Below are 72089 nucleotides of genomic sequence, written 5' to 3' on the forward strand. Positions count from 1 at the left end.
AAAAAAAATAAGAAAAATAAAATATTCGGATTGAATGGGTCGTGTTCGGGACAACCCGTGAATATTAGGGTCGTATTCAGGTTCATATGTATGACACGATTTTCGTGTTCGGGTTGGGTTCGGATTCGGGCCGGGTTAAACCCACTAACATGCGAACACGACCCGTTCAACACTCCTACCTCTCTATGCTCATCCTATGCCCCTTTAGATTCCGGGCAACAGAATTTGTCATTGCCTAGAAAATGGGCGAACCCAACATTGAAAAAGAAAGGGTTAGAAAACATCGATAAGGAACACAATGTTTATAAAAAATGGAATCACAAGTCAAATAAATTCAACAACGTGATATCAAGAAATGCTTGTAAACACAACTACGCAAAAATATTACACAAACCTACATTAGGGTGAAGGGTTAGGGCCGGCTCAAGCCCAAGTCAAATGAGGCTTGGGCCTTGGGCCACCAAAACTATAGGGCTTCAACGATTTGATGAAACCACAGTCCATTTATAGGTTATCAATAGAATTGATGGTTGGTAGTGTAGTGGTTTTGTGTATGTATGGATGTTGGTGAGAACCGGGTTCGAATCCCTGGGTGGCAGCTAGACGATCAGAGGAAGAATTTAGATCAAGACCAATGCTAAAGATTAGTTATGAGATTCAAAAACATAACGCATGTAATATGTTACGATTAAACAAAGAGTTGAAGTAAAGACGTAATTTTTACAAAAGTATGAATTAAAAATGCAATCGAATTTACCATGTAATAATGTTTCATTAACTTGTTTACCTTTTGGATTATAGCAAAGTGGTAATTTCTATAAGTTTTCAGAGATAGGGAGATGAGTTAAATCGGGTTCAATTTTTAAATGAGAAGTTGAAGGTAAAAAATATATTTAAAATAACTATATGATTTTGTAGTGACATATTTATAGAATCATAATTTTAATTTAAGTAATATTTTTTCTAAAAAAAAAAAGAAAAGCAGAGAGACTTTTTTCAACTTAACATGACATGCATAATCACCATTTGTGGTCTAGTGATATCATGTTTGGATTTTTTTGATGGAGATCCAAGTTCAATTTTTTACTTTTGTCATTTTTGGTGGAGTAAGGCAAAGAATGATTTGAGCTAAGCCTTGTGTGAGGTTGTCAGTTCGTATCCCGAGTCCACCTAGGTTTTCGTCCCACTGTGTGTTAGGCTATGAGGTGTGGATGGAGCCCCATGGGGCTTTATGAAGTCCACCTAGGATCCACCTCACCTATGGAGTCCCCCTTTAATTTACATGGTGTTGATGGAGCCCCTATTAAACAAAATTTAAAAAAAAAACATTTGATTGGTTCATATGTCCAAGCCATGGCGTTACCACTAGTTACCATGATGGAGCCCCATCAATGGCGCCCCCCTCTTCACTTGGAGGGTGTGGTGATGGAGCCCCTATGGGAGCTATACATGGTGACATGGCGGGGATGGAGCCCCCACACCCTCCAGCCTTACGCTAGGGAGTTTTGTTCTTGTGGTGGCACAATGACTGTCAAGTGGGAGCCGACGGTATGGTTTCCCGAGGAAACACACAAACCAAACTCTGAAGTCAGCATGAACCCGGTTAAGAAAACATAGTCTGACCAGACTGGGAGAACGGAACTCTCCAATTTAAAGAGTACAGTGACCTAACACAAAAAAATTATCGTTCCAAAAAAACTAGTAAGGCTTCTTTTAATACTAGAGGGGACACTGCCACTGGTATTTGAAAATCAATAGTTTAAAACAAAATATGTAAAACCTTTTGAAATTATTTTTGCAAAATACTATTACCATGATGATATTATATTAATATCGTATTTAGGGCATAAACATTGCTAATAATTATACAAAAAAAAAAAAAAAGTATGCATGAATCATACTAACACATCAAGTTCACTGAAAATATAGTCACTTAGTTTACAAGAGAATTTTCAAATCATTTAACCATCGACAGTACTGCCAAAGTGCCAATATAAGGTTTTAGTCATTGTCTACTACCTTTTGACTTTATTTCCACTTGTCACGTTTCAAGTTTCATATAAAAGTTATTTGTCTGTATACAAATTTAATGAAGTTAACTCTATCAAAATACAACGACTTTTTTAAAAATAATATTTTATGGAACATGATTTTTAACTTATTTTTATTCATTGTGTTAATTAATATTGTCCATATTTTCCATCAAAACATGTTTAGCTGTTTATTTTTCTTTATCCACAATAAAGACGTTTAAAATATGTTGATGATATTTAGGATCATATATTCCTTATTAACTAAACATCTCATTTCAGTTTATATACACTAAGGGGTGTTTGGTATTGCGTTTTAAAAATAGATTATGCGTTTTCAAAATAGATTTTGCATGTTTTGAAAAAACATGTAGGTACATGCTTCTCCAAAACTGCGTTTTGGAGGCAGATAATCACTTTTTCATTCAAACATTTTTTTAGATTATTTATGTTTTACAAACGCAATAATCAAATAATCACTTCAAAACGTAATCCCAAACACCCTCTAAACTTACAATGCGTATTATCATTTGATGTAGCGTGTCAATATATGATTAGTGTTTATTTTTTTAAGTGTATCAGAAAAATATAAAAATTCTTAGTCTAATTCAATGATTAATTAATATTTAATCATATAGTATCAAAGAAAAAGGTTATGCAAGATCCTCAAAAGGTTGTCCTGATAAACAATTTGGATTGATTAAATCATTAATTAAATATCTGTAATAGATACACAATGGTGATCAATAATAAAATAAAGTGTATCAAGTTGATCCAATCAACGATCTACATCACAATTGCAAACTAGTTATAACCACACTGCGTAAGTTTCTGATTCTGTTCCATGATGACTTTGGGATAAAGTTTTGTATACTAAACAAAAATAAGAGATATGATCTACTATAAAGTTTGCTTTAGGTTCTCATAGAGAAAAATAGTTTAATTTATGTACTTTTAAATAAAAAAAAACAGATTATTTATAAATATTTAGTCCTCGTCGTTATTAAAAGATGATCTTGTTATGTTTTGATTATTTGGTAACCTAAAAACCATATAAGCATGTTAAAATACAGAGTTAATCAGTAGTATACAAATAACAGCTTAAAAAAAGAAACATCCATAGCTTTATTAAGAAATATTTATGTTCTTTATGCCATTTGTTGGTCTCTACTAATCTCTAGATATGTTAAGACGGGTCAAGTTATTTTACAAAGACTCCTAATTGTAAGAAGTGTAAGAAAGATTTATAGAATGACAAGGGTCCAATAACCTAAAATTAAACTCACTACATCACCACCCAAAACCTAAACACCCACCCCCACCCCACCACCACCCAAAAACCTAACCCCCCCCCCCCCCAAAAAAAAATTAAAAAAATAAAATAAACATCCACCCCCACCCCACCACCACCCAAAAACCTAAACCCCCACCCCCTCGGCAATTTTTTTTTTTTTTTTTTTGGTGGGTGATGACGGAGGGGGTCGGGGTTAGGTTTTTGGGTGGTGGTGGATGTTTAGTTTTTTTTTTTTTTTGTAGTGGGTTTTTTTAGGAGCCTTTGTTAGGGGTGAGCAGAAAACCAAAATAACCGAACCGTAACTGAAATAACCGAAAAATCCGGACCGAAAAAACTGAACCGAAACAAAAACCGGCAGTTCGGTTTTCGGATTTTTAATAACCGAAAATTTCGGTTCGATTTTCGGATAATCATTTTCAGTAACCGAAAATAACCGAACCGAACCGATAAGTTTTAATTGTATATCAAATCTATATATTTTTATGTTTAAGTTGTTTAAATGTTTACCCATGCTACTAAGAATTATTACTTTTAGAGTTAACTGCCATTTTCGTCCCTGTGGTTTGGTCACTTTAGCCATTTCAGACCATTTTTCAAAAATGCGCCATTTTCGTCCCCCACGTTCTGGAAAGGTGCCATTTCAGTCCAAAAATCATAACCCAGTTAAGTCAGTTGGTAAATAAGGACTGATTGTGTAAATTTGTAACATAAAGGACCATTTAAGTAAATATTAAACACCACCACCACTCCGCTGCCACCACCACCACCGCCGCCACCACCGCCACCACAGCCCTGCCACCACCACCACCACCACCACCGCCACCACAGCCCTGCCACCACCACCACTCCGCTGCCACCACCACCACCGCCACCACAGCCCTGCCACCACCACCACCACCACAGCCCTGCCACCACAGCCCTGCCACCACCACCACAGCCCTGCCACCACAGCCCTCCCACCACCACCACAGCCCTGCCACCACCGCCACCACAGCCCTGCCACCACCACCACTCCGCTGCCACCACCACTCTCACAGATCGTAAACAACTCCCCACGCTTTGTAATTGTTCAATAAGCATGCCCGACACCATGTGAAATCAGAGTTTTTATAAAAAATTCAAAGTGGAATTAATCCACAGAAGTTTGTCGATTAAGTGTCAAATTGTTGTGTTATTTAGAGTCCCTGAACCCACACGAAACTCTCTGTAGGATCGTTTCGCGACCCGAACGAGTCGTTCAGAGGTAATTCTATCAAATACAGGTGCGGAAAACAAGTATTTGACGCAGGAACAGCTTTAATATCACTTTAAACACCTTTTCTATTGATATATAACAGTTTCTGATACAATCTCGATCCGGCAGCACCTCGGTACGAGTTTCGACAAATCGTTACAAATGAACCGCTCATATGGCTATATATAGGCTTTCAGGTCCGCTCCAATGGACAATGTTCGAATGAGCGAACCCACATTGGACGAATAAGCGAACCTATCCTATGACAGATAAGCGAACCTGATACATGTCCTATAAGCGGATCTCCTCCTAAAATCCTATACAATTCCTTGTTTTCTCGTACAATGTGCCCTGATCTAACATTCTAATACTATGACTCGATCTAAGACGAAGTCAACAGATGAAATGCACCAACAGACTCCCCCTCAGATGTTGACGGAGTGCCATCGAACGGAGTGTCATCGAGTCATATCACACTGTCTTCAATCTTCTGTCTTGATCAGCCACTGGGCTTTTCTCTATCTTCGTCTCTTTCTCTTCTATCATCAACAGACTCTTCTTCACAAAACTTTGACAACTTTTGAGTTTGTTCAGACCAACTGGTACTCCCCCTCAAGTATTACATATTCTCCCTCAGATGTTGACTTTCCTGCATAAACTCTACCACACACATAAGATTTATGACAACATTTAAGCATATAAACAAGCACCAACTCAGACTCTCTCATGTGCACCAACATTTAACTCCCTCTCAATTTTCTATCTGTATGATGAACCTCTTGAAATTATGACATTGTTTCTATCAAAACAAACACAGACACCCAAACCAAATGTTCATCATGTTTAGCACTTTAAATTTTGAAAATCAGCTTTTCAACATAAGTTGTCGAAAAAATTTTTGTATTTTCAAAAATTATGCTAAAACACATCAAAAATCTTTTTGGATTTTCTGAGAGAAAATAAAAATGCAGAAATAAACTATTTACAGACAATATTTTTGTGAGCTCGTGCAAGAGGATCATATCAGATTTGAAACATATCACTAACACCGTTAAGCTGTAAACATTCTCAGTTCTAAACAATTTACCTAGATTGTCAGTATGTTTGTCCACTTAAATTTTCACACAGACTTCAATTGATTCGAGATACGATATTAATGTTTTAGAGACTTAAACTTAATTGTGTATCACTCCACTCGAATATACTCCTGTATCCAGATCCCAAATATTCAGTCTTACAGGTGAGTATACCACAGATGATATCTGTAAAGGGGTAGATGCGAAACCGTGAGAGCTCAGGTCAGAACTTCCGTTCAGCAGAGAGATGACGGCTCGACTTTTGGTGGGTCCCTTTTAGAGGATCTTTTTTACAACAGCAATGACTATCAATTTTATTGTTTAATCAGATTGCTGAGGGCGGCGCTTTTTCAAGCTTATGCAGAAAGTATTACCCGGGGACTAGGTCAGTACTTCCATACAGCAGAAGTCCCGGGATAATACCCCAGATATCACTGAGTATAAAGACCTAGTATCTCAGAATACGAGACCTTTCAAACAAGATTTCGGGGGTTACCCATATATTCAAGAATAGTTACCCACGAATCAAGCAAGTTTGATTTAGGTTTATATCTCGTTTCAATTTACTAAATGTGCGAAAATCTACTGACATATCCACAGTAAGATCGTTTATCACATTTTGACTTTCCAATTCTTTAGCGTGTCGTGATAGTCCACCGATGTACTATCATTTCCTCTTTTATGCAACAAAAACTCATTTTTGATTTTATCATGTTTTTGACTTTTTCAAATTTTCTAATGTTTTTGGATTTTCTAAAATTTTCCTACTCCCCCTAAAATGCAAACACATTAACGAAAATATGAAAACAAACTATACAGAAACATGACAACCGATATCAAATCACCTCAAATCGCCATTCACTAGGCATAAACAACCAGAACTCCCCCTATCAACAAACTATTTTCCCATTTAGATTTCAAAACACTTAAGTTTGTTTTAATCAAAATGGTTTTTCCGGAAAATAAGTTTGATTAAACAAATGTTCGGGGATGTGGTTCATCATCTTGTTCTTCAACCAGAAGTAGGAAAATACAAGTACAAATTAATGTCCTTGATTTACCATGTGCAGTTCAGAAACTTCTGTACCAATTGTAAAACATCATCTAACCACGTGTAATTATAATCAACAAACATAAACAAACCTCTTTACCGTTTGTATGATTGACGTTACCGAATAAAATTTTGAGAAAGATGCCGATTCATGCTCCACGCTTACCAACCTGGGAGCTCCGGCAAGTCCTGAGACTTACTGTTCATAATATGTACCATCCCAGTCACAAACCAGGGATGGTTCAACCTTTTCTTTCGTTGTTTTCTTCTCATAAAATTCCTTAACCCCTTTGACTTTTCGATCAATCATCTTGCCAAAGATGTGTTTTACCTTGGGGTTAAAGACCTTCTCAGCATCAAATTCCTGTTCATCATGATAAAATTGGTTAGAAATTTCAACTTTACCAATTTTCTTTTTATAATTCTCAGCCCGAAGTAATGGAAACTCCTCATCATTCACGATCGGAACTGAGTTCTCATTTTTTGAAACAGCTTCACAATTTGAATCAACATGTGGCTCAACTGATTTTATGGAATCAGTTTCATCGCCAGACGATAGCTCCTCTGATTTCGACCTATCAGAATCATCGCTAGAGCTTTCACCAACCTTCTTAACAATCCATTTCTGGTTGTCAAATTTTGCTCTTTTCTTGTAAAACTTGTTAGAACTCTCACCAATTTCAAAAATAGAATCTTTAAACAGTTTTGTTCTATCAAGTGGTGATTCGAATGCAAACACTTTCTCTTTGATTTTACGAAATACTCCCTGTTTTGATTGTATCGCATTCGAACAATCTTTTGCAATGTGTCCAACAGTGTTGCATCGGTAACAGGTTCTTGTATCTCGCTTCTGTTCGTCTTGCTTCTTCGCAAGAAACTCTTTATTTGATTCTCTCCAGAAACTCGTCTTTTCTTCTTCATCACTTGATGTACCTGAAACAAATGACATTTTGGATTTAAAATCACGAACATATTTTTCATTTTTCTGTTTTTCTGTAGGAATAAACCCTAAACCTTTCTTTTTGAAATTACCGTTATGGTTTGATCTCTTTTGGAAATCTGAACCAGAACTGTAACTCTTTTTCTTGTTTAATCTCTGTTGAACTCTTGAGGTGTAATATCTTGGTTTTTCATTAAGACATAAGCCTTTTATTTCAGAAATATTAATTTCTGTGAGTACGAAAACCTTATTTATCAATTCAGTTTTAACACCTCTTATTGGAAATTCTTCATCAGAATATAATTTGTCAGAATCATTCAAAGTGTAAGCAACTTTAAACAATCCATCATCCAAATTAGATTTTGACAACAAAAACTTTCTATCATAAACTAATTTTCCCTGTTTTTCTGTTTGAGTCTGTGTGCATGATCCAGACTTTGACTCTTCAACATCATCACTCTCTAACACATGATCCACGACTTTCTTCATCAATTGAGATTGTTGATCAGTGTCAGATGATGTAAATACAACATCAATATTTTCTGGAAGATTTACTGACGACTCTGACTCCCACTGTAAATTTGTGGCTTTTTTAACTCTTTCATCGTTTGGATATCTAGGCAAATACCCATTTTCCAGCGGGGGTGGACACTTGTTATAACTGACACCTTGCTTCTTACTAGATGGCGTCTTTTCAGTGTCTTTTTTCTTGTCATTCTTCTTCTTGTCAGCATTCTTTTTATCAGCATCTTTTCCAGCTTCTTTCTCTTCAGTTATCTCATCATCTTCCCATACCTTCATACTTTCAACCGTCTAAATAAATCCTGTCAATAACATAGGAAGTACATGAGTAACTTTTTAACAAACGATTAACTCTTTCAGTTTCAATTCTTTGCAGCTCAAGCTTCTGTTCTAAAGCAGCACACTTTTCAAAGTAATTGTTTACAACTTTTTGTTTTGTCATAAACGCTCCCTGAAGTGTCTTCATAGCAACAGCTTGCTCTTCACTAGTTTGATTGTACTGATTCATTGTCTTGTTCAGCACATCATACGACTCCTTCAGACTGTTCAAGTTGTAAATCAAAGTGCTATTCTGCTTCTTCACATCTTCACAATTTTCACACTTTACAGGAACTTCTTTTGCATCAACTTGTTCTTCAACTTTAAACTTAGGCACTTATGTCACCTTTTGCCTTCTCATCACCGGCACCTCTTCATCATCACTACTCACCGGCGTTTTGATCTTCTTTTTCTTCTTCTTGACTTTTTCATCTTCACTATCACTTTCAGCAACCAACTTCATATCTTCTCTATATTTTCTAGCCCAATATTCCGTATCATCATCACTATCATCTACAACCTTTGCCGTAAAAGCAGAGTAAGCTGTAGTTTGATCAGGAATGTAATCATCCTAAGTGAAATTTGCCCAGCTAAAACCCTCTGGTAGCTTTTCATCTTCTTGATCAATCAAACACGCTTTTCCATTATCTGGAATATATTTATCCCAGTTAAACGACTGCTTTCCGTCTTGATTTACCACACATGCTCTCTTTCCTGAATCTTCAATCACATCCCTTCCATGTGCAGTTTGAGCTTAATGTTTTTGTTGTTGAGATGATTGACCAACTTGGTGATAGATGGCTTTTCGATAATAATCATTGTTGTTGTTGAACGGATTTTGAGTTCCACTTGCTTCTCGGTTTGTGCACTCTCTCTTGAAGTGTCCTTTTTCCCTGCACCGAAAACAAATGACTTTAGATTTGTCAAAACCTAAAGTAGAAACATTCGCATCACGAAGATCATCTCTCCCCGTGATTTGTTTGAACTTCTCAGCTCTCCGTAAAACACTAGCCAGACACCACTTTATGTCCATCAGCTCCATTTCTTCAGCATCTATTTGGTCGTAATCTTCTTTGGTTAACATTGGATTCCCGATACGACCTGCAACAAAACAAGTGTAAGATTCCAAAACCATTCCTAATAAAGACATTTGGTTTTTGGCAACTTCCTCAGAATAATCTTGATCATTTTCAAGATTTAATACAATGTTGCACTGTAATTTTCTCCCGCTTTTAGTTGCAGAAATGTTTGGATCATATGATGAAAATGACGTAAAGCTGGTTTTGCTGTTGGACCCCGATGATGGACTTCCAGATGAATTCTTGGCACTATAGGCAGTTTCAACCTTTGGAGATAAATTTGAAGACTTCTTCTCATTCACCCCTGCCTTATAATACAGCCCGATGTCCTGTTCACCATCGAAATCTTTCATTCTGATCACTTTTCTCTGTTCCATTTCTTGAGCCTCTATCTTTTCAATGAATTTACTGAGCGTCAGATTGCTAAAACCTTTCTTGTTTCTAAGCATCATCAAGTATGTGCCCCACGTTTCATATGGCAACGCATCAGCCAGCTTCTCAATCAGCTCATCAGTACTTTTCTCAATACTTAACCTTTTCATATTTGCAAGCAGATTACAATAACGTTCAATAATCTCTCTCGTACTCTCATTCTTTAACCCTCGGAATAAATCGAACTCTTTCTTTAAAAGTGATTTTTTACTCTTGACCATCTCCTCACTTCCTCTAAACTTCGATCGCAACGCTTTCCAAATCGAGTACGAAGTTCCATTATGCTGTAGAAGAACCATGATATCTTCCTTCACTGCATGTTGAAGAAGACTAAGCATCATTTTCTCATCTTTGTACTTCTTCCTAGCATCAGTAGTAAGTTCTTTTATCGGAATGGGTTCTTCGTCATCGTTCAATGGTCGAACATACTTCGTCTCTACGCATTCCCAAGCATCAAGATAATTCGCTTGAACCCAATTCTCAAACCGACCTTCCCAACCCTTATACTCTTCAATATTCATGAGTCTTGGTGGTTTTTGCATCGTGCCCGTTTCGTTCTCGAGCATCGTATTTTGCGCCAAAGTGATTGGGGTAACCGGGGTAGCAAACGCGTTGAAGAATTCCTCGTCCATTTTCGAACTTTTCCGAAAAATTCACTAACAGCCGTAAAAGCGAAACAAGTATTTTAAGCAGTACACAAAAGCGAATCCTTTGCTAGACAGAAAAGCGGACCAGACAAGTTCACTTGAACAGATCTACCAAATGACAAATGAGCGGACCAGATTCAGTCGATAAAAGCGAACCAGACTAACAAATGGTCACAAGAGCGGACCAGCAGAAACTATAAGCGGACCTGGTTGAAACTGTCACTATGAGCGGATCTACCCTGTTTGTTGGAGCGAACCTATGTTTAAAATGTACCCTCGAGCGGACCAAACGTGTAAACTTGGAGCGAATCTATCTGAAAATGTAACTTCGAGCGGACCAGTGATGTTCACAAAAGCGGACCTACGATCTGTTCAGAAAAGCGGACCTACTTCGGACATCATTTTGACCCACTTTTCCTTCGAATTTTGACACCAAACTTTCAAGGGTTTGTCTCTGTGTAGTTGCGCACAATCCCTGAGATTTTGAGCCAATTCTGACCGTTGGAAGTGTCTGAAACAGAAAAAGAAGGTGTAGAAGACAGAAATGTTGAAGAAACTCAGCTATTCTCTGTAGAACTCCTCCTCCTGAAGCTCTGATACCAATTGTAGGATCGTTTCGCTACCCGGACGAGTCGTTCAGAGGTAATTCTATCAAATACAGGTGCGGAAAACAAGTATTTGACGCAGGAACAGCTTTAATATCACTTTAAACACCTTTTCTATTGATATATAACAGATTCTGATACAATCTCGATCCGGCAGCACCTCGGTACGAGTTTCGACAAATCGTTACAAATGAACCGCTCATATGGCTATATATAGGCTTTCAGGTCCGCTCCAATGGACTATGTTCGAATGAGCGAACCCACATTGGACGATTAAGCGAACCTATCCTCTGACAGATAAGCGAACCTGATACATGTCCTATAAGCGGATCTCCTCCTAAAATCCTATACAATTCCCTGTTTTCTCGTACAACGTGCCCTGATCTAACATTCTAATACTATGACTCGATCTAAGACGAAGTCAACAGATGAAATGCACCAACACTTTCACACCCTTCAAAATCCTTTACCCCTTCGAAAATACCCTCTGTTCATCGTCTGCAAGTCTCGCCGGAATACCCGTCGCCGGAGACTGTCGCCACGCCGTTGCACGCGATACCGGATCGGTTTTAATCACCCAATCGGTATGTTTATACTTGTACAATGTTTCTGCAAGTTTAATTTGAATATTATCCGGTATTGATCGAGAATTAGGCCGTTTGACTTCTGTTGACCGTTTTGGGGAAGACGATGAACAGTAGCATGGTCACCACCGCCGCCGCCGGAACCACCACCATCAACGTCATCATTGTCATCATCTGGGGAAGGCAGCCCCACCGTCGCCGGTTCTCTCTCCCGCCTCGTTATCTCTCTCTCTCTCTCTCCGACTTTCTCCCTCTCTCATCTGATATGATGACGAACCGGCTGTGGTGGCGGTGGTGGCAGGGCTGTGGTGGTGGTGGCAGGGCTGTGGTGGCGGTGGTGGTGGTGGTGGTGGTGGCAGCGGAGTGGTGGTGGTGGCAGGGCTGTGGTGGCGGTGGTGGTGGCAGCGGAGTGGTGGTGGTGGCAGGGCTAGTGGTGGTGGTGTTTAATATTTACTTAAATGGTCTTTTATGTTACAAATTTACACAATCAGTCCTTATTTACTAACTGACTTAAGTGGGTTATGATTTTTGGACTGAAATGGCATCTTTCCAGAACGTGGGGGACGAAAATGGCGCATTTTTGAAAAATGGACTGAAATGGCCAAAGTGACCAAACCACAGGGACGAAAATGGCAGTTAACTCTTAATTTTATTCTTGTTTGTTAAATATTTATAATCAGAACGTTACCATGTTTATTTATCATTAAAATTATCCATTGTTTACAAGAACTAACAAAGTTTCATATAAAAATTAAATGGTTTTCAAAGTATTATAAAAGAAAACGTCTTAACAAAAACTTTGGAGAAACATTAAAATAGATTAGAAGGTTAGTTTATGTGAATAAAATTAATTTAAAAGACTAAATATATGAACTTAAATGTAAACATTTAAGAATGATTCTTAAACTTTGAATTATACTTTTAAGTTTTGAATATTACATAATTTGTTTGAAAAACCGAAAACCCGAACCGAACCGTTGCTAAAACCGAAATAACCGAAACCGAAAAAACCGAAAGCGAATGGTTTTTAAAAACCAAAAACCGAACTTTCGGTTACGGTTTTCATTTTACCCAAAAACCGAACCGAACCGAACCATGCACACCCCTAGCCTTTGTACCCTTCTTACAATTAGGATCCTTTGTATTTGCTCCTAATCCTATTAAGACATCCAAACATTTACATTCATTAGGCTTGACTAGCTCCTTAGGATTCTCTAAACACTTGTAGGCTCCATCCCTTTTTATGAACCCTTATAGAGTCTTTCCTAGAGCTCACAAGAAGTCGTGAGCTATGTTTTGAGCACTTAATGAGATCCTATACGGATTTCATAAAAAAGTAGGACCGAACCCTTAACTCATGAAATGACCTCCCCAGTTGCTAACTATAAATAACTTGGCGTTAATACAAAAAACAGGTTTCACAACAGTTTATGTTATATTCATATAAAACAATCTAACATACACATACTTGAAACATTTATATACAGATTTCACTCGTAGAGAGTAAAATGGAGAAAATTCGACATCTATATTTGAATACGTCTAATCTTACATCTAGGAGGCATTACAATCATTAACAAGATATTATAATTTGCCTTTGTCTTATGAAGGTTATAGTTCGATGGATTTAATTTCTAACACTTGATACTGTCATGGAACAACACCATACTCACATACTACCTTAGATCCACCAACCAGCTACCTTGTTACGCCTAACACAACAAATATCAATATATTGACAAAATTTTCACCTTGATCACGATTGTATGTTAAACCATAACTTGTTAGTGTTCGTTGATGCTGATGTCTCCCATGCAATCAACCAATGCTTGCTCATCGCCCTTTTCCTTGATTTGTGAACGTGAAACGAGATAGGGTTGAAAAACATTTGTACGAAGGTCTCATACACTTTAATCCCAAGCCACACAAAGAAAACACGCGATAACGAGTGTAGAATATAGACACAATAAGCCCTATTGCTTGTAAAATATTTTATAATTCAAGTTTAATTATCAGACATTTATATTAATCATAAACCATGTTAACATACTAGAATTAAACGTGACATCTGAATAATCAAACAATATATAGAATCTTTCAAAGTAAAAAAAAGAGTTAAAAGCCATTATAGTCCCTGTGGTTTGAGCATTTTGTCAATTTAGTCAAAATGTTTCATTTTTCGTTTATGGGTTCAAAAATGTTTCACCGTTACCACTTTTCTCCACTGGGTTAACTTCATCTATTTTTTCTGTTAACGAGAAGGGCAATTCAGTCATTTTATATGTAATTCTGTTAACTAGAAATGCAATTCGACCATGTAAAATGACCCCGAATTGTCCTTCTCGTTAACGGAAATAATGGATGAAGTTAACCTAGCGGACTAAAATGACAACAATGAAACCTTTTTGGACCCAAAGACGAAAATAAACTGTCAAAATGGCCCAAATCATATAGACTAAAATGACATTTAACTTAAAAAAAAAAAAAAAAAAAAAAAAAAAAAAAAAAAAAAAAAAACCTAATTGTATAGAATCTTTCAAAGTAAAAAAAAAAAAAAAAAAAAAAAAACTAATTAACATGAAACAAAAATAAAAATGAGTAGAAGAATTTGGTAATCTAACCAAAAGCACCTTTTATTTCACCTTTTAGAAAACTAAATGCTAGTGGCTTTTTCCCTTTCATTAGTCTCCCATCTAACACTGCAAAAAAATGACACATACCCCCTCCTCCACTCCCTACCTTCACCTTTCATGTTAGCAGTTAATTACTCTCCACTTTAGCATGAGGCCTTCCCACCATCACCATGGATAATAACAATAACAACAACAACAAACCAATCAAGCAAGAAAACCACAAAGATCACCATGATCAATATTCCCCTAAGAAACTTCCAACCGTTCCAGCCACCGGCTCAAACGTCGGGGCTGATAGGATGAAGAGAGATGAGTGGAGTGAAGGAGCCGTTTCGAGCCTGTTAGAGGCTTACGAAGCCAAGTGGACGCTTCGCAACAGAGCCAAGCTGAAAGGTCACGATTGGGAAGATGTGGCTAAGCACGTGTCGTCACGCGCCAATTCAAGCAAGTCACCGAAAACACAAACGCAGTGTAAGAATAAAATTGAGTCTATGAAGAAACGGTACCGTTCTGAGTCTGCTACTGCTGACGTGTCGTCGTGGCCGTTGTTTCATCGGCTGGATCTGTTGTTGAGAGGCAGTGGTGGTGGTGCTGCTGCTCCGGTGAGGACTGCTGTTCCGGTGACTAGTGGTGGTGATCCGGCGTCGTCTTCGGTTCCGGTTTCGAGTAATTTGAATATGATCGTGTTTGATCAGACGCCTGTAACGATTTCACCTCCGACGACGACGACGATGATGATTCACTCAGCGGCTGTGCCGGTGAGTGTGTCGATGCCTGTGCCGGTACCGGTGCCGGTTTCGAGTCCGGTGCAACATGGAATTGAACAGAATTCGATTGATTCTAATGGCGTTGATCCGGAGAATAAGGTCAGTGGAGTTTTTTTTTTTTTTTTTGGGAATTTTTAAAAATTACATTTATGATTTATGTTATATATCAAACCTGAGAACTCAATACACAAAAGACTAGTCTCGTCACTGGTCAGCAGTGGTGAATCTAAAAATCCTTACGGGGCAATGTTTAATAAAAAAAGTAACAAAATCGAAAAAACGCTAATTTAAAAAAAAAATTACACTACTACGAGAGCATCAAGACAGTGAGTGAGAGAGCCCATTTGATATATAAACGTGTTAACAATACATAGATGTACGCTTATACGTGGTAGCTTGCTTGTGTGGGGAGAAAGAATGAGGGTAGTTATGTTGTCGCCTTATCCGTTATAATTATCAAAATATACAAATATTTATACGATTTTGATGATAGTTGAAGTTAGAGATTTTCACAAGCGGTAACGTATAACTATTGAATAATAAATACGTGTGAACCAATTTGAAATATGAATGAATACTTACAGACTTTCTGTTGATTTCTCAAATAATGCATGTGTCAATGAATAAATTTAGGTTTTTGATTATTTCACAAATAGTGTATTCCTTACCACTTTATTGTAAGAATCGGTTTTATGGTCAATTTCCCATATTAAAAACAATCAACTTTAAACGCTTAAAAAAGTTAAAAAGTGTATTCACCTATTAATAATTTCATTTCATACATAATAAAATGCTTTAAATACATAATTATTACTATCATTTGATAGTTGTAATACTTTTATTGGCAGCGCAATAGATTGTACATCTTCAATTATAAATGCCAAAAAAATAAATAAATAGCGTCCGTTTATTACAATAACGTATTCAATTTAGATTATGTTTTAGTTTAAACAAACTGTGCATCATATAGATAAAAAAAAATATTGTTTTTATAATTTTTTATTGTAGAATGATTAAAATGAGTGACGTGTTCAACTAAAGTTCTCTTTCCTTTTATCCCAATTTTTCTGCTTTGCACCAAGGAATGGCCTGATGGGTCATGGGCTCTTTCATGGGCTTATACAACAATCATACAATAATTATATTTTTTTTTTTGAAGTTACACTTGGCATATTTTTAGTGGATGATGGTCATCAATAATGAACATGCGGATAGTGGGTTTGTGACCATTATCTTCTAAAGTACTAAACCTACTAAAGTCTAAAACACACGGGCCCATTAGCCAATGGGTAAAAGTTGCATGGGCCCATGGGCCGTGGCTCTCTTTTTAATCACTTTTTTTTTTTTGGTATATTTGTAGTTTTTATATATATTTTCTGTAAAACTTCCAACAGGAAGAAGTAGTCGTTACAAAAATGCCTGTAAATCAACTATCCGAGAAAATGGAGATCGAGACCGATTGTAGCACCCCGGCATTGTATAGCAACGACAAGGAAAAAGAAAAGATAGAGACGAAAAATCACAAAACGAGGGTACGAGAGAGCAGAAAAAGACGAAGAAAGGGAGACAATTGGGACGTTGCCGAGAGTATACGATGGTTGGCGAAAGTAATGATGAGGTCTGAGCAAGCTAAAGTCGAGACAATGCGGGAAGTAGAGAAAATGAGAGCGGATGCTGAGGTTAAGAGAGGTGAACTTGACCTAAAAAGAACTGAAATAATCGCGCACACTCAGTTGGAGATCGCTAAGCTCTTCGCCACGTGTTTGGGAAAAGCTGTCGACCCGTCTTTGAGGATAGGGCGAAATTGAGGGGAGTTCGGGCCGGAATTATTATTTTCCGACCATTTTATATTTTTATGCATACTTTTTATGTATTAATTATTACAAAAAAATTCATACAAATTTATGCATCTATATAAATATAGATGTAAAGTTTGTTTGCCATATTGATGGGAGGTTTGTATCTTTATAATTGTAACCAAACACCTGATAAGATTATATTTAACAGACCTACTGTCTAACACACTTGCACACATTTCATTTTAAGCTTACGCAAACAAATATTATATATAGAAAAAAGGCGGTGGCTGTGATTTGACCGCCACCGACCTTCTATTTTAAGGTTATATAAATTTGTCATCAATAATGAATTATATTATAAAAAAATGATTAAATATGTCTAGAATGTGATTAAAACATAATAAAATCTATAAGAAAAATAAACATGCCTAAACTAGATGTTGGAGTTAACAATTAACATCACTTCCATTTTATCATCTCTATAGGCTATTTTTCAATTGATTTTGAAAAAAAAAAAAAAAAAAAAAAAAAAAAAAAAAAACCGGACTCTGCTTAGGCCATCCGTCTCGTGACATTCCTGCGGCACCGGTAAGGGATGTGGAAGAGAGAGGAGGAGCGACTGCTGATGTGGCGAGGAGAAAGCCCCGGTGCTGCCCATGGCCATGTGCATGACCACGGAAGGAGAGGGGGAGGGGGTATGAGAGAGGATATCCGTGGAAAACGGTTGCACATAAAGAAGATGGTCGGTCAGACGGGCAACGCCTGCATGGAGGCACCTATCAGGGACGTTTATGAGAATTCATATACCATGTTCGAGCTCGAAAAAATGTGTCATTCTGTAATGTTATATTATTATTATTATTATTATTATTATTATTATTATTAGTATTATTATTATTATTATTATTATTATTATTATTATTTAAAATCAAATGGGTATTGGGCTCACTAAAGATAATGCTAATGGGCTAAACCATCTTGGAGTCACTATCATAGTGAATGAGCCTATCTTAGAGTTGTATGGGTATAATATTTAAAAAAAATCAACATATATATTTATATCAGATTAAAAAAAACGTGCCCATTGAAATCACGGGCCTGTATGATGGTCTTCCCTGCACACCCTCATCACCGCCATGGCGCCCATGCCCCACTTGTGTTGAAGATCGTCCTAACATAATTCCATATATAATAAAGAAGCAACTTTTTTGTGCAACATGAGTTGTACATTATGCTTTAAGGATTTTTTAAAAAAAAAACTTGATTTTTTACTTTTGACCCAAAGGTTTTTACCTTTTACAATTTTAACCCTACATAATTTGTTTTTTTTATTTTAACCCAAAACTTTTTATTATTTGTAATTTAACTTCACAACTTTTGTTGCTTATACTTTTCATCTTTCGCAAATTTTCGTTTTACGTATAGTTTCTAAATTTTTCGAGTTAATACGATGCAACGTGCATGTGTGGTTCAATGTTTTTTACCTCTATTTTCCCATGTTTGACAGGTTCGTCGCAATACGCATACCCTACGTCGAGTCAATGTTGGTGGTCGATGACGGTTGTGTGACATTAGTACTATTTGACACCGTTTTACGTCCCGCAACGCGGGGTGTGCTTTGGGGTTTTTTCAAAGAAAAATGGTTATGCATATGGTTGTCGTAACGTTGGCTTTGAGGGTTTTCCAAAAAAAAATGATTTTTTTTTTACTTTTCACGCAAAAGTATTTCATAAAATACTTTTAACCCAAAATTATTTGTTTTTTTTTTACTTTTAACCCAAAACTTTTTATCTTTTGCAATCTATCTTCACAACTTTTTTTACTTTCAACTTTGGTCCTTTATAGTTTTCATTTTTTCGCAAATTTTTCGTTTTATGCTTCCTCCTAAATTTTGTGACTTAACACATCGCAATGTGCGTCTTTGTTTACGTTTCACTCTAAATTTTGCGAGTTAATACGATGCAACATGCGTGTGCGGGTGAACATTTTTACATCGTCTATTTTTTTCCCGTTTCACAGGTTTAACATAACGTGCGGGTCTTAGATCGACTTAGTTATAACTAAAGAATCCCCGCCGCATTGCGGCGGGTCACAATTCTAGTTGTTCTTAACTTACATTAACATGTCGTTATTGCATTATTAGCCACAGTGGCGGACCCAGGAATTTTCCTATGGGGGTGCGGAACATTTTTAAAAGTTTTAGGCCCGTAGGTATATAAGTAAAAAAATCGGTTCGTATCGGGTTGAGTCGGGTCGGGTCGGGTCATGTAAAGCAAACGAACGCCAAACTAAATTTATATAATAATAAAAAAACGTCGACGCCCTGCGGGTTTTCATTTTTTGAAATCTATTGAAAACATCATCTAAAGCTAATTTCTTAAGCAATTCTTTCTTTATTTAATTTTCAACTATTGAAGCCCTAGAAATTATAACGTAAGTTGTAATCACCCTAAAAATATATAAGCCACATAATCACCCTAAAAATCATCTAAACAACCATAAACAACGTCAAAACACACAAAATTTCAAACCTATTTAACAACTTTATTACCATTTTTTCTCCTGTAATATCAACCAAAATCATCAAAATAACAAAGAAACTTACCCGTGTTCGGATTCCGGTTAGATTTGGTGTCGAACGACGGTGGTATGGTGACTGATTACGGTGGTCGCCGGCTGCTGGACTGTTGTCGCTGGGTGATGTTATTCGTTGGCAGTGTAGGGACGAAAGAGAGAGAGAGAGCGGGAGAGAATTTCTAAAGCTTTTGGACTTTAATTATTTTACTATAGTTTGAAATATTGTTAGGTTTGGTTAATGGGCTAAGACTTAGTGGGCTAGCTAGTTATGAATTATAAGTTGGTAAAGGTATGAGTATTTGGGTTTAGTTAGTTAGGTATTAAAAGTTATATAATTTAGGTAGTATTATTTTTTAAAATAAGAGTTTACTAAAAAAATTAAAATATAAATTGATAACACTTTTTACCTAAAGGGTGCGGACGAAAATTTCAAGGGGTGCGGTCGAAAAATTCCAAGGGGTGCGGTCGAAAAATTCAAGGGGTGCGGACGAAAAATTCCAAGGGGTGCGGACGGGATTTTCGACGGAACTTAGCACTAAATATTATTTTCCCCGGGGGTGCGCCCGCCCACCCTGGGCTGACTTTGGGTCCGCCCCTGATTAGCCAAAGGTTTTACTTATTTGACCCGAAAGTTTAATAGAAAAGTAGTAAAGTAGTCAAAAGTGACTAACCAGGATTAATATAGATAATAGATAATTTATCTAATCCAATAACATACTTTCCTATTGACGAAAAGCTACTATCTTTTTTCTTTCTTTCTATTTCTCTGTCACAAACAAAAAAAAAAAATACTATAGTATTTGTTACTTTTTAAATGGATTATATATTAGTTTGGTTTCCTAATCATTTTCTTACAACAAATAATTGAGTATATATAAAATAAAACAAATAATGATCACATGCGTGAGAAACCACTTAAAAAACCCCGTGATGCTTCATATAAGGAAGTCACTATCATAGTGAACAATAATATAGTAGTACAACTTTAGCATAATTTCTCAAACATGAAGACAAGATACAAGATACAAGATACAAGAAACCACATCTCACGTGACTCACGAGCAGATCTCACGTGATACACCCAGCCTGGAATTCGGAATATCGAACAGGACACGGTGGTTCTGCTGGTTCATGTTGGCAATGACGTTGAGCGCAGGAGACGCTGACATGGCGAGGCAGGTGGTGGACCCGGAGGAGCTGTGGATTAGGAAGTTGTCTTGTGGTAATGACATGTTAAGTCCTGGGAACATAAAGGTCATCGTCGGGACTTGTTTCCCGATGGGGACGGTGTAGCATGTGTCAAAGCCGCCGAGTGATGACACGATGGCTTTCCCCATTCGCCTTCTGAACTCGTCACGCACAGCCGTGTAGGCAGCATCTACTAGCCTCGTGAACACGGTGCCTACACAAAACAATGTTATAATGTTGTAACGTGATTGTGATATCATGCTTATGACATTGTGATAAATAATATGTATTTACATATAAAACAATATAAAAACAGGTATTTGGTACACCTAGATTTCCGTAGAAAAGGCCTCCTTTTGCTACGGATATAGCTGTAGCAAATACATGTTTTTGTAGAACTTATAAAATTCATTTTAAAGTTTGAAGGATTTACCTGAATCGATGATGGTGCCACCGCCGGTGTTTGGGTTGAAAGCCAATGCACTCGGGGGGATGTTGACAACCTTGGAGCCAACTCGGATTCCAATCAAGTTCACATAGTAAAGCGAAGTTCTTCTAGGGTTTACAAGTAACGGTGTATACTTGATGTTTTTCGGTTGTCCATTTAGACCTAACCTTAGGGTTCCGGAAAAGTTGGAACTCTTGAAACTAGGCAGACAATATGAGAATGTGGCCGAGTAAAGGGACTTGGATTGTGACACGAATGACAACGGGCCACGACCAAGGCCTAAAACACCTTGTGGGGGGAACGAGCCTCCAACGACATTTTGTATGCAACTAAAAGAGTAACCAACGACAGAGTCCGTGGCTAGGGTTAGGTTGTCTTGTGCCAAGTTAGCCGCGATGGAGGAGCTTCCGTATGTCATATTCACGGAGCATGTTGTCCCCGGACAACTTGAGCTTTGGACCTACAAACATCGATTGCTAAGTCATTTAAAACTATCACATGAGAGATAAAACAAACTTGACATCACTATATTCATTTAGTGGTCCAACAAAACTACAAGTCTTGTTGAATATGAACCGGAAGTCACGGGTTAAAATGAATGGGTGGGGTAGTAGACCCACCACAAATGGACACCCCTGGAGTCCAACCAAAACCGGGTCACGGGTTTGCCTTAATTTTCCTCTCTACTTTTGTCGATTTATTATGGAACAACAATCACTAATATTCCGACAAAATATCAAAAAATAATATATGTAACTACCATTAGTACCATATCAGATTTTAACTTAAATAATAATAATAATAATAATAATAATAATAATAATAATAATAATAATAACAATAATAATAATAACAATAATAATAATAATAATAATAATAATAATAACAATAACAATAACAATAATAATAATATAAATTTTTTATAATATAACAAATATCGCCGATATAATGATGCGAGTTATCTCCAATAATCCAAGGCTACCAAAAAACTAAGGGCCCCACTAACACGACGTAGATAGAAAAACTCACGAGCCCTACTAACACGATTTAGATAATTATGAGATAAACCATAGTAGTGACTACATAAATTTGTGCAACAAAATACAAAATGCATGATTTAAACATGTGTAATTATTTTTATTATTAATGGCTTCAATAATTTTTTTTAAACGCAAACACACTCAAACTTAAAATCTACCTTTAAAATCCACCTAATATCTACTTTGTGGGATATGAACCCGAATCATTTTGATGAGAATAAATACCTGATGTCACTAGACCAAGAGGTTATCATGGGATTCAAATAAGTAGTGTATATTTAAATTTTGGGGTGGGGATTTATACTTACTTGTTTGCATTGGTCAGCACCACAAGCAAGTGATGAGAAGCTAACCGACTTAGTCGAATCAAAGGTGGATGATGAGCAACCAACGCAACCAGCACAAGGAACCAATGCCATATCGGTGCTAGTATCCAAAGCCATAAGCAAGCTTTGAGCCGGTGTCCCAAAGTTAGCCTTCACAATGTAGGTAGGACTCTGGATGATCTGTCTGCCTGACCCAATGGGCACGAAAGACCGTCCAGCGACCAGACTTGTCAAATAGATAAGTCTGGTCTTGTCGTCCGCCTGCATTTGGAGTACACTCTCCTCCCATGAGAGTGTGGTCTTTGGCCTAAATGGTGAACATGGGCTAGACACATGGTAGACCCTAAGGGTTGACCCTTGGCTAGGTAAGCCACAATTTGGGTTAAGTGAGTGAACCACAGTCAATGATAAAAGGAAGAGAATGGTGAGGTGTAAAGCCTCCATGAGTGTGTTGGTTTTGGAGTGAAGTTTGTGTGTGATGTATGCTTATTAGTTGGTGTGTATATATATTTGGTGTAATTACACTTGTTCACCTTCATCTTCTAACTATTCACATTTATACCCTCTCGACTTTCATTTGTTGCCATTAGATGCCCATCACATGACAAGTTGAAATTAATTTAATTTGGACGATATCTTTGTACTTGATAGAAAAAAATAATATACGTGCATCTTATTGTATACATATATAGATTAAAGCATGTTTAATACATAATCAATTTTAAAAGATAACTGCAAAAATAATATAAATATCTATACGTATTGCATCAAATGTGAAACATATGATACTTTTAACCATTTAACTTCATCTTTTTCATACGTGTAATTATCTGCCATGCAGTGGCAGATTTACCCTTCGAGTAGGGTGGGCACAAACCAACCGTACTTCCAGCCCAGACAAAGAAGTTGGCATGCGATCATTCATTAGCTTTAGTTTCAAGGAATACTAACAATTAGACCATCCGTAGTGGGGTTTTTTGGCGTTTTTTTCTAAAAAAAAAACGCCCAACCACGCCGCATGACCGCCCCCAGGAGCGGTGTTTTCAAAAAATTGCCTGCAACGTTGTTTTTAAAACGCCAAAATTTCGCACGTTTTTCAAAATCATACCGTTGCTTCAACGGTAACAAACAAAAACTTTTAGTTTTTTTTTATCCACCTTTTAACCTATAAAACACCCCACTTTTCACTTATTTTTTATAAACTTACTCTTCTATACTACTTCAAATTTTATAAAAAAAAATTACATCATGAATCCCTTCCGACCCACTTTCGGTGTTCTGTCTAGACCTGGTAACCCCTCTACATATTGCCCAAACACCACCCAACCGCAACCAAACTTCAATTTTCAAGAGATGGACCCGACTATGTTTGCGTACGCACAAATACTAGGCATGGGCGGTTCACAACCGTTCTTTCACGGTCCACACGCCTTTGCATCCATGGGCGGTTCGCAACCGTCTCGAGAAGAAACCGAACTCGACGTAGAAACGGTACCGGAGACACCTCCCGAGCCCGTTGCCGAGGCATCTCAACGTGGTAAACGATGTCATAAAAAAAGGAACCAAACGCTCCACGTCGAAAGGGAACCTACATAGCTTGGACAAAAGACGAGGAATACGCGTTAGTACGGGCGTCGCTCGACATATCGGAGGACCCCGAAGTTGGTAAGCGTTTTAAAAATATATTTGTTTTATTTTTTTAAATAATTCGTAAGCGTTTATTTTTATTTTTTAAGAATATAACATTATATTTTTTGTATCAAACTATCAAACTTCACCAATTTTTTGGAATAAAATTTGTGAAACCTTTTTAAAGCGATGGTTAAAGATGAGTATCGGGACAAAGATTCGATATCTAGCAAATGGACCGTATAAACAAAAAATGTCATCAGTTTCAAGAACTCTTTCAACGCACGAGGGACAACTGGGGTAGCGGACAAAATGATGCGGGTATTTTAACAAGAGCGTTGGAAGAGCACAACCAAAAACGATAGGCGTTTTCACATACATGAAATATTGGGAGCATTTACGCGGATGTCCCAAATGGTCTAACGTATCGACCATGACGTCTAGTGGTAGACGTAAAGCAAAAAGGTCCAAAACATCATCCTCGGTTTACCCGGAGACACCAACTTCTGATGCTCGTAACGTCGACTTAAACATTAATTTGGAGGACGACGAGGATGTGGAGTTGGAACGACCGCCCGGTAGAAGAAGTGAGAAAAAAAGGGAGGAAAGGCGAAGTCGTCTTTGTCTAATTTCGAAATGAAGGAAGATTTCGAAGAGATGAACCGACGCTTACAAGACATTCGGTTATAGGCGTTTAGAGACTATGCAAGAAAGAAACGCCGAAAACAAAAAAAATTTCGCGATACAAGAATCGAAACAAATGGAGAAAGACATAGAATTTTTGTCTAAACCGATCAATCATCTCGTAGGCGACGCGTTGATCCTAGCGGAAATGTATCGGTAACAAATCCGTGACAAATACGGACTTTAGATTATTAGTTTTTTATTTAGCAATGTATTTTTTTATTACTTTTTTTGGGTTTTTTATTTTTAGCAATGTAATTTTTTATTTAGTGACATTTTATTAGTTTTAATTTGAAAAAAAAATTATAATTGGCTTTGAGGTATTATAAGGCATTATACCACTACACTTATTTTAAGATAATGCCTCATAACACTCACATAGTGACTAAACCGTCATATGATGGAAAACGTCATTATCCTCCCCTCCCATAACACATAATGTGTGGATATTCTTGCCATACAAAAAAAGATACATGTCAATATAATATGACCTAAAATTACACGTGTTATTAATATAATATCTTCCCATATTATGTGTTAGGTATTTACATAGGTTTTTAAATCTATTAAATTATATATTAAAGTGTTAATACTTTTTTTCTTATTTAAGCTCATATGTTGTGTTCTTATTTTTACTCTTTTTCCTTATTTAGTCAATGGTATATTTTTTGGCTTTCAAATTTTCTTAAATTTATCATAGAGTTAATTGTCAAAATTGTTCCTAAGGTTTGGGCACGTTTGCCATTTTCGTCCAAAATGACACTTTTGTACCAAATTGACCCCAACGTTTGTAACTTTTTGTCATTTTCATCCAAACAACTAACTTAGTTTATTTTTTCTGTTAAGTTGAGAATATTTGAATGAAACTGGCAAATATAAAACCACAGGGACGATTTTGGCAATTTACTCAAACCTTTTTTAATTTCTTTTATTTAATTATTTTTGTTACATATATAATAAAAAAGAATATATATGGAGTTCTTATAAAAAAAATTAGTAGTTTTGTCACATAATTTTTATAAATTTTCATTCAAATCACTAACTCGGTTTATTTTTTCTGTTAAAGACATAAATTAATTTACAGCTTCTTTATATAAATCAGTTTTATAAAGAGAAAATGTCATTGGTGTGCAACACATAACAATTGATTACAACTTTTAGTATTTATCAGTTGTAGAGATAGAAAAAAAATTGTAAAACGTTATATATTTTTTAAATGTGTTGAACACCTAGGAAATATGTTGGTAGAAATAAAATATTTATTTAATTAAGATTATGAGGGTAACTAATCAATACTTATTCTGAATGGCTTGAGTAAAGAAACTTTTGGTTCATAGCATTATAATTACAATTTGGTGGGTAATTTTAAGGTTTCGTAACGATACGTTATTTGATTGGGGGGGGGGGGCACTGGCTTCTGTTTTTCCTTAGGAGCGAATTTAAAAGAGTAGAAGATGAATTACAAACTTGGTACATATGATAAGATTTTTTTATTTAACCTTTTTCAATAAGATCACCAGCATTTTAGTTTTATAAAATTTAGAGGTTTAAGTAGATTTTATTTTTATAAAACTGATCTATATAAAAAATTAGAAATTAATTTCTGTCTTAGTTTATAAAAATCCTTCACCTTAATAGAAAAATTAAATTAGTTAGTGGTTGGATGAAAATTTATAAAAATTATGTGACAAAGCTATTATTTTTTTCATATAAAATTGCATGTATATTCTTTTTTGTTTTATATGTAACAAAATTAATTAAATAAAAGAAATTTAAAAGAGTTTGAGTAAATTGCCAAAATCGTCCCTGTGGTTTTATATTTGTCAGTTTCATCCAAATATCCTCAACTTAACAGAAAAAATAAACTAAGTTAGTGGTTTGGATGAAAATGACAAAAAGTTACAAACGTTGGGGGCAATTTGCTACAAAAGTGTCATTTTGGACGAAAATGGCAAACCTGCCCAAACCTCAGGGACGATTTTGGCAATTAACTCTTTATCATATTATTAAATATATAAGTATGACTAGTTTTATAGTATTCATAAAGTGGATAAATATTAATTGGTTTAGCCGACCCACTTTGACCTGACTTGTTTTAACCCGACTAATTTGTGCTCACCTTAAAAAAAAATTGAATTCGTCACTCCTTTTATACATTATGTATTATACGGTTCTTGTAATTTTTGTTTAAAATCGGCTCTTAACTGGACTTGTTTTGTATACAATATATTATTATATAGATTCATTACCAAAAGTACATTAGTGTAGAACTGATAAAAACCGAGTACTCTGTTTGAAGCTAAAAGTATTTTAATAAAAGAAAATATTAACTAAATTAACAGAGTGTATTCCATTTTCTTATGGAAGAACTATAAGCACTCATGTCCAATGGAGATACCTCCATTCTTGGGCTCTCAAAAATCACAATAATATTACTTTACAACGCCACACCTTTATCTTTATTATTATTACTCCATTCTTGGGGTCTCAAAAATCACAACAATATTACTTTACAACACCACACCTTTATCTTTATTATTATTATTATTACTGTTATTATTTTATTATGCATTCATAACAAAGAGTATATTTGAAGATCTTTAAGTAATGAATTAACAATCAGAAGAGTACTAGTGTCCATTATATCTAAAAAATAACTATCTATGATATAACTCAATTTCGAAATTCAATGCATCTAATATAGCCAAATGACACTTGTTTTATCATATAAAAAAGAATTACACCGTTCTTTTCAAACTTTTAGAAGATTGCTGTGATGTTACCAATTTTTTTCAATAATTTCATTTGTCCTCTTGCTTCTCATTGATTTCATTTGTCCATTTGCTTCTCACTGATATTTTTATGTTTGTTGGTTTAATTCAAATTAATTCAAAGTGTTGAAAAGTGACGTAGAATAAAAAAATGACCACTTATCTTTTTTTTAGTTGTGAGTGGTAAAAGTGACACAGGGTTGTTCTGACAAGTTGGTATAGTGGTTACTCATTTGGTTTCTTTTATTGAGATCTCAAGTTCAACTCCCGCTAGCATCACTTTCAAGGACATGGGTGGTGGCAATGAAGTTTAGAATTAGGCATCTCTGGAGGTCGTCAGTTCGAAACCGGGCTGAACCGGGTTTTACCCCAGTGGGCCTTCGAGCGGGCGGGTTTTCCCCAAAACTGGTGGCTCGAGTATGCATCCAAGTCTGACCGTTATGGAGAGGGGATGCATTTTCTCGATTGAGGGCATCCCAGGATACTTATCCGGTGATTTAGTTGGCCGTTAAAAAAAAGGTGACACAAGGTCGGATTGTGTAACTAGAAACGAGTTTAGGTTAGATTAAGTTCGGGTTAAAACATACAATTTAAAAAGAGGGCAAATAAATTCAGATCAAAACATGTTAGGTCAGTACGAATTCCTCCTGTATATCTATTTTTTTTTTTTTTTTTTTTTTTTGTGGGGCTTGTGGTGACAACGGGTGACGGGTCATAAAACAAGCGTATAACTCTGTCAAACTTTGTTTTTGTTTAATCCGATGTAATCCTAGAAAAATAACACATACTCCTCCATTATCTCTCATTCACCTCATCTCCGTTATCTCTAGATCCATCTAATAATAACATGGCATGTGGTATTGTGGCATACATATAGTGGTGACAAATGTGTTTACTATTGTGCAATAAAGGATTGGTTTGGGTTTACATGTGAGGTGTTTCTATACAATCAAATAGTTGAAATAGATAAAAATAATGGTAGTTTTGTTTAGTGTTTTCAATCATGCATCTTTTACGTGTGTTGGTTCCAACGCATTTTATTTGAATCATGCAATAATATAATGATTTAAAATCAGAAGATAAAGCTTTTAAAAACATCACACTCACAAATCATGTAAAATTACATGTTTCGTCCTCTAACTAGATATATCTATTGGAGAGTTCAAATGAGAAGAAATTTTTTTAAAAATAAAAAAGAAGAAATTTCAACTAATAAGAATACTTCATTTTACTTAATTTAATTTTTGTATTTAATATTAGTGTAAGGGATATTGGTAAACTTAGATGGATCATTAATTGGTTGTCTTCCTTTTTAATAGCTAACTACGTTAAATTTGTAACTTATTTTAAAAAAAACATATCTTTTCAAAAAAAGAAAAAATATATAATTTAAAATATAACATAAATTACGAGGTGTGTATGATGAATTACGAGCTGTGTAGGATAAATTTCAAAACGTGTAGGATAAATTTTGATGTGTGTAAACAAAAATTTAAGTATGAAGGATGATAGTGTTTATGACTAATTAATTAGTCAAAGATAATAATAAATGAGTTGAGAGAAAAACGATTTAATGTTTTACATTTGTACCATTTGTTCTTTTTCTTCTTAATTTAATTTAATTTTCTTCTCAAATGAGCCTTCCCCCATATATATATATATATATATATATATATATATATATATATATACTAGGTTATAACCCGGAAACTTTCCGGGTAGGAAAATTTAATTTACAGTAAATAAAAGTATATAATAACATTTTTAACCTCTAAAGTATCATCTTTCCCTTGTCTCCACCACAAATTTTTAATTCGTTTTCTTTACGTTTTTCTAGTTGTAAAGAGCTATAAAAACATACAAAAGCAAGATGAGTATATGTAATGTTTTTTTTTTTGTATATATAAAAGATAAGTTATAACCCGGGAACTTCTACGGCAAGAAAATTTAATTTAAACTAATCATAAATGTATAAATGAAATAACAATAACAATACTGATAAAAAAAAAAACAAATACCGATATAGGTTCCGATTATAACAATACCGATAGTAATGTCATTATCAATTTAACTTAGTTTATCACGCTATTATCTTGAATAAAACTAACTTTTAACAAAGTTTATACCAATGATTGTCCTTGAGTGCTCCATGGCCATTCGCCTAAATGGCCAAATGTGACTCCTCACCAACGGAGTTCTGTAAAAAAAGACAAGTCAGCATGACAGTAAACTGATTTTAACATGTTTTAAAATTATTATTGTTTTTATGAAATCATCAACTTTTATATGCTATGTCTTGCTAGACGAATAGCTTCATCGATGACATTTTTATACCCTCGTTTGAACCGATGGTGTTTCCCTCCTGCAAGTATTTGGAAAATATCAGCACATTGTCAAATTAAAATGGGTCCACTTATCTATAGACACTAGACAATCAGATTCAACACATGAATTCATTTTCTTACCTACTTTTTTATCAATGAATTTGTAAGCCGATCTGAAGTAACACTGTCTATGACAATAGTTGTTCCAGGATGCTATTGGGAGCAAAATAAAAACTTTAATTTAACTTCAATTCATGAAAAGTAACTATATTTTTAAACAGTTTGAAGAACTTACCTCCTCTAAAACAATAGCAGACATTAAAGCCATTAGACGATTTCGATTAAACTCATGACCAGTGGAATCCACAACGACAGATCTGATTCAGACACCACCATCCACAAAATTACATAATGCCCAAGAATTTCTAAAATTATTTAAAGATTAATAACCTATCGACATTCATGTCAAATATGATCCCTAAATCAACCTTGTTATCAAGCACTGCTTGTGTAATCACCTTCATTGCTGCCTTATCCTCAGGGTTAGGAATATGATTAGGAAATAAACCTAAACATCGGTCAATGTAAGTTGAGTTAATCCTAAGTTGAGTTAATCCGATACCAAATAAAATTAGTTTAGAGTCAGTTAATTTATTACCATCTGGTTCTAGAAATTGATTGCCATAAGTAACATCACCTAAAGGCTCCAGCACCTTTCCCTGCAAAAAAAAAAAAAAAAAAATTAAACTAATTGACACACAACTCTATTTCCAGTATCCACAATTATATGAAATCCTTCCAATGGCTTTTCTGAAACCACAAGTCCTAATAACACACATACATACATTCAATATATTTTTTTTTACTTTATAAATAACTAATATGATAAATACACTACAAAAGCTCATTTCTGTTATAACGATCCAATTTCTTTGAATAAAGAAATTTAGAAGGTTGTAAACACTTTTACTTTGGGCAACTTTTAAACCGTTGAACCAGTTTCCTTTTAAACGATACCTTTTTATCACTTTAATGGCCAGAAATCATCACCTCTAGTCAAATCAGCAAGAGACTAATGACCAATATTTATTAAAAAGTTAAAATGGTAATGACCACCACCTGCTCTAGTTATGTATGTTGCTCTCTTGATCGCCCGACCGTGGCCCTGCACCGAAGATCCAATGAAACAATAAATTAAACCCAAATTTGTGAATTTTTGTACAACCCACATCAAAAAATTAAAAAGAAAGTGCAATTTTAACCCAATTTTGTGGCTTTTTAGATAACTCACATCAAGAAAAACCTTAACAAACCTCCTTCCAGTTTTTGTAAACAATCCTCAAAATATTAATTAAAAAAAACCATTATTGACCATCACCGTCACCAACTTGAACCGCAACCACCACTATCGACCATCACCACCGCTTTCATTCCGGTCGTTCGGTCACCGGAAACCATCAATATCATCATCTCTTCATCTGCGACCACTGCCAAGCACAATTTCAGTTCTTCCAATTTATTTTCTGTTTTAATCCTAAAACTGAAGTAAAAATTAAAGATCAATAGATATTAGAGAATGCATACCTCCATAACTGATGATGATCTTTTGGTAAATATGAAATTGACATTTGTTTTTGTTAGTAAACTCAGAGTTGGCTTCAATCTACATCATAAAACAACCAGACCGTTAATTTTGATAATTCACCAATGAATCATATCTTGAACTAATAAGAAAACGATGCAAAACAAAACAAAAAGAAAGCATCAAAAATCATGTTGCTAAAACGAAATTGAAACCAAATTAAAACCAGATCCATCAAGAATAATCAATGATTAACGTGTTGGCTTATGTTACTTTAATCTAATCGGTTTCGGACTTTTCATTATTTGAAGTGGTATGAATAATTTAAATCTTTTTCTTGTATCTCTGAACATTATAACTCCAACTCAAATCAAATTTATTTTTTTATATATATTAATAACTATGTGTGTCATATACAATATTTTAATATTGGTTGTTTCTCACTATCATATATAAAACAAAACGGACCTTGAAGTCCTTATTTCTTCCAAATATATGCGTGAATCATTGTTCTGTATGTAGATTCCATCCTTAAACAACAAACTAATTAAACAATTTCAGTAACCGATTCAGTAGAACATATCAAATAAGCTATAAGTTGGAAACAAAAAAATCTGAGATTTGTGAAATAGGCCGCAAATCTACGAACCTGATTCAAAAGTAACTGACAGAGAGATGAGAAATCCCGATGAGAGTGACGGCTGGAATTCTGGAGACGACCTAGGGTTTGGAGAGTAAATTACAATTCCATTACACTAAAAGCATTCCATCAAACTCAAAATCATATAGAAACCTAGCAATAAAATCAAAATCAGATACGTAAACCTCAAAATTGAGGAACAAACCAGGCGAAAAATTGAAGAACCAAGAAAGAGCACGGCACAAAGAAAGATAACCTCTGATTATCTAAGTCGTTGGGTTCTAGCGGAACCCTAGCCGCCGCAACTCATCGTACACCTTCAAAAACCGAGCCTCATAAGGCATGTACTTGAAGATGATCTAAATACAATCAAACCTAGAGAAAATCATCGATGAAAAATAGAAGAAATCGAACGAAATCATCGATGAAAGATAGAAAAAATCAAAGCAAAATAAGAATACATATATTGACTTACCAGATGTGAAATGACAAAGAAGAAAGCTGATTTTGATGGAGGTATTCGCCATTAGGGTTTGTGACGGAGACGCAGGAAGAGAAACAGATGTTGAATGAAAGGATGGATTTAGGTACTTTAGAACCCTTATATAGTCGGCGATGATGGAACTCTAATGAAGAAACATACCTTTACAAGGATTAAGATGTTGATGATGGAACTCTGACAAATGACGAAACGGGACGAACAGCGATGAAATTGGTTAGGGTTGAGAGATTTTACGGAAGGAAAAAATGAGAAGTCTCACAAATTAGGGTTTATTATGTGGCTAATATACTCAGGTCGAAAACGGGTTTGGGTATTCGCATAGACATTCGGATCCCGCGTGGATGTAAATTTTTTGTGTATATATAATGATTCCCTCCCAAACTCACAATACCCCTCCACCATAAGATGCCACATCATCAAAAATCTCCACCATCACATGCCACATGGCCCAAATCCATCTCATTTATATATATATATATATATATATATATATATATATGGATATATGGTGAGGTTCGGCTACAAAGTGTACAAAGTCATAAAACACCACAATTTCAGCCATAAAATACACTGAAAACCCATAAATAACAGAATGAGAATCACTAAAACATATTATCCAAACCCTAACAGTTCATAAAACTTCAAACACACCATCGTAGAACTATGAATATAAAACACAACATGATAATCAACACAAAACACACTAATATTAGTCATTCAATAATCAAAGCCTTATCATACAAAACACAAAACAAAACCCCCAAATATGGCGGTTTGGTAATCTTCACTTTGTTATTTGTGGGTTTTAAGTGTGTTTTATGACTTTTTACACTTTGTAGAAAAAATTGACTTTGTAGCCAACTCCCACTCTATATATATATAGGGTTAGGATCATGAGTGAACAACATCCTTATTTGTGAACTGTGTGAACTGGTCTGGACTCTTGATTTTTATGATCTTGATATTTAGATAAGTGGCATGATGGTAATTATTTTGTTAATTTTTTCCATTTAATTAAATACACAAGGGTATATGTGTAATTACACAATCAAAAAAAGAAACATAAATTCTTTCCGTTTTTAAAAGCTAATCAAATGCTAATCCAGTATATAGGGTTTCTCTCCATCTCATGAACACTCTGCCGCCAATCAAAACAAGGGTGGGGGGGGATATTCCACGGTCCTCCCAACCGCCGAGGTGATCCCACCTCGCAGACCGCCACCTAGCAAGCCTGAGTCTGGGGATAAATCCGCTACCGTAGGGGCATTGGGAACGAGGAAGACTCGAACCCGCCACCTCCGGGTTAGAATGCGGGCTGGTGGCCATTGGGCTGACACCCAATGGTTAATCAAAACAAGGGTGCTGCCAACGAAACAAGGGTTTCTCTTCATTTTTAAATGTTATTTACATTCATTGTATCATTGTACAGGATATGCAGTTCTAGAATGGATAATCCGATTGACTGTTGTCGACCGACCACACCTCTATCTCATGACAACCCATTGATCCCAAAATCCAAGAACCACTGTGGCGCCACTGCAATTCATCTCCTCTATCATATCCGCCACTATAAGAATCACCGTGACGTCATCGGAGATGTCTGATTCACCGGTATTTTGATCGGATCTTGAGGTATTATTACACTTTTTATTGGATCGGATCTTGAGGTACTATTACACTTTTTAACTTTTTGTGTTGGAGACTTCTACATTTAACTGCTATAGGGTTACATTTTAGAATATTTATATAATATGATGTATGCACATTGATTTGTTTAGTCTACTGACATTAAAAATGGCTATACGTATTTATATAATATGATGTATGCACATTGTTTGTTTAGGGCCCACAAGGCATATGAATCCCATTATAGAGATTATTATGTTGCCACTGAATGAACCATTATTGCTAGTTCTAGTGCCATTTTGTTATGATAATTGCAGTTTTTTTAGTCTGAATATAAACATGATGCCTATTTCCTTGTGATAGTGGAAGGTTTAATTATCAAATTCTTGATACTACTTGTAACATGCAATTTTAATAACTAGAGTACACCTTACATTTGGTGTACACATAGGTATGCAAATTTATTGTAGGTATAAACTGTGTATACACCTGTGTAACAGGCCGGAAGAAAATTTTGTACGTCGCCTTTTAATCTTCTAGAGAGAGAAAGGGATTGGTATATATAAAGAATATTGATTTGATCTCCTGTAACTGTTTTTTTTTAATCTTATCTCCTATAAAGAATTACAAGAATGCCCTTATTCGGTTATTTCAAATCAATTTATTGTTTTATTTAATTTAAAAACCATTTAAATCCTACAATCAAGATCTCATCATCCAACGGTCAGGATCTGTTCGTTTTTGTTCGCATTTTAAACACTATTCACTCTTGATCCCTACCCTATATAGGAGAAGGATCCGTTAGGAACCACCCTTTATTGCGAGAACCGCGAGAACCAATGTGAACAAAACCAAAAATACCTAAAAAACACACAAATTTTTTTTAATAGTTTTTATAAAAAAATCGCTGTAATTTCGTTACCAAAAAAAATTTCTTTTAAAAAAACTTTTTTTTGGCTACTTAAGTGATTTTAATGTAAAAAATATAAAAAAAAAAAATTTGTGTGTGTTTTTAAGATTTTTTTAGGTTTTTTGGGGGTTTAGTTTTTAGCATTTTAGCTTGGGTGAGGGTGGGGGAGGGGGGTTAGGTTTTTTTTAGGGCGGGGGGTGGGGGTTAGGTGGTTCTCGCATGAACCCTACCCTATATATGTATATATATATGTATATATATATATGTATATATATATATAGATATATAGGGTCAGGATTTGGGGAAAACGGTGAAAAGGGTGAGAACAGTGAGAACGCTTATGAATTATCAGATCAAAACAATCTATGGACAAGATTGGCGCGGTGGCATTTTCGTAAATAACATCAATTTTATTGCTTGGAACATGCTTCATTAAGGGTAAACAGGGTAAACATCGTTTCTCCATAAAACGCCATTAAATATAAAACGCCAACTAAATACAAAACGCCATCTAATAAAAAATATTTTTCTGCGTGGTTTTTTCTATTTTTTAGTTTGTATATTTTATGATCTTAGCTTACAAAACGCCATTAAATATAAAACGCCAAAATTGAAAGATGGGACGTGTTACGGACTTAACAGATAAAGCTGAGCAAAACAGTAACTGAAACAACGGATATTTATTAATTGCACTTATTAATAATATCCCGCCTAAACTATGCGCCAAAGACATACTATAAACAGAAACGCCTGCACCTTCCATTGATCGAAACAAAAAACGAACACATTGGTTCTAAATACCACTCAATGTAAAATGACAAAAAGTTGAAAAAATCAAAGATGGCAAATGTCGTTTCTTGGATATTCAATATTGTTCTGCGTGAAGTTTCAGTGAATAGATTGTTAGCTGAGGGGGGTAACTCAGTAACATTTTGCTGCATGAGATGGACAAATCTTCAAGAAAAAGTGACTGATGACAGACATATGTCATTTTGTGTACTTTGTTCTTGATGAATATTTGAATGGCATGAAGAGACCGATGACACTGAAGAGTGGGATGAAGATAAAGATGAAGACCAAACAAAAAACCCACGTCATTTTGTGTTCAACATCGATAAAAAGCCACTTCAACAACAAAAAAACAATAAATCATACCAAAGTCAAAAACGCCATATATTTATGACGGTTCTTGTAGTTTCAAAGAGGAAAAGAGACTGGTGACAGTGAAGATTTGGAAGAGAAATTCGATTAAGATTTTTTAATTTATTTTTTTCGCTTATATTTTTTTTCTGTGGTTTGTTTTCTAATTTTCCAATAAAAAATACATCATTTCTCTAAAAAATTGCTTGTAAAATGCCAAGATGCCACAAATGCCAAACTCTACAATTATAATAAAATTTGTGGCATCTTGGAGTTTTACAAGCATTTTTTTAGAAAAAATGTATAAAACAATGTGCAAGAGAAACAGAACAATGTGCCATCTTTGTCTAAACGCCACTAAAAATACAAAACGCCAAAATCTAAAAACGAAGGGACGTGTTACAGCCATAAAACAGATGAAGCTGAACAAAACAGTAACTACAAACAGTAAACTGAAACGACAGCAAATTTATTACTAACATTAAAATTAAAACCCACTACATCGTTAGTTGGATTTATTTTTCTTTTCAAAAACGCCATAATTGCCTGACGTTGTAGGACTGCATCCTACATGGCGGCAAAAAAAAATCATTATATAAGTAGAACAGGTAAACAAAACTTAACACTCCACATATTTTCTAACACGCCACACCTTGACTAAAACGGCAGAGAAACTTAAAAAAAATGGCTCAAGTTATTGCATGGAGGTTTGATAGGGCAGAGAAACGTTTCGTCTTAAAGTTCTTTGGCAGGAGAAGGTGAAAATCAAGACAATCAAGGCCATACTTAGCATGGATGAAGCCATTCAGAGGGATTTTCTGGCCCTTGGGGTTCCAATGGCCGACGATTGTGAAAGAACTCGAAAGGTAATAAGATGGAAGAAAAATTTCCAGCAGATGATGATGATGATGATGATGTTGACAATACTGGTCTACCAACAGTTAGCAGTTGGGGTTTGGATGAAAAAACAAGAACGGTTAAAGTGACTTATCAACACGAGGTGGAATATTCATTGCCAATGGAAGAAATGCTGAAGACAGAGAGACTACATCTTCTTGAACAACTTTGTGATTTAGCACCTTCGAACGATGCAAGATCCAGGGTTGTTATGATATTTAACTATAGGCTGCAACAAAGACGAGACGACATACTGGCGTTATACGCCAATGCACAACATGATGAAGATGAATTAGAAGAAAGTGACGAACAAAAAGATGGGTACATCTCTGATGTAATCCCATACACAGAAGACTATTAGTTTGTTTTGATCTCGTCTTATTATTATCTTTTGAATTATTAAGAATGCCTGAACGCCAGAAAAATTACCTTTATAAGATATATGAGATTAATTCAACTGGTAAAATCTACAAAATGCCAAAAAAATGTATAGTTTGAATTAGTAAATGTATATAATGATTTTGATAACACCATGGACGCCAAGATGTTAGAATTATCAATTAATTTTATTGAATTTGGGAACGCCATAAATGCCAAACTGTTATCTATGTGACAAGAACAGTTAATTGAACGATACAAATCTAAGACAAGATCAATAAAACACCAGATAGTTATTGAATCTAACTAAACGCCAAAAAAATCTTAGACGCCAAAAATAAAGCTGTATTGTGACAAATGAAAAATGAAAAATGGGAAGATAAAAAGACAAAAAAGCCCATCCGCCCTGATAATATCGCACGCCACGTGTTCAACCAGAATCCGTTCTCACACTTTAAGACGTTTTCTCCTGATCCCGTTTCTCTCTCTCTCTCTGTCTCTGTCTCTGTCTCTCTCTCTCTCTCTCTCTCTCTGTCTCTGTCTCTCTCTCTCTCTCTATATATATATATATATATATATATATATATATATATATATGGGAGGGTTCAAATGAGAAGAAATTCTTTGTAAGAAGAAAAAAGAAGAAACTTCAACCAATAGGAATGCTTCATTAGACTTCATTTAATATTTGATATTTGTACTTAATGTAACTATAAGGGTATATTAGTAAATTTACATATATCATTAATTGGTAGTTTCATCTTTAATAACTAACTATATTAAATTTGTAACTTATTTTTAAGATATATATTTTTCACAAAAAATAAAAATAAAAATTCATTTATAGTGTAGGATAAATACGAGGCGTGTAGGATAAATTATGAGTTGTGTAGGATAAATTTCAATATGTGTAGGATAAATTTCGAAATGTGTAGGATAAATTTCACTAGTGGTTTTCATTTGAACCTTCCCCTATATATATATATATATATATATATATATATATATAGAGAGAGAGAGAGAGAGAGAGAGAGAGAGAAACGAGATCGGGAGAAAACGCTCAAAAGTGTGAGAACAGTGAGAACGCTTCCTGGCCAAACACGTGTCCCGCCGCTTAGAAAAGGGCGGAGGGGCTTTTTTGTCCTTTCATCTTCTGCTTTTCCAGTTCCGCTTTTCTCAATGTTGTTTTAATTTTTGGTTTTTAAGATTTTTGGCGTTAACCAAATTCAATAGTTAATGGCGTTTTAATGGTTTCATTGTATGAACATTTTGGCGTTTATGACGTTTATTTCACATCGTATGCCATTGTAACCCAGGGGGCAGGAAATCTATTTGAATGGCGTTTTTCAAGGTGTTTTAAACAAGATTGCCCATTGTTCTATTATTTTTTATAAACATTTTGGCGTTTGGGTTATCTTGGCGTTTTACAATTGTTGGATTATATTTCAGCAACAGAAAAAAAATACAAGCGAAGAAAATAAATTAAAAATCCTAATCGGATATCTCTTCTCAATATTCACTGTCATCAGTCTCTCTGTTCTTTAATAATACAAGAACTGACACAAAATATGGCGTTTTATGTAAAACTTAACAAACCCATCGGTTTGATTATTTTGCTTGCTCGTCTGTTGAAGTGGCTTTTTTTCTGGATGTTTGTGGACATAGATCTATGACGCGTGGGTGGGTTTTTCGCTTTTTCTTCATGTTGATCTTCATCTTTATCATCATCCCACTCTTCAGTGTCATTGATCTCTTCTCCTCATCCAAGCCTTCTTCAAGAACAAAAAATACAAAATGCCATATGACTGGCATTAGTATTTTTTTCTTGAATTTTTGTCCATCTCATGCAGCAAAAATCTTACTGAGTTACTCGCATCCCCTAACAATTCATTCAGTGAAACTTGACGAATAATAATACTAAATATCCAAGAAAGCATAATAGCTATCTTTGATTTTTTGGCGTTTTACAGTGAGTGGTATTTAGTAGTATTGGCGTTTGTTTTTTTTTTTTTTTGGTTTGATCAAATGGAAGTTGCTGAGATGTATCATTTTATAGGATCTCTTTTTGGCGGCAAATTTAGGCGGTGCGTTATTATAATAAAGTATTCGTCTTTTCAGTTACTCTTTGTAATTATTGTTTTTGACAAGCTTTATCTTTGAAGTCTGTAACACGTCCCATCTTTCAACTTTGGCGTTTTAGATTCTAATATAATAAATTTTCCCTATCTTCAGTTTTTCTGATTTGAATTTACTGTTTCTAGTTACATTTTCAAGTTTGTTTTTTATTTTTTATTTTTTTTGGGTTTTTATAATACTTTTTTTCAAACTAATTTTATTATAGTTTGGGAGTTTTTTGGGGCGTTTAACGGGATGATATCGTTTAAACAAGCATTTTGGCTGTTTTGGCGTTTGTATTATATATGGCGTTTTATTATACAACAATCAACTGAAAAGGAAAATAAAAAAAGAATACATAAAAAAGTTTTTTTATAATACTTGTCCAAAGTAATTTTAGGATGGTCTGATAAACGCCAAAAGGTGTAAGACATTTGCTTTTTTGGCGTTTTTATTAGATATGACGTTGTTTATTAAATAACAATCAATTGAAAAAGAAAATTAAACAAAATAAATATTTGATCTTCAAATCTTCACTGTCACCAGTCTCTTTCTTCTTTTGAAGCATCTTCACTGGCTGTTTCGACTTTCGTACGAAATCAGCCTCTTTTTCTATAATTTTTTTCATCTCATGCAGCAAAATGTTATTGAGTTTACACCCTTTTCAGCCCTAATGTTATCTTTTTTGGCGTTTTACCGAGAAAAAGAACGCCATAAAATAACCCATCTTGAAACTTAAATTTGATCATGCTAAAATCAATAAAGTGTTACTGTATGGTGTTGGATAACATTGGTAATCCTAAGTTAAGAAAGTTAACTGACAATATTGTCCACACCATACAACTACACTTTATTGACAACAATATATTTGATGTTTGGGTTTTCTGGCGTTTATCAGTCGAATGGTATATATTAAATATGGCGTTTGGGGTTTTTGTTTGTGTTTTTTAATTGAAGATCTGAGTTGTTGTATATATAGGATTTTTTTGGCGGTTTTTTAGGCGGGATTTTACTATAATTAAGTTTGGCGTTTTATATCTAATAACGTTTTTTAGCAGAATGCTGTGTGATTTTTGTTTTGGCGTTTTATTTTCATGAGATGGCGTTTTGTTTAGAGTAGTCAAAAGACGCTTTTACCCTTAATGAAGCGCGTCCACGTAATAAAATTGATGTTATTTACAAAAATGCCACCGCGCCAATCTAGTCCATATATTGTTTTGATCGGACGATCGATAAGCGTTCTCACCGTTCTCACACTTTCTACCGTTTTCTCTAAATCCCGACCCTATATATATATATATTAGGTCAAAGATTGACTAGTAACCATATGCACATACATAATCATGCAAATTATATTATCTATACTATATTATAATGCATTAGGGAGGGGTATTTTAAGATACCCAAAAAATAAGAACTTTTCCCCACTTTTATTTCTAGAAAGACCCCTAAAATGAGGGCAGTATGGTCTTTTAAACACTATTTATTTTTTAGCCCCTAAACTTATTACACTTAAATCCCTGAGGTTTTAACAAAATTATAGATAATTAGTTACAATTCACCCCTCCACAACAAACTTATAATTTTTTTTACATATTCTTGACATATCTTATAAACTCTACTGTTTAAAAAAATCCAAAGATAACATGATGACCTATACATTTTTGTCGACGTCTTGGTAGTTGTCTTGTTTAATATTGACGCACGGATTAAAAAGAACAAGTAGATGATGCCTTAGTGTACAATTGATTAAAGCCCATCTATCTATACTATATTAAGATACCAAAAAATGAGGGTAAATTGGTTTTTCAAACACTAATTACAGTTTAACCCCTTTATCTTAATTACATTTCAATCCCTTGTATTTCGTCATTTGCCATTTTTAAGGGGTTTCAAACATCCCTGAAATCTCGGGGGGCGGGATTTCAAATTTCAAACAACCCTATCTGGATAATCCCGATCTTTCTCCACAAAACAACCTTTCCCCTTTCCCCTTTCCCTCTAATCCATGGGATCTCCGCAAGTGATGATACTATTGTTTCTCCAAAACCATCGTCGTTTTTTTTTTCATTTCATCAAAACCCTAACCAAGAAACACTCTCCACATCTTAGCCCCCAAACCCTAACCTCTGCCTGCTTTCTTTTTGTTTAGAAGGGCACAAAAAGAAAAAAATGACGAAGAAATTAAAAAACACTCAAACACCGATTTGAAGAAACCGTAACCGAATTGTAGGTTTTTCCTATTCTTTTATATATACACACACTTTTGATTTTCGTTCTTAGGTATCCATACATGTATTTTCGATTGTTTGGTTCTTGGAGGAGCCTCTGTTAGCAATGGTTGCTTAAGGTTCCTATTTCTTTTTGATGAAGAATGTTGTTCAATTTGTTGTTTTTAAGGAATAATAGTTTGATTTTAAGAAGGTTCATTTTAAATTTAGCTTTTTGGTTGATACTTAAGAAGCAAATCGTTGAATTATGGTTCATGGGTTATGTGATTTTGAGGCATACCCACTGTAATAACTAAAATTTCATTTTTGGTGTTGAAATACTCTAATTTGGCTTCACCAACCTTGCATTTCTAGATAATCAATGAAATATTAGTATCCGGTTCAACATATAAGCCATGGAGTTTGTTGGTACAACTAATGAAAGTCTATATATGAGTTTTACTTTGCTTTAATCTTTGCATACAACTAATTTGCAAAAATATTTTATTTATCTTCTGATGTGCATTTTATAGATGGTAGAAAGAATGAAATTATGCAATATGGTTGTTGAGGTTAGGGGAAAGATTGGCATTGTTCCAGCCGATGCTACTACTTATAAATACCTTGAGGTTAGTTTCGTAATTTTATGTCGGTGGATGAGGCTTTACGGCAAATTATGAAATAACAAACTTTTCTACTTTGGCTTCACCAACCTTGCATTTCTAGATAATCAATGAAATATTAGTATCCAGTTCAACATATAAGCCATGGAGTTTGTTGGTACAACTAATGAAAGTCTATATATGAGTTTTACTTTGCTTTAATCTTTGCATACAACTAATTTGCAAAAATATTTTATTTATCTTCTGATGTGCATTTTATAGAGGGTAGAAAGAATGAAATTATGCAATATGGTTGTTGAGGTTAGGGGAAAGATTGGCATTGTTCCGGCCGATGCTACTACTTATAAATACTTTGAGGTTAGTTTCGTAATTTTATGTCGGTGGATGAGGCTTTACGGCAAATTATGAAATAACAAACTTTCATTTCAGCATAAAACTTCATACATTGATGCTCGAGCAGGGTAACTCAATCTTTAATCTTACGATTCTAAAACAAGTATGAATGGTGTGTTAAAATTTAGCCAATATGACTCAAATTCACTCTTATGTGTTTAAAAAGTGAATGAATGCCAGTAGTTGAATTGGAGTATTTAAAATTAAACTGGTCATTTTTTATATCCTAAACAGGTGGCTGGTTTTGACTTGATATGATTGTCTACAATCCAAGCTTCGCTCAGCTTCGATCATTAGACAAGGCTGATTGCTTATACAGTTTCGCGTCTGATTAATTTTGGTATGTTAGGGTTTTCGTTTCTTTGTTTGTTTATTCTTTGTAATTTTATATTTTTGTACATGTATATGGTGGAGGAAACCATCTTATTGCGACTGTTTCACTGATTTCTTTGGGAACTCCAAATGGCTCAATTGACGTTATTGATGTCTCTGCAAATGTTGTAGCTGCAAATTTTTCTGTTCATAATGGCGTTAGAAGAAGGCTAAATAAGCTTAAAATGGAGGTTTGTTATCGTGTTATTGTTCATGGCTATTTCTCTTAATTATAAAGATGATTAATTACGTTATATTAATGATAACATGCCTGCTCTTATTCTGTAGTTGGATCTTGAAGATTCGTTTTCAATTGCCTTGTTTGGTGTAGGCGACGTTACAGTGCTTTGGTTAGCTGCAAATTCGGATCCATTTGATAGTATACCTTTGGTGTGTTATTTTGTTTATGTACATGCTAAACTAAAATATTAAATCTTAATATATCAAAACATGTCTTATAATTTGGCGTTTAAGGAAACTGGTTTAACCTATCTTAATATATCATAACAGTTTTCCAAAGTGATGGAAGTGGTTGGTCTTGTGATGTGCGTGTAGTGTAATATATTTTTGATGATTATTTAAGCCCTTTTTACACTTTTAGCCAAGTTTTAAATTTATAAAACACGATATTCACTAACACTAAACACACATATGGGCAAGTGCACCCATCGTGGACGTAGTATAGTGTTGGTAAGATACCGAGGTCGTCCAAGGACACAAGAGCTTTTAATACCGGTTTACCCTCAACGTCTAATCAAATCAAAAAGGTTAGAAAAATGTTTTAAACTAAGAAAAATAAAAACTAACTAAATGCTGAAAATAAAAATAAAATAAAAACAGATAGACAAGATGAATCACTTGGATCCGACACGTGTATTAGTATAACCTTTGATTATTTTCGCACTTTTGCACTTGTTTAAGAGATTATCTTAGTTATTGTAGTAGGCCCCTCTTTTGAAGGCGACGTTACCCTCAACCCAGTAGTTTGAGTCAGCAAGGATACAATCCTAAAGGGTCGGATTATTGAAAGATAATGAATTAAGTTATTAATGCAAATTGTGGTAGGCCCCGCTTTTGGCGGTGACGTTACCCTCGGCTAAGTAGTCTGAGTCAGCAGGGATACAGTCCTAAATAGCCGGGTTATAGTATTAATAGTAGTTAACTTATGAGGGGGTCAAAGAGTTTGGATCCCCGCCATCCAATACCTATGGGCATTGAAGGAGATCCTACTAAATTTGACCCAGGTCCCAAGCAGGACCTCTAAACGCTGAACAAGGGCAAGACCCTTACCAAACCGTTCCCTTAACCCCCGACCAGGTAGCCAACATACCTCCATATAGACCGTGGAGATATGAATGGTGAAAATCTTTTATTTTATATAGACAGTAAAATAATGCCAAGACACCACGGACAAACGATAAGGAAAGATCACCTTCAACATAAGTAACTAGTTATTAAAGTCATTAATACAAAACCAAATAAAAAGTGCAAAAGATTAAAAATAAAAAGTATTATACTAAACACTTGTCTTCACCAAGTGATGTAAGAGACTTAGGCAAACATGGCCTTGATTGTCAAGAACTCATACGATCAATCTTGGATCCCGAGACGAATCACACACTCTACGATGGACAATGGATGATGGTGGTGGATGATGGTGTTATGGTGGTGATGGGTGGTGGATGAGGTGTGAGAGAGGTGGTGTGCCAAGGGATGAGAGAGAATGAAGCCAAGCTCCTCTATTTATAGGCTGAACAGAAGGCTGGACACGGCCCCGTGTCCGCTGGACACGGCCCCGTGCCCGTCTGACATTCTCTCACTTCATTAATTGTAATTGCGAATTACAATTAATGCGCCTGCTGTACTTTCACCACGCCCCCGTGCCCGCTGGACACGGCCCCGTGGTGGGCAATGGAAGCTTCTACTGGTTTGTCTTTTCTGCTGCTTCCTGGGCACGCCCCCGTGTTCGCTGGACACGGGGCGTGTTCAGACTCTGTTTCTTCTCCTTTGCCTTGGGAGGTGCCGTTGAGGGTCCGGGCAGTCCACTTTTGTTCCTTTTCTTGTATTTTATGGTAGAATTAGTTGTCTTTTTGCTTCTTTTGTGATTTTGAGCTCATTTCATCCTGAAAATACAAACGGAAGACAAAAACACTCTTTTTCCAACATTAGTACTTAAAAAGGGTTAGTTTTATGCCTTAATTGATGTGATTTATATGTTGCATTTTACACACATCAAATACCCCCACACTTGAACTTTTGCTTGTCCTCAAGCAAAACTCTTTAAATGTGGCTTACACTCCCAAATGGAATAGGTAGAAGAGAAGTTTTTTTTTTTTTTTTTTTTTTTTTTTTTTTTTTTTTTTTTTTAGCTTGTCCTAGAGTGTCGGGAATCCAAGGTTTTTATAGGTTTTATTTTTATTTATTTACAATCCTATTCGTTATGATTTATTTTGAACGTTTCATAAGATGAATTACTTATTTGGGCATAACATGCCTTATTAAAATTCCATTTATATACAAGTTCACATACCTCACGGGAGATCACTCAACACTCGGCCGAAGGTGTATATTTTTAGTGAATCACTCGAGAGCGGCACGAAACTCACGTCTTCCATAGGCTTGCCAAGCAATCAATCCTCCTCCTTTTTAACTTTTTACCTTTGTAAATATCAAGAGGACTTTTTGGGTGAAGGCTTGGGTTTAAAGGTGGGTGGTTGGTTAGTGGTTAGTAAAAAGGGCGAAAATCGTAACAAGCGTCGGTTTTCGTGAAGTACCTTGTTTTTAGTGACTTTTTATTTTGAAGTATTTCTCCAAACAAGCTTTTATAGCTTTTGTTTGTTTTTGACTTCATCATTATCATTTTTTTTTAATCGTCACATAAAAAGGTGGGTTTACGAAAAAGCAAACTTGTTACTAAAAAAATAAATAAAAAGGTTTTTGGTGGGTAAAAAGGGTTTTGGGGTAATGAAATGAAAGGTTTAGGCTCAAAGGGGCTATCTAGGGGAATTTTGGGTAGGTAAAAAAATGAAAAATAATGGTTTTGAAAGAAAAAATGGTTAGTCCTAATGCCTCCATCATTTACTTACTTGGGTTTAAGTTGGTAAGGACCGGGAATGTATCGTCGTGGCAAGTTCTAGATTTGTAAGGACCGAGCGGCTATTCACACAAGAAACGAAAAATGAGCATTTAATCTAAATATGTGTATTTTTGTGCTCAATAAAGGCTCAAAACTCACTTTTGTGGGAATGGGTTTTTAATGTGACCAAGCATATATAATCGAATTTTTAACTAGACTTGTTATACCGTTTCATAATTTTCTTATGTTGGTTCTTTTTTTATCACGACGCTATCGGTTGTAAACTTGTAAAAATATAACCTTTTTAGAACTTGTTATTCCCAACTTAAACTAAGACAAGTAAATAAAAAAAAATGAAAAAGTTTTTGAAAAAAAAATTGGGGTGTTTAGCGGTTCCAATAGAGTTTTGTGTAAGGCTTGTGTTTAGGATTTTGCAAATTTCAAGGGTTTTAGCATCCCCCTCAAACTTAAATTACACATTGTCCTCAATGTGTCCAAAAATAATGTTTTTGGTTGATTAGAATGTATAAAAGTGGGTTAAAAAGCAAAGATTTATGTTACTGGCAGTCTGGACACGGCCCCGTGCCCATTGGACACGACCCCGTGGTGAACTGCCAGTAACGATAACTTACAGAAGCTGAACACGGGGGCGTGTCGGCTGGACACGACCTCGTGTCTGGCAAAAAATTGCAGGTCAGTAGCCAAACAGCAGATCTGGGAGATGAACACGGGGGCGTGTCGGCTGGACACGTCCCCGTGTGGACAGTCTGTTAGCCTGAAAAATAGGTTTTGTCTCCCGGTTTCTCCATCATGGGGCTGCAAGTGCTAATGTTTAGCACTCTAACCCTCGCATTGCACCTGTTTAAACACTAAATACCAACCAAACAAGCACAAACCATCCTAAATTACCATCGTCAAGCATCATCCAAACACAAAGTAAAAATAAAACAAAGATAAAAAGTAGTTAGAAAAAGTAAATTGTTCGACAAATGGCACGCAGGCCATAAATTGTTTGATAGATAGAAGGGCACTTAAACCTGTGGGCTCATCACCAACCAGCCCCTTGTTCCTTCAAGCCTCCTACTCCATGTCTTCATCACTACCATCACCTCCACCCCCGTGCCTCGCCATGTACTCCCGGATGCTACCGATATCATCTTGTATATCGTTAATGTTGCGTTCGATAGCTCCAACCCGGTGGTGTGTGTTGTTGGCGAGATTGTAGGTGTTCCTTGTGCACATGAGGTTTTCCTGCAAAAGATCATGTAAACTTTGAAAGTTAGGAAAACCACCTCCTTGAGAGGAGGATTGGCCCGCATCGCCTTGGGGTGGATACTGAAAATGGGGATGTGGTGCATGAAGAACTAGAGCCTCTTGCGGGTTCCATGCATAGCCTTGCGTTCTCTGAAAGCTCACCGTCCCGTCCTCCGCTTCATAAAGCAAGTTCATGGATCGGCAAATGTGATAATCGACCCGTCCCGACCATGGACTCCTTTCGAAGGACCTTGGGATATTCGTGAAGTGCTTGAAAAGACGGTACACCCATCCTCCGAAGAAGATCGGTGTAGGAGCATGAGCAAGGCGGTTTAGGTGCATGTTTCGCAGTAGGAGGTACGGAACATCTAGAGGCTTCTGGTTGTGGATGCAGTGAAGGACAACCAAATCTTTCAACCCAACAACGCCACTACTGTTGTGGCATTGGTTCAGCGAGTACGATAGGAGCCTGTGGATGTATCGGTATAGTGGGTCCCTCAGTTTGGTACTTTTGGTGCTGCTCGGGTTGTAGATTCCTTCACCTATTTGAGCCCATGCGGCTTGGCGTTCAGTTGCATCCAAGTCTCGTAACCCCCCTGTATTCTCTTCATTCCCCGCTTCCTCTTCACTATATAGCCCAATGATGGCTCCAAACTGTGCCATGGAGGTTCTAAACGTGGTCCCTCCACATCGAAATTCGACCGCGTCATGATCAAACGGTTCGCGCCTCGAGTTGAAAATGAAGGTGCTGTAGAACTCCATCGTGCATTGATGTACCGACCGTAGTCGGGTGGTCAATGCGACATGCAGTGGACCCCTCACAATGTTGTTGAAGCGGTCAAGTTGGTTCACCATGGTTAGCAAATCAGTACACGCCCGCCTTGGGTACTCTTCCGGTCTTGTTTGTAGAACCTCGTACCGTGCCCTAGCGTCCAGTTCATTTGCGCTAAACCTTGTGAATTTCGACATCTGAAAAGAATACATAAAAAGTTAGTACGAAACAAGGAAAATCAGAGTGAAACTGCAAACAGTGGGCTGGGCACGGCCCCGTGTTCAGCGGACACGGCCCCGTGTCCAGGCGTCTGTAACCCAAAAATTCCATTTTTCGTCCCGGTTTTGAAAACCTGAAAATTTTTAGCCCAATAGTAGCGGTTTCCCCCGAAAATGAAACCCTAAGTGTCATTTTTCTCAAAACAAACCGTTTACCCTTTCAATTTCGTGTTTTTCGGTTCAAGAACAAGGGTTTGGGGTTTTATTTGGAAATCGGACAAATCTATCAACAATACATGCCTAGTTACTTTCTACTACTCTAATCTAAACAACTACTAACAAATTTCATCAAAAATTTTGAGTTCGATCCGGATGAACATGAAGAACCCTAGATTTTTCCCCAATTTTTGATGTTTTAACTACATGCAAGTAACTAATCTAACTACTAATGAAGATAGAATCATACCTTGATGTTGTTAGATTCGGTGGTGATGTTGAAAAACTGCAGAAAACCGCCTCAAACCAGAGAGTTTTCGGCTAAACGGGGCGTGTGGAATGGTGTAACTGATAGGAAAAGAGGGTTTTATCCCGACAGTCGCCTCGACACGGCCCCGTGTCCAGCGGACACGGCCCCGTGCCGGGCAAAGTTTTTGAATTTTTTTTTTATGTGCTCGTGTGCATGCCCCTTATTTCCGAAAAATGGTTAGAAGATTTACCGGTTTTTTTTTTAAACGTACACTTACCTGTAACATGTCGGGTATGAGTTTATTCGTTAACCGTTTGAAGTGAGATCTCCTCTTCCTCATCCTCAATGGATCCTCGGTAGAGTTTCAGCCGTTGGCCATTGACTTTAAATGGTGTCCCATTTCGAGTTTTAATTTCTACTGCACCGTGTGGAAAAACATGGGTGACGGAAAAAGGTCCTGACCACCTAGATTTTAACTTACCAGGAAATAATCGAAGTCGTGAATTAAACAATAGAACTTGGTCTCCAACCCGAAATTCATTAGATTTAATATATTTATCATGCAAATTTTTCATTCTTTCTTTATAAATTTCGGAGTTAGAATATGCACAATTCCTAAGCTCGTCTAATTCGTTTATTTGACAAAATCGATTTTTACCGGCATTTTCCAAATCTAAGTTTACGTTTTTTATTGCCCAGTAGGCTTTGTGAGCTATTTCTACTGGCAAGTGACAACTTTTTCCATAGACGAGTTTATATGGGGTTGTGCCTATAGTGGTTTTATAAGCAGTTCGAAAAGCCCATAAAGCGTCGTCTAATTTGTCGGCCCATTCTTTTTTATTTATTCCTACGGTTTTTTCAAGTATTCGTTTTAAACCTCGATTAGTCACTTCGGCTTGCCCATTTGTTTGAGGATGATATGCCGTTGAGACCCGGTGATAGACCCCATACCTTGTTAATATTTTTTTTCGAGTTGATGATTGCAAAAATGGGTACCTCTATCACTTATCAAAGCCTTTGGTGTCCCGAAACGAGAGAACAACTTTTTCAGAAATTTTACCACCACTCTTCCATCATTTGTTGGAAGAGCCTCGGCCTCTGCCCATTTAGACAAGTAATCGACTGCCACAAGTATATATTTGTTTCCCTTCGAAGGTGGGAAAGGTCCCATGAAATCGAGTCCCCACACATCAAAGATTTCACAGACGAGAATGCCATTTTGAGGCATTTCGTTTTTGGAAGAAATATTACCTGATCTTTGGCAGGCATCACATGTCTTTACAAGGTTTTGTGCATCCTTGTAAATGGTCGGCCAGTAAAATCCTGAATCAAATACCTTTCGTGCGGTACTTGCGGCACCATGATGTCCTCCGTATGGACCTTCATGACAATGATGGAGAATTCTTCGTGCTTCATTACCATAGACACACCTTCGGATGAGCTGGTCGGCACACATTTTGAAAAGATAGGGGTCTTCCCAAAAGTAATGCTTTACATCAGCAAAGAATTTTTTTCTTTGATGATGTGGCCATCCTTTGGTGACTACACCGCTATCTAAGAAATTAGCGTAGTCGGCATACCATGGTTCTTGTCTACTCTCCATCATTTCCAAGGATTCCGTGGGAAATTTCTCGTTGATTTGCTCGTCTCTGGTTGTCTCCAAAGCTGGGTCTTCTAAGCGTGAGAGATGATCTGCAGCAGTGTTTTCTGCTCCTCTTTTGTCCTTGATTTCAATGTCGAATTCTTGGAGGAGTAGAATCCATCTTATCAAACGGGGTTTTGCGTCTTGCTTCTTGAAGAGGTACCTGATGGCTGCATGGTCTGTATAGACTACTGTTTTAGAAAGAACAAGATAAGAACGAAATTTATCAAAAGCAAATACCACTGCTAGTAATTCTTTTTCTGTAGTTGTATAATTTTCTTGCGCATCATTAAGAGTTTTACTAGCATAATAAATTGGGTGGAAATGTTTTTCTTTTCTTTGTCCCAAGACTGCTCCAACAGCGAAGTCACTTGCATCGCACATGATTTCGAAAGGAAATTTCCAATCTGGCGCTATCATGATAGGTGCATTGACTAGCATTTCCTTGAGGGTTAGAAATGCTTGATTGCATTCCTTGTCAAAGATGAAGGGTACATCTTTTTCAAGTAATTTTGTTAGAGGCCTTGAAATTTTTGAAAAGTCTTTGATAAACCTTCTATAAAATCCGGCATGTCCTAGGAAACTTCTGATTGCTCGCACGGAGGATGGAGGAGGTAATCGAGAAATAGTCTCTATTTTTGCTCGATCAACTTCCATTCATTCGCTTGAGATTTTGTGACCGAGTACTATTCCCTCTGTTACCATGAAATGGCATTTTTCCCAGTTAAGGGCGAGGTTAGTTTCCTCACATCGGGACAGCATTCGTTCAAGATTATCGAGGCATTGGTCATATGAGTCTCCAAAGATGGAAAAGTCATCCATGAAGACTTCCATTGTCTTTTCGATCATATCATGGAAAATGGCGACCATACAACGTTGGAATGTTGCAGGCGCATTACATAGACCGAATGGCATGCGTTGATATGTAAAAGTTCCGTAGGGACATGTGAAAGTTGTTTTCTCTTGGTCTTCTGGTGCTATCGGTATTTGAAAGTAACCTGAAAAACCATCTAAGAAACAATAAAATTTATGACCGGATAATCTTTCTAACATTTGATCAATGAAGGGCAAAGGAAAGTGGTCTTTCCTAGTCGCTTCATTTAATCGCCTATAATCTATACAGACTCTCCATCCTGTGACGGTTCTCGTTGGTATTAATTCATTTTTCTCGTTAGTTATTACCGTCATACCTCCTTTCTTTGGGACTACTTGAACGGGACTTACCCACGGGCTATCGGAGATAGGGTAGATTAGTCCGGCGTCGAGTAGTTTGATGACTTCATTCTTAACCACTTCTTGAACATTGGGGTTCACTCTTCGTTGTGGTTGAATTACCGTCTTGTAGTCATCATTCATTAAAATTTTGTGCGTGCACATGGAAGGGCTTATTCCTTTAATATCTACAAGCTTCCAAGCGATCGAGTTTTTGTGTTTTTAGGTTAACTAATTTTTCTTTCTCTATATTACTTAATTTAGATGAAATAATTACGGGTAAACTACCTTCTTTGCCTAGAAAAGCATATTCCAAACCCTTAGGAAGTTCTTTGAGCTCAATGGGTGGGTCTTTAGAAGACACCTCATTTTGTGGCTCATCTAGATCAAGAACCTTAAAAGTTTGTTCTATGGCTATCTCTTCCTCGACAAAGTGGTCCTCTTCGTTGGTTGTATCGGGTGGTTCAGCTTCATCTTCAATTAGGGGGTCATTGTTGCCAAAAGGATATTTCATTGAGCGCTCAAGATCTATGCTCCTTTTGAATGCCCCTAATTGGAGAGGTAGATTGTTAAATTTCCGTTTTTTCAAAGCTCTATGAGTTTGTACAAAAGGCTTTCCCAAGACTAAGGGAGCGTCATCTAGGATGACGAAGTCGGTTGGGATTACTATTTGATTTGTTTGAACCAAAACATCTTCAACTACACCGATTGATTTTATTACTTTCCGATTGGATAGAAAAATGGGTATTTGAAGTGGAGTAAAATCACTAACACTTAATTTTTCAAAAATATAGTTAGGCATTATGTTAACACAAAGATCTTTATCGATGGTGATATTGCTAATAAATGAATTTTGAAAGAAACATGGAACCGGTGTAATGTTAATTTCAAAAGGGTCTTCTTTTATTAGCGAGGTTTGATCATTAGTTAACTTAACACTTACTAAGTCTTTGATTTTAGCACTAGTGTTTAACTCTTTTAAAAACTTGGCATGAGGGGTTATTAAACAATGATTTTCGAAAGTAGGTGACAAGAGGTTAATTTCTTCAAAATTAGACTCTTCTTGAATTTTAACATTATCAGACTCACCATTTTCGTTGTTTAACTCATGTGTCGGTTTTTCACTTTCTTGTTCTTCCATTTTTACACTTTCAACTATCTCTATGTTATTATCATTTTTTAGCTCTTCTCTTGCGCGGGATTCCTCTTCCCTTGCGCGAGATTCTTTTATGCAACGTTCGATAGTTTTAATGTGTTCTAATATCCTATTGGTCACTTCGGTGAGATTGAAAGAATTTGGATCCTCAAAGCTTGAATCCGGTTGTTCGATCCTTGGTTCCTCATAATACTCATATGAAGTAGATGGTTCACACCATTGTTCTTCATTGTAAGTATATGATGGATAAGGGTCGAAACTTTGTTCTTCATAGTACTCATATAAGGTGGGTTGTTCACGCCATGGTTCCTCATAATAAGAGTATGAAGGTGGTGGCTCATATCTTGAGTCTTCAAAGTATGAGTATGAAGGCTCATACCTTGGTTCCTCAAAATATGAGTATGAGGGAGGAGGTTCATACCTTTGGTCTTCATAGGATGTGTATGAAGTTGATGGCTCGTACCTGGGCTCCTCATAATGGTTGTATGAATTGGATGGTCGATATGAGTTATTATATTGAACCGAGCGTGCGTTACGACAATTAGTGCAATAATTACCCCTATAATCATCCTCATCATAGGTGTAGTTGTAACCTCTTGAGTATTGATCCATAAGAATCACTCAACAGACCACAACTGAGTCTCGGGACCAGAAAACAAAAATAAGACGGAAACAGAACCTGGACACGGCCCCGTGTTGGGTGAACACGGCCCCGTGTTCAGGGTCTGTATCTGGGCGTTTTAATTAAAGTTGCTGGTCACGTTGAGCACGGGGGCGTGTTCAGTGAGCACGGCCCCGTGGTCAGACTCTGTATCTGGGTATCTACTCTAAAAATATGCAGCACGGGGGCGTGTTCAGTGAGTACGGCCCCGTGTTCAGGCTACTGTAAATGCAAACTAAACTAATATGCAGAAAAAAAATGCGCGCGTTTTAAAAAGGTTTTGAAAAACTGATTAGGCCGTCGATTCTAAGCTTTCTTAAAATCCTTGTGTCCCCGGCAGCGGCGCCAAAAACTTGATGTGCGTGTAGTGTAATATATTTTTGATGATTATTTAAGCCCTTTTTACACTTTTAGCCAAGTTTTAAATTTATAAAACACGATATTCACTAACACTAAACACACATATGGGCAAGTGCACCCATCGTGGACGTAGTATAGTGTTGGTAAGATACCGAGGTCGTCCAAGGACACAAGAGCTTTTAATACCGGTTTATCCTCAACGTCTAATCAAATCAAAAAGGTTAGAAAAATGTTTTAAACTAAGAAAAATAAAAACTAACTAAATGCTGAAAATAAAAATAAAATAAAAACAGATAGACAAGATGAATCACTTGGATCCGACACGTGTATTAGTATAACCTTTGATTATTTTCGCACTTTTGCACTTGTTTAAGAGATTATCTTAGTTATTGTAGTAGGCCCCTCTTTTGAAGGCGACGTTACCCTCAACCCAGTAGTTTGAGTCAGCAAGGATACAATCCTAAAGGGTCGGATTATTGAAAGATAATGAATTAAGTTATTAATGCAAATTGTGGTAGGCCCCGCTTTTGGCGGTGACGTTACCCTCGGCTAAGTAGTCTGAGTCAGCAGGGATACAGTCCTAAATAGCCGGGTTATAGTATTAATAGTAGTTAACTTATGAGGGGGTCAAAGAGTTTGGATCCCCGCCATCCAATACCTATGGGCATTGAAGGAGATCCTACTAAATTTGACCCAGGTCCCAAGCAGGACCTCTAAACGCTGAACAAGGGCAAGACCCTTACCAAACCGTTCCCTTAACCCCCGACCAGGTAGCCAACATACCTCCATATAGACCGTGGAGATATGAATGGTGAAAATCTTTTATTTTATATAGACAGTAAAATAATGCCAAGACACCACGGACAAACGATAAGGAAAGATCACCTTCAACATAAGTAACTAGTTATTAAAGTCATTAATACAAAACCAAATAAAAAGTGCAAAAGATTAAAAATAAAAAGTATTATACTAAACACTTGTCTTCACCAAGTGATGTAAGAGACTTAGGCAAACATGGCCTTGATTGTCAAGAACTCATACGATCAATCTTGGATCCCGAGACGAATCACACACTCTACGATGGACAATGGATGATGGTGGTGGATGATGGTGTTATGGTGGTGATGGGTGGTGGATGAGGTGTGAGAGAGGTGGTGTGCCAAGGGATGAGAGAGAATGAAGCCAAGCTCCTCTATTTATAGGCTGAACAGAAGGCTGGACACGGCCCCGTGTCCGCTGGACACGGCCCCGTGCCCGTCTGACATTCTCTCACTTCATTAATTGTAATTGCGAATTACAATTAATGCACCTGCTGTACTTTCACCACGCCCCCGTGCCCGCTGGACACGGCCCCGTGGTGGGCAATGGAAGCTTCTACTGGTTTGTCTTTTCTGCTGCTTCCTGGGCACGCCCCCGTGTTCGCTGGACACGGGGCGTGTTCAGACTCTGTTTCTTCTCCTTTGCCTTGGGAGGTGCCGTTGAGGGTCCGGGCAGTCCACTTTTGTTCCTTTTCTTGTATTTTATGGTAGAATTAGTTGTCTTTTTGCTTCTTTTGTGATTTTGAGCTCATTTCATCCTGAAAATACAAAAGGAAGACAAAAACACTCTTTTTCCAACATTAGTACTTAAAAAGGGTTAGTTTTATGCCTTAATTGATGTGATTTATATGTTGCATTTTACACACATCATCTTGGCTACACTATTTGGTTCACTACACATTACTTGTTCCTAAGGTATGTAATCTAGACTGCTATAGGTCTCACCTATACAAGTTCTCATAACAAGTCAAAACCAAGTGGGCTGTGGCTGAGTCGTGCTTTAAAGTTTCAGAAAGACAGAAAGACATGGACGTGTGACTTTGTTGACTATTTGAAAAAAGACTAAATAATTCATTCTATTAATTTAGAAGTGAATGTGTTATATGCTTTGATCAAATGCATGAGTAGAAACGTGACTACCAAGTCCATATTTGCAGGCTACTGTACTGGAGTGTATTATTTATTTTTAATCAATATAATTGCATATGGTATCATACATAAGATGGTGAACCACTTGCCGATTGTTGGGTCCGATAATAAGTTTGTATTTCTTACTATTTTGATGTATATGTTTTCAAATTCTGCTTAAAGTAGTAGTAGCCACTAGCTATTGATATCCAGATTTTTTAGGAATTTTTCTGAGTATCTGTTTTGCAGGTTCATTGTGTTTGAGTCTCTTTTATCTCTGCTGTTACATACTTAGTAAGTTCTCATCTGAGTAATCAGCGTAGATTATCAAGGGCATGTTGAAATTCCAAAGGTTTTAAAAAACAAAGGGTTTTAGTAAGAAATTTTTTTTATCATGCTTGCTAATAACTTTTATTATCAAAACTACTATACTCTTTATTTATCCTTGCTTCTTTCACTCTGGTGGTAAAGGGTAACCATCAGCTCCCACTACCATTATTAGCTTGTAGTTAGCAATGGTGAAATATAGTGGTTGATTTAAGGAAGCATTAATCACCATAATTAGGCTTCTTTCTCCCGAGTCAAAGGCAACTTTGACCGTATCTATTACAAAAAAAACATAAAATCATTTTCTTAATATTATAAAAAGATATAAAATTTCATTATATTTTTGTAGAAGTAAACCCACATCAACAATACATTATTTACAGTCAATTTTCTGTTGAAGAACAACAATTTGTTGAAAGTGATTTGGAATCCCTCAGGTTTAAGGCACTCAAACATCATAAGTTCATAACACTTCATGGGTACCGTGTAGAACAGGGACAAGACATGTTTATGTATGATTATGTAAGAAATCTCTCTCTGGACCATGCTTTGCATTCTGAAGTAAACATGCTTTTATCTTGGGGCATGCGTCTCAAAATTTGTAATAGCCGAAGATATAAAGTAATCATCTCATCTTTACTTGAATCATTAATTAATATGTGTTTATCATTATATTTTTTTTGCCACTCAATTCTATCAGTAAAAGCTAAGAACAAGTTTGTGGTCATCAAATAACAAAGTTTATCTGTTATGTTCTGCATGCTATCTTCAATGATACTGAAGAATTTGTATTATACTTCGATGAACCTGGCAATGAAGTTTAGGGGTAATTAGTTGTATTTGATATGCTGGTTTGTCTTGAACACTTTTAACTGAGGTTAGGTGTAATTAATAGATTGTCATCTGGGATGCTAAGTGTAGAAAAAGCGGCTAAATTTCCATCTAACCACACAGGCGCACCCAGGTGGTTGAACACTCACCTATTGAGTCGGCATTTGTGTCATATGGCACAGATCAATAAGATTTTGGAAGGAAACTCTTTAGTGTCAGAAAATTAGGATGCATTCTAATTTTAAATGGCTTGTAACATTATTATAACAAGAAATGGAAAGATCTCAAATATTTTCATCCGTAAGATTATGAGAATTTCACAATGCCACCTTTTTTTGAATTTCAAGATCGCGACTTCAGCTTGCCAAGCTAAGTCGAATCAAGTAAATCTTAACGATATAGCATAATATGTCGATAAATTGCCGTAAACAAAAGACTATGTGATGGGTTTGGGTTCATGGGAAGTTCCAAATTTCCTATAAGTTCGTTTTGTACTAAATATTGTTAGAGATTCACCATTTGGCAATTGATTCTTGCTCATAGAAAAAAAAGAACATTAAAAGAACTAAAAATGAATCATAGAAAAAATAAAATAAAAAAGAACATTAAAAGAACTAAAAAATAAAATATATTAGCTTTGCGTTTTCAAATCTTATTTTTATGAGAAGAGGTATTCTAATATAAAATATAATAATTTGCATTTAAGCATCAGCCCATAGCGATTAGTCAATCAAAAGCGTTGGTTAATGTTGATTGCGTTAGTAAAAATGTTAGATACGTTTGTGGCCTTGTATTTTCTTGAGGTCAAATAGTAAAGATGTTAGATACGCTAATGGCCTTGTATTTTCTTGAGGTCAATTGTGTTTTGAGGGTTGGTTTTGGGTAAACTTGTTTTTTTTCTTAGCATGCGTCTGATTTCTCAAGCTTTTTTTAACGATAAACTTGGATTATTGACGGATCACTAGAGTATCATCGTGCCACCAGCAGAATTACCCGATCATATCCATCTTCACTAGGCTATAATGCCTATACATCAATTTAGGCTGAAACCCAACAAATATTGGAAAAACCCCTTGTGAGAATCGAACCCGTAACCTCATGATCTCTAAGCCTTATCCACTCCTGGTCCCTAAACCTTATCCCACATCTAAGTTCTCAAGCTTTTAACACTTCTTCCTTTAAAACATCATAATAGGTTACATATTGTTAAGACTTTAGTTATATGTAGAGTTGGTTAGATGAATGGGTCGTGTGGATACCTTGAGTTACTGAGGTTTATCTTTGATGAGTCTTCAAAGGATTTGTCAAATTTTCGCAACGGTTGTGTTTCCCGCCGCATCACAAGGTATCCTACTAGTACATTTATATTTATATTTATATGTACAACAATTTGGAAGTTATCAATAGTAACCCACCCAATAAAATCATGCATCTGCCACAAACTTTGTCCATTATTTTTAAAAATACTTATTTATCGTAACATTTAGTTTTTTCTCTAATTACTTGTTTCATACAAATAAGAGTACGCTACCCCTCCTTAATAGTGGTGAATCTTGAGATTTTCGACTGGGGGATCGAAAACGTACACACCCAAAAATTTCTATAACATTGGGGGTCGAAAACGTATATACCTAAATATTTCTATACGAAAACTACATACTCTCTACTACTGAGCGAAAAGTTCGGAGGGTTAGCCGCCCCCTCCCGCTCCCACTATCCTACGCCCTTGCTGTCCTTAAGATAACCCGTCACGCAAATATACCGACCCAACCGCATTAAGATTTTTTTTTCATTTATATGCTTATTTCACTTCTTTTCTTTTTAAAGGCCATTGCTCTTCTAGTATATTATAGAATAATAACCTCTACTCAGATAATCCAATCACACAAAAACATCTACCCAAACTCATTATTTTCAACATGATACTATACCCAAACAATACGAAAAACAAATATACAAAACCTTTAAATTAACGCTCTATAAGAATTATTAACTTATAAATAAGCAACTTAATTGTGTTTAAGGTTGTTGTACCTTTAACTTTGAGAGTTTTTCAAAAAAAAAATAAAATTTTTCTTTTTAACTCTAAAGTTTTAATCTTTGACAATTAAAGTTTAAAGTTTTAATCTTTGTTTCCTTTTTAACCCTAAAGTCTTAATCTTTGATAATTTAAGTTTAAACTTTTAACCTTTGGTAATTTAACCCCTTTGATAATTTGATTTTTTACTTCTAATTCAAAAGTTTCCATATTTTGCGAATTAACCACTTTGATTTTTTTTACTTATGTGATGTAATCTTGGCTTTGGGGGCCAATGAGCTAGTGGTGGAGTGGTAAGGGAGAGACCTTGTGTTTCAAGTGACCCAAGTTCAATTCCTGCCCCTAGCATTTAGTTTCTGCGGCACCTGGTGATGATGGAAGACTAGGCGAGTAGGCGGCGATCGCTAGTTCGATCCTTGAACTGAGCGGATTTTACCTCACCGCATTGTCGTGCCTTCGGGCGAGTGTTCACGGGCTTCGGGCCTAGGTGAGGGTTTTCCCCGGTTCGGAAGGCGAGTGTATCCCGATATGGTGAATTTCGCCAGTAGCCCATTTAGAGGATTCGTTGGCCGTTCAAAAAAAAATCTTGGCTTTGGGGGTTTTTTAAAGACAAATGGTTATGAATATGGTTGTTGTAACTTGGCTTTGGGGGTTTTAAAAAAATGATTTTTTTACTTTTCACCAAAAGTATTTCATAAATTACTTTTAACACAAAACTATTTGTTTTTTTTTTTTACTTTTAACACAAACTTTTTATTTTTTGCAATCTATCATCACAACATTTTTTACTTTCAACTTTAATCATTTATAGTTTTCATTTTCCGTAAATTTTTCGCTTTGTGCTTCGTTCTAAATTTTGTGACTTAACACATCGCAACGTGCGTCTTTGGTTTAACGTTTTTATGTTTCGTTCTAAATTTTGCGAGTTGACGCGACGCAACGTGCGTGTGTGGATAAACGTTTTTACATCGTCTATTTTTTTCCTGTTTGACAGGTTCAACGTAACATGCACGTCCTAAATCGATTTAGTTATAACTAAAGAATCTCCACCGCGTTGCGGCGGGTGGTAATTCTAGTTATACTTATTGAATATTTATTAAATCTTTCCTCCTTTTCTTTTTCAACACTTCAATTCATGTGTAAGGGTTTAATAAAAAAATATCTTAAAAGCAAATGATATAGTTGTTTGTGTAATATTCGATCTTTACATTGAGCAATATTTTTTGCCTTTTCCTATCAAAAATTCACGCTTTTGTTAAACAATTTGAGTGGAGACTTTTAAGAAGGTCGTTCATGCTGAGTTCACGCTTTTATTTCACGCTTTTATTAAACAATTTGAGTAAAGAACTTTAAGAAGATCGTTCATGCTGAAATTTATCCTACTCAAATACACTTAAGTGTCAACTTCCCCTCTCATTCATCTCTAAAGCGTCAACAACACATTGATGATATTCAAGATTAAACATTTCTTATACACCAACATCTCTCTATTAATGGTTGACACGTTATTTGCTTTTAGTGTGGTAACTACCCTTTTAGAGACTCATCCTCAATGAGGTCTGCCCATCATCCTAAACAACACTAGAGTGATTGATACTATTCATAACATTCAACCCCTCATACTAACCATGTTATCTATCTTGCCCATCGTGAGCCTGCAACTTTGTTTTTGTTTTCTTGAGTGGAAACTTCATATCACACTTGACGGTGGCCTAATCCTTTAACCCACAACCAATTTGTCCAAAACTACTTGATATATATTAAGGCTAGACATTCTTTATGACAGAGAATCTATCATATTTGCTACTAATATGAGATCTACATATGGTGTCAATGGTCAGGGGCGGACCTATTAAGAAAGTACGGGTTCCCAGGAACTCATTCGATTTTTAATTTTTAGTGTAAATATATATAACAAATTGAAAAGGAACCAATAAGTAAAATATAAAGAGAACTCATAAACAAAAAAGCATTGGTTCTCCACTGGTTATGTTTGCGTTATTCTCCCCAAGACACCCGGGTTCGAATCTCATACGAGGCACAATTTATTTATACTTTTTGTTCCGTTTTTTTTTATTTCTCTTTTTTATTTTTTTCTTTAATGTAAAACCCATTTAGGGTTATAACAAAACAAATCACCTCCACAGTCGAGAACAAGTGACGAAGTGAAACCACATCAGCAGAGCTGCAGAGGCGCCTCCACCTTCAGGCAACGACCAGTCACCTCCGCGGCTCCGCCGATTGCCGACACCGCTGTCCTCCTCCGCGGCTCCGCCTCCGCCGACAGCCTTCAGTTTGTTATACGATTATCATCAGCGATTAAGGTTAGTTTTATACCAACATCTGGCAGCCCTTTTAACAACATTTAGTACTTGCAACATAAACTCTCATTGAGGATCTTGATCATTTAAAATTGTTTCTTGTTTATCAACCTGTTGTTAGAAATAATCTTGGAACAAAAAGCTACATTTATGGTTGTTGATTTCAGTTCTTGAGTTCAAGATGCCTATTGATTTCAAAGATTTTCAACTTTCACCATTCAAGGTAATGTTAATTTCAGTTTTTAACTTCTGTTAAATGTTTCTAGAAATATGTTACAGTTTTTTGGCAAATTAGGTAGATTGAGATTTGAATAATTAACTGAATTAAGATTCGGTGAGACTTAATTGATTAAGTGTTATACAATATAAGTTACGTATTACCTTTTAAGTAATTTTCATGTTGAATAGAAATCGAAAGTACCAATCAACTTGTTCAAAATGACGAGCTAGATTTTATAACAATTGAATTTGAAAAAAGGTTTCTGTTTTTTACTTCGTTTAGGGCCTCAAAATGGTTGAGCCGGCCCTAACCCTACCCGAACAGTCGAACCGACCAGGATTTTTTATATTCAGTCATATTAAATTGGAGCATCTAAAAAGGTGAACCTAATGGAAAAAATTACTGAATCCGCCACTGTCAATGGTGATGTTACAATTGTAGACACTTTGGTTGTTCATTGCCTCGGTCACATCTCTCATCATTTGCTCATCCTTGAAAGTTTCGAGTCCAAATTCTTTAGATCTACTTGATCGTTTGAGTGAGACGAATTCCTCGAAATCCAACATACCAACATAAAATGAAAGGAATTGAAGATCATTACAAACAAGTGATTCAAAATCAATGCCCCTTTCTCCGTCTCTCTCAACATCATATTTGTCGTTGTATCATTTCGTCACAATCCATCACTCTAGCTGGACTTGCAAAATACGAGGTAGAGGAGAGGCACTTTTGTGTTGCCAGTTGTCGGTAATTCTAAGAAAGAAGTGAGTCAGGGACAACCAAGACGGATTTGTAGGTTTTATTTAACCTCTCAATTTATTATCTTTTAATAATAAGGATAAAATGGTTCTAGTTAACAGATTGTTTAACTGCAATTTAAAAAAAGAACCAAATACGTTACTTCAAAAAAAAAAAAAAAAGTTAATGTGGTTTCTTAAAAATTACTGAGAAAAAACCACAATGTACTCTTGCCACCAAACCATCCATACAATTTAAGTTAAAGTGATATTTTCACTGTGAAAAGTTATTACATTGTCCGTATTAAATTATTACATTGTCCAAATAGTTACAAATCCGTATTAAATTATTACATTGTCCAAATACTTACAAATACGAAAGAAAAGTTACAAATAGGAGGTGGCCTACGACATGGCTACACATCCGTATTAATTAAATTATTGCATTGTCCAAACTCTTCAAAAATCCGTATTAAATTAGTACATTGTCCAAACTCTTCAAAAGAATGTGTACGTTTTTGTTATTTATCCAAAACAAATAGTACTTCTAAAATTGCTGAGTGTACATTTCAATAAACTTTTTGGTACATTTATCGGGAAAATTGATATCTAAATATTTTTTAAATCCACTAGGTTATAACCCCGTATATTATACTTTTTGAATAAATATCTATCTCTTATACTAAAGCAAAATAATGTTGACTTTTTGACTTTGATGTGACAATGCTCTTTGACTAGATAATTATGAATTGAGCGGCAAATCCTTTTTCTCATTCCTTCGCCAATTGTGAAACCGCCTATTGTTCAATATGGAAACCTAATTAATTCTCAATCAGTTGAAATAGTTATATATAAATAAAGTGTTAATTATCCTTAACTCCTTCATGCATTACTAGCGTTTAAATTTGTTTCACATCTTAAGTTATTTAGAATTTTTCTTATTAGTTCTGTATTTAGAAAGATGCCTTTTTTTAGAAACTGATGTGGAGCAAACTGAACTAGCCTAGACAGTTATGGAACACTAGGGTGAAGTGTCATTTGTGGGAAAACAAGCGAAATTTAAACACAATTAATTATCAAATAGGCCACCACAACCATCCCATGAAAAGTTCTTGATAGCCTGCATGCCTGGGCAAGATGGCTTTGTTATGTTGGCCTAATTGTCGGGCCTAAGTAGTTCCATTGTTGGGGATCGGAGTGCAGATTTCAGAAAAAATATATATATATTTTTTTGTGATTTTTTAACCTGTTTTAATTTAAATATTTGGGTTTGGGGATTATTTTGCTATGTTTTGCATACTTTTGAAATATGAATTTTTACCGTAAATGTGACATTTCTTTCAAAGATATTATTGTTTCTCTATGTCATGCTAGAAAGCATTTAGGCTACTTCTGGCCTGCACCAGAAATCCTAACTGAACCCTTACTTCAACATATATTGTGAAGCACAGGTGCTCTTGAATGATGCAAGCCCATTAGGAAAGACAAGGTATGATTAATTTCATTAATTTTCTAATTTTTAATTCAGTTTAATCTATCTCTATTGTTAAAGCAAAATAACTCTGAGTATTTGACTATAATGTGGCATAGCTACTTATTCGGAGGTGTACAAATCAGTTTTTTTAATTTTAAAACGATATGATTTTTTTAACTGGTTTCGGTTTTTTATGGCACAAAAAAAAACATTTTTTTATAACCAGTTCGGTTTTTTAAACCGATTTGATACGGAAAGAATTCGAGGTACTAACCAGTTCGGTTCGGTTTTTAAACCGGTAACGACGAGGTATGTTTTGCCACAAACAAACTGACTAAGAGTATGCACTTAACTGTTTATATTACCCGGTGATTAATTTGCTATTTTTTTTATAATATTGTACTATTTTCAAGTAAATGCATTGCTTTTAATTTGATTTGTTCACATTTCTGATGTGAGATTGTTCAACAAATACCCTTGCTTATATCTTTAGACTTGCCAATGGTTCTAATTAAGCCTCCAAAGGCATGCTCCACACTGGAAGTTTACAAGGTAATTTGTCTCTTATGACTAGAGGCCACCAAATGGGTAGGTCATGTGAGTTGGGTAACGGGTCAAAAACAGGTTTGGATTGAAACGGGTCATAATAGACCAAGTGAGGTTAACATTTAAAATCCTTTTTTTTCGCTTCTTTTTAACTTATATATAGTTATAAACAATAAATGGCTAATTTTGATTACAAAAACCATATTTTTCTAATAACGAGTTTGAATAAAATGATTTAGTGTAACATTTAACCCATTTGACATGTTCTATGTTTTTCATTTGACCCTTTCGAGATAGAACACAACCAAATTTAACCTATTGATTCTTAAATGGATGTAAATTGCCACCTCTACTTACGACAATGATGTTGAAATGTTACTTATCAGTAGTTCCGGTTAGATGTATCAGGTACTGTTGACCTTTTAGCGTTGCTGGAGAAGATATCAAAGAATGGAATATCACAAGATGTTTGGCGAAGAAGAACCGGTCTATAACCGTCGGGTGGGGTTGTGCCTGAATCGGTTTTTTTAATAATCGGTTAAAAAACAGTTTTGGTTTTTTTTCAATTTCGATCCTAAAACCAGTTTTTTTTTGCATGTAGAAAAATTGAATATCATAATAATGCCATGAAATCTAATTGTGTGTAGGTCATGAAATCTGCACAACAAGTTGGTAGAATGTCAATGCAATGGACCACATATGTCTTTCATGAAAATGATCAATGTGATGAACCAATAGAGGTTAGGTATGCGCCTATCGCACTGGTAACGACGAGGTATGTTTTGCCACAAACAAAGTGACTTAGAGTATGCACTTAATTGTTTATATTATCCGATGAGTAATTTGCTATTTTTTATAATATTGTACTATTTTCAAGTAAATGCATTGCTATTAATTTGATTTGTTCACATTTCTGATGTCAGATTGTTCAACAAATACCCTCGCCTATATCTTTTGACTTGCCAATGGTTCTAATTAAACCTCTAGAGGCATGCTCCACACTTGAAGTTTACAAGGTAATTTGTCTCTTATGACTAGAGGCCACCAAATGGGTAGGTCATGCGAGTTGGGTAACGAGTCAAAAACAGGTTTGGACTGAAACGGGTCATAATAGACCAAGTGAGGTTAACATTTAAAAACTTTTTTTCACTTCTTTTTAACTTATACAAAGTGATAAACAATAAATGGCTAATTTTGATTACAAAAACCATATTTTTCTAATAACCAGAGAGTCTGAGTAAAATGATTTAGTGTAACCTTTAACCCGTTTGACACGTTCTATGTTTTTCATTTGATCATTTCGAGATAGAACACGACCAAATTTAACTTATTGATTCTTAAATGGATGTAAATTGTCACCTCTACTTACGACAATGATGTTGAAATGTTACTTATCAGCAGTTCTGGTTAGATGTATCAGGTATCGTTGACTCTTTTGCCTTGCTGGAGAAGATATCAAAGAATGGAATATCACAAGATGTTTGTGTAAATGATTTGGGTATAAATTTATTATATTTATTATAAATTTGACACAACATCAATATAGATTTATCCATAGAAGATTAATACCACTTTGCATTTGTTATTACCACAGAACCGTCTGCATTTGAGCGTTTCCTCTGAAAAGATCAGAACAACGCATAATTGTTGCATGCCGTGAAAAATGTGATGTTTTTATGTCTCAAAGGAACCAAGAATTCCTAATAATTTGTCAATAGTGAGTTCATCAGACTCTTAACGAATTGGTTTGTGGTTAGTTGAATGATTTACTTCTTTATATCTATTATTGTTTGTTTTCTTCTTGAATCATCGAGGTTTGCTCATTTATCCTATTTATTTAATTTTGATATAGTGATCGTGGAACACTAACTTAAGATATGTTTGATGAATGAAACTGTATGGTTTATCTGAATCGATTTATCATTCTTCGTATAGTGTAGATCTTAAGTTTTTTGATTGAACATTTGTTGGTTATGCTTTATGTGTTTAGTAGTAAGGATTAGAGTCATCGATAGTATTAAGTAATTAATATTATATTGTTGTGCTTATCGGATCTGTTGGTTTGCTTATTTATTCATTTAATTTTGGTTTAGTAAATTGAAGTTATAAGAATTTGAAGTCGAAGGCAGTTTATACTTTGCATTTGATAAAATATTAAATATTAACTGTTATGATCCACGATCTTTACATCTCTGACTGGTTGCATCGAGCAGGTTACAAGTGTGCTATTTGCAACGCCAAGTCGAATAATCAATCTAGAACAAACCCATGCAGGTACGTTGTTAAATTAAAGTATTTTATTTTTCAAACACGGGTGACTGTGGGTCGGTTTTGGTTTGGTTATGGGTTAAAAGGGAAACTATAGCTGGTGTTTTGTATAAAATAGATAAGTTGAGATGGGTGCGTGGGGTAGGGTAGGTTAAAGGTGTCAACATATGGATTACAAGATTCAATTGCAGATGTTGTGTCAGTTTAAATATGGATTACTTTTTTCCATGATAAAGATTTACACATGGAGATAGCATTTTATGGCAGTTTAAAAGTTATCTTTCTTTATTAAATGATGAAGAGAGGTAAAACTTTAAATCATATAAAAGTTTCATCGTTTCGATATGTTTTTAATTCACTTAGCTATAAAATGGGTTGAAATAGCCATCTAGAGAGTACTCCAGGACTGTTTTGCTACTATTTTAGCATCTGGCGCGGAATGATTTTTGGTCGAGAAATGGGTTGCAAAACAATTATGTAAAGACTTATAAATAATATAAATAAGAGGAAGCTGGTCTCTTAGCGTTTAGAGCGGTTCATTGCCGTTGCTTTGTTTTATCTTCGCTCGCCAAGTTTGCTTCATATAAAATATATGTGAATAAGTATTTTCATGATATATGTTCGTCATGTTTGTAATATAGCTTTTAAATCTTCTTACTTTTTTTTTTGTGTATTTTAAGGTATTCACATCACTATACCTGGTGGCACTAGCAAGCGGGGGAGTCAAGGTATGTATCTTAGTCGAGCATATCAATTTGATGACAATGATATGGCTTATAAAAAGGTCAAGATTTTCTTTAATTGGTATATTAAAGTGTATAGCCATTTGACGATTTTTTATTTTTCCGTATTACCTTTTCTTTAGTTCATTGTAATTTAATATTTACATAAGTAATGAAACGTTTCTTTCGTTTCAAAGTTTATGTCAACACTATTAAATGATATAATTTACTTTGAGCCACCCGTGTAACACACGGGTACTTAGACTAGTAATTTTATATACTAAGTAATAAAAATGTTACATCTTTAAAAACCCGTGCATTGCGTGGATTGAATAAACATGTGTATTACACGGCTTGAATACATATAATATAATCGATTAATACAGAGTCATCAAAATTTGTATTAATACATTAGATTAATAATTATTCCTACATATTTTTGTGGGTTCTTTAAGGTAAAAAACATCTAAATGATCATGTATCTCTTTATTTATGCGTATTAGATTAGATAATGATCATATAGTTATTATACTAATAGTGGAGGGTTCAAATGAGAAGAATTTTTTTCTAAGAAGAAAAAAGAAGAAATTACAACCAATAATAATGTTTTATTTTACTTCATTTAATATTTCCATTTAATTTTAATATAAGGGTGTATTGCTAAACTTACAAAAATCATTTATTTGTATTCTTCCCATTTAATAACTAACTAAATTAAATTTATAACTCCTTTTCAAAATATATACCTTTTCCAAATTAAAAAACAACTTAATTTATAGTGTAGAATAAATTACTAGATGTGTAGGATAAATTACGAGTTGTGTAGGATATATTTCCAGTTGTGTAGGATAAATTTCGACTGTGTACGATAAAATTCTATAATGTGTAGGGTGTATGTAGGAAAATTTTGATATGTGTAGTTTTTGTAAATTACATGTAGGATAATTAATGATTAGTTGACTAATTAATTAAAGAGTTAAAAATTAATGATATGAGTTATAAATGAAATACTATTTTACTAATATGTCCTTTTTTTTCTTTTTCTTCTCACATTAAATTTCTTCTCAAGGTTCATTTGAGAAGAAATTTAATGTGAGAAGAAAAAGAAAAAAGGACATATTAGTAAAATAGTATTTCATTTATAACTCGTATCATTAATTTTTCTCTTTTTAATTAATTAGTCAACTAATCATTAATTATCCTACATATAATCTACAAAACCTACACATATCAAAATTTGCCTACATATACACTACATATTATATATTTTTATCATACACAGTCGAAATTTATCCTACACACCTCGAAAAATATCCTACACAACTCGTAATTTATCCTACACTACTAGTAATTTATTCTCCACTTTAAATTATATTGTTTTTTTTTTAATTTGGAAAAAGTATATATTTTAAAAAAGAGTTACAAATTTAATTTAGTTAGTTATTAAAGGGGAAGAATACAAATTAATGATTTATGTAAGTTTACCAATATACCCTTATATTAAAATTAAATGCAAATTTTAAATGAAGTAAAATTAAGCATTCTTATTGGTTGAAACTTGTTTTTTTTTCTTCTTACAATTTTTTTTTTCTCATTTGAACTCTCCACTATAAGGATAATGCTATAAAGTTTAAAATCCCTTACAGAATTTAAACATAATAAGATAACTATCTTTTAAATTACAGAACACGATAAGATAACTATGGTTGAGATTATGTGAATTTGAGGAATAAAATAATAATTATTTATAATTAAGTAGAAGAGGGAGACGAGAAATATAAAAATAAATGACTTCCAATGACACGTATGAGTATTTGTCATACATGTATTTTGAGACGAATGGTGGCTTAAAAATACGATGAACATTGCATGTGTTTCGTCGGTGTACTCACTCTGTTTTTATTACTTAATATATTTTATAATACTTACTAATTATTCTACTTTTGGAGATAGAACAAAAAGAATGTGACATTTAAATAAAAGTGATCTCACTAATGAGTAGGTAAAATCACGAATCCAATAAATCTTTTTAAAATACTTGGTGGGTCTATATTATCGGATTTTTTAATCATTACTGATTAGCATAAAATTAATTTAGTATCACGGGAAGCCAGAAATATATATTTTTTATTTATTTATTTATTTTTTTACGAAAAGAAGAAGCATCTATGAAAAATGTTTTGTTTATTAATTTAGTATACACGAATTGAAAATTTTTAAATATATAACTAAAAACTCTATAAATTAAATAATGATAAATAAATTTGTGCATTACATTAAATTCGTACAAAACTAATATAATGACAAACTAAGTATTTAATACTTAAAATTAAGTTGACGAAGGAAGTATTGCATTTTGCTTGACACGAAGAACAATAAACAGAGATAGTAATTTTTTTAGACATAAATTAAATAATCAATAAATATTTGTTAAAACATTTTGAAAATGATAATATTGTGGTAATAAATTAATTTTAAATTGTTGGTTAACGAAAATCATGAGAAGTTAGGAAACTCTCGTATCCGCATAAAGAAAAGAACTCATGTATCAATAATGAAGGTATTTTATAAACAAAATGGTTATTGGATTTTAATAATCCGAACTTTCACTCGTTGGTCACTAATAATCCCAACTTAAAAAATTTTCTGTAACAATCCTAATTTGTAAGATTTTGGCCCCCAATGATCCTTGTTAGTTTTTTGCTGATGTGGACACGACTTTTTTATTTGTTGACTTCGCTGCTTATGTGGCACCATCACCACCTCCACTTCCTCCTCCTCTTCCTTCACTGCCACCACCATCTCCTCCAGCCACCACCATCACCCACCACCACCATCACCTCCGACCACCTCCACCCACCACCACCACCACCTCCACTTCCTCCACCACCACTGCCATCTCCATCAACACCACCGTCATCTCCACCCCCACTGCCATTTCCGCCATCACCTACAATTGCCATCTCAGATTCATCCCCACCTTCGTCACCTGACCGACAACCACCCCCGTATCGGCGGTTCTCAAACTTGACCTAACTATCACCGATGAAGGATCCAGATTCGTGGGAATAGGGTTAATTCCATTGTTGTTGTCGGAGCAGAGGTCGATATGGTGGAGCGGATGTCGATGTGGTGGAGCGGAAATAGGGTTAATTCCATTGTTGTTGCTGAGGTTCTGATTTCATTGGAGATTGAAGGATTGTGGGAATGGATGGTAGGTGGGGGTCGGAGGGGATTGAAGATGATGGTTGTGCGGTGGGAGCTGGGTGGTCGGAGGGGGTTGAAGATGGTGGTTGTGCGGTGGGAGTTCGGTGGTTGTGGTGGTAGTGAGGTAGTGGAGTGGTGGTGGTGAAGATGGTGAGTGTCTGTGTATGTATATATATAATTAAAAAAAATTATTTTTTTTTCATATCAATATCCACATCATCATCTACATAATGAACCAGCTTATTTTTTTACACATCAGCGTCCACGTCAACATCCACGTCATCAAAAACTAACCCAGTGAAGGGGTATGTGTAAAACCCGAGAGGATCTTTCAATGATATCAATGTTAACTTGTGTAAGTGCGGAATCCAAACACAAGCGGATTCAAGAAAACAATAAAGTAAAATAAACACAATAATCAGATCAAAATACTATCTTGCATTCACCTTAGAAACGAGGATCTTTCAATGATATCAATGTTAACTTGTGTAAGTGCGGAATCCAAACACAAGCGGATTCAAGAAAACAACAAAGTAAAATAAACACAATAATCAGATCAAAATACTATCTTGCATTCACCTTAGAAACGAGGATCTTTCAATGATATCAATGTTAACTTGTGTAAGTGCGGAATCCAAACACAAGCGGATTCAAGAAAACAACAAAGTAAAATAAACACAATAATCAGATCAAAATACTATCTTGCATTCACCTTAGAAACGATGACTGATACAAGACGCACAAGGATCTCGAGTGGCCTCTGACTTTCTACCAAGCGATCAACCCCCTAAACATAACAAGGGTTTTCTTATATACTAACTAGAATGGCTCGAAACCATTCCCAGGCCCACTCGAGATCACTAAGACCCATTACATAAATGTGACTCAAAACTAACTTGTTAAAACATTACAAGATCAACCCTATACTTTAGTATTTATCTTTGAATAAACCTCAAGGTTCCAACAATCTCCCCCTAGGTTTATGCATAGAGAGTCTTGAGACTTCAACCATCACGAGCACCACCCAGACGATCTTTGAGCCCACCAAAACCTTTTGTGCGAATGTGAATGGCTGAAGCAACAGCTGCAGTCCATCCTTTAGCAATTTCTTCATATTTTTCAGTAGCTCTAATTTGATTCTGAGCTAACACCTCTAGATCTTCATAGGCAAGATTCAGTAAATCAACTTGATCCACCAAGCGGAAATTCACATCATCATCACAAACAATCACTGCCTGCCCTAAACGCT

At 35.4% G+C, this 72089-nt stretch overlaps 2 protein-coding genes and 3 long non-coding RNA genes across 26 annotated transcripts; 3 read left to right on the forward strand and 2 right to left on the reverse strand.

Annotated features, from left to right (window-relative positions):
• The first annotated feature begins 14474 nt into the window (after nt 1–14474).
• LOC110937042 (trihelix transcription factor ASIL2) lies at nt 14475–17220 on the forward strand. Its single transcript, XM_022179451.2, has 2 exons — nt 14475–15311; nt 16607–17220. Exons 1-2 carry the CDS (start codon nt 14616–14618, stop codon nt 17018–17020), a joined length of 1110 nt encoding a protein of 369 aa, XP_022035143.1. The 5' UTR covers nt 14475–14615; the 3' UTR covers nt 17021–17220.
• A 3277-nt stretch (nt 17221–20497) lies between these two features.
• LOC110937041 (aspartyl protease AED3-like) lies at nt 20498–23077 on the reverse strand. The gene is made up of 3 exons (XM_035988558.1): nt 22573–23077; nt 21210–21684; nt 20498–20990 (listed from the first exon to the last, which is right to left on the reverse strand). The coding sequence occupies exons 1-3, from the start codon at nt 23032–23034 to the stop codon at nt 20644–20646; spliced, it is 1284 nt and encodes a 427-aa protein (XP_035844451.1). The 5' UTR covers nt 23035–23077; the 3' UTR covers nt 20498–20643.
• A 6620-nt stretch (nt 23078–29697) lies between these two features.
• LOC118491097 lies at nt 29698–32121 on the reverse strand. Of its 3 annotated transcripts, XR_004890346.1 has the most exons (10): nt 32049–32121; nt 31583–31661; nt 31290–31485; nt 31118–31163; nt 30657–30717; nt 30487–30566; nt 30294–30375; nt 30140–30211; nt 29955–30036; nt 29698–29871 (listed from the first exon to the last, which is right to left on the reverse strand). It is a non-coding gene; the product is annotated as an uncharacterized LOC118491097 (long non-coding RNA). The 3 variants fall into 3 exon arrangements; XR_004890347.1 differs by having other exon boundaries at nt 29698–30036; nt 30144–30211; XR_004890345.1 differs by having other exon boundaries at nt 29698–30036.
• Nucleotides 32122–56158: 24037 nt separating this feature from the next.
• Nucleotides 56159–57148, forward strand: LOC110934937. The gene is made up of 2 exons (XR_002588739.2): nt 56159–56443; nt 56914–57148. It is a non-coding gene; the product is annotated as an uncharacterized LOC110934937 (long non-coding RNA).
• Nucleotides 57149–61461: 4313 nt separating this feature from the next.
• LOC110936962 lies at nt 61462–67824 on the forward strand. 20 transcript variants are annotated; one of them, XR_002590461.2, is made up of 10 exons: nt 61465–61669; nt 61788–61889; nt 64075–64112; nt 64591–64649; nt 65043–65418; nt 65567–65659; nt 66064–66141; nt 66238–66360; nt 66857–66917; nt 67592–67824. It is a non-coding gene; the product is annotated as an uncharacterized LOC110936962 (long non-coding RNA). The 20 variants fall into 20 exon arrangements; XR_002590460.2 differs by having other exon boundaries at nt 65052–65418; XR_004890359.1 differs by lacking the exon at nt 64591–64649 and having other exon boundaries at nt 65052–65149; nt 65291–65418.
• The last annotated feature ends 4265 nt before the right edge of the window (nt 67825–72089 follow it).

The sequence above is a fragment of the Helianthus annuus genome, chromosome 4, assembly GCF_002127325.2.
Source record: "Helianthus annuus cultivar XRQ/B chromosome 4, HanXRQr2.0-SUNRISE, whole genome shotgun sequence".
NCBI lineage: Eukaryota > Viridiplantae > Streptophyta > Magnoliopsida > Asterales > Asteraceae > Helianthus > Helianthus annuus.

What these genes read in the sequence shown, in the direction of transcription:
- LOC110937042 (XM_022179451.2), top strand. Translation starts at nt 14,616, where the DNA reads ATGGATAATAACAATAACAACAACAACAAACCAATCAAGCAAGAAAAC. An exon ending in GCGTTGATCCGGAGAATAAG is followed by an intron (nt 15,312 to 16,606) that starts GTCAGTGGAGTT and finishes AACTTCCAACAG; the next exon opens with GAAGAAGTAGTCGTTACAAA.
- LOC110937041 (XM_035988558.1), bottom strand. Translation starts at nt 23,034, where the DNA reads ATGGAGGCTTTACACCTCACCATTCTCTTCCTTTTATCATTGACTGTG. An exon ending in GTGCTGACCAATGCAAACAA is followed by an intron (nt 21,685 to 22,572) that starts GTAAGTATAAAT and finishes CGATGTTTGTAG; the next exon opens with GTCCAAAGCTCAAGTTGTCC. An exon ending in TGGCACCATCATCGATTCAG is followed by an intron (nt 20,991 to 21,209) that starts GTAAATCCTTCA and finishes TGTTTTGTGTAG; the next exon opens with GCACCGTGTTCACGAGGCTA.